We start from the raw sequence: 72,089 nt of genomic DNA, 5'->3' as shown, positions 1-72,089 counted from the left end.
CCTCCATGTGTCATTGTTCCTCCATTTTGACAATAAGAGCTTGTTTAGGGTGTGCCATATAACTACATTTTTGGAGCCTTTCATGTGCCATTTATAAAGTGATCTTGATTTTTTTATGTATGTGTGAGACTTACTCATGCAGGTATCGGGCCACATTATGAGTAATTCAGATTTGTGGGAGTATTGTGAGGTGGGAGTCTCAATCATTGCTCCGCATTTTTTATCTTTTTTGTTTTTTTAAGTTACATTATCTCTTTATTTTTTTTTACATATTTTTTTTTTATAAAAAATCAAAAAATACACTTATTTAAATTATTTCAATTAATTAAAATTTTTAATTTATTTAAGTCATATTTTTTTGGGTACATTTTTTAAATAAAAAAAATTAACTTTTAACTTATTTTCTAAAATAAACGTTCGTTTCATGGGTTTTTTGAATTGGTCATTATGAATGTCAGCAGACCCCAAGTTTGGATTTGGTTGAACTCTTGAAATAATCTTGTCAAAGCTTCAATACTTCCATTGATAAAAAAAATTGTCATTACAATACATGCCCAATATATATATATATATATATATATGTATGTATTAGATTAAATTTCTCCTATAATCGCATCTCAATATAAAAGAATTTGAGAGATCGAGCTCACCATAAGTTCCGTTTTAATAATTCGAATCGTTCATTTTTTAAAATTTGTTGAATAAAATATTCATACAAAAAATCAATGATCAATTAAAATTTAAAAAATATAAAAATTACTATCACATCTCATGTGAATTTAAGTTTTCTCTATCTTTTTCATAACATTTTCATTTATAATAATCATTTTATTTTTTCTAACAATTACATCTACTGATTTTCATTGAACAATAGGAAATCTATTTGATGGCTTCTCTTAGGCCTAGTTTGGGAAGACTAAATAAGTACACTTTTTAACTTTTTATGAAATATGGGTTGAGTTTGGGTTGGGTTTGAAGTGATATGACTTAAATAAGATGATGTGACTTAAATAGAATAGTGACTTTTTAACTTTTTGTCTTTTTTCAATCATGCCAAACTTAGCCTTAATACTGGGCATGTATTGTAATATAACTATGTTTAACCTTTCTTAATAAATAAATTTAGTTTTTTTCAAATTATTATCTCAATTTGAGAGAGCGTTTGGTATGTCCATTTTGAAACAAATTTTACTGATATGAAGCATTCGCTTTTTTAGACTCGTTAAGTAGAATATTTATTCAAAAAATCAAGTTACTTAGATATCGATAGTTATATATTTGAATCATATTTATTTTTTAAAAAATGAATAGTAAATATAATTTTAAGAATAATCATTCATTCTTTGTTATACAAATTTGATTCAAACATATAACATGTTTGATTGGGTCACGAGACTTATGTAATTGGTAGTGTTTGACAACTCAGTTTAGTAATAAAAATTGAATTAGTTTGATAATTATAATTTATATTACTTAAAATTTTAAATACCTTTTAAAAACTTAGTAAAATTTTAACTCACATATTTTACTTAATATCAGTACTAAATGTAAAATTTTTAACCTTTCATGGTTTTATCATCATTGAGGTGCGCCTTTGTCACCATTCCAATGCCACCATTATTGTCATTCCGCTACTACCACCACTCTTCCACCTCATTAAAACCGCTACAACCACGATCACTACTACCACTACCACCGACACTAAACCAATGGATTTCATTTTTTTCCACCCATCAATTAACTTGATTAAATTTAATACTTAAATTTTAATAAAGGGGAATTTATCGGAAAGTCCTATATGACTGAATTATGATCCGTTTGGTCCCTCTGATTCTTTGTTCATTCAACAAGTCCTATTGCGTTGTGATTGCTTACTGAAAAGTCATTTTTTGAATGTTTGTGGTTCGTTGCTTGACGGATATGCCCTCACGTGAGTTATGGGAATGTTATATTTGTTTGGGTATGTGTAAGCCCGACTTTCTTGAGAGGTGGGAGGGGTGAATATTTGTTGATAAAGTTTTCAAACTAGGGTTTTTGTTTGTAAGTGCATTTGTATTGTGTGACAGTCAGGAAGTGCAACAATTAACGTCGACACCACCGTTGAACACAGGTATGTCCGGAATTTTGTTTTACAAAGTCATCCCTCATCATTCCCACACATTCACACCAGTGCACAAATCAATGTCCCTATTATCACACCGACAGTGGAACAAGAACGGAGAAACATTCATACCTGTGTTTGACGCCAACAGTGCAACAATCAATCTATTTTTTTTCGGTGACAAAATTTTCTATGTAACAGTCCAACAGTGTTGTACTTGACATCAACCCCACTCACTCCATCTATAACGTGGTTTCGGAATCACACCATAACTGCGTGAACTTAACAATGAACAACTTACGTGAACCCAATGAACAACTATAATGTGAACCCACTCCCTCTATCTATAATGTGGATTTTGGAATTCGGAATCACACCACGTACTCAATCTATAACGTGAACCCAACAATGAACAACTTACCCACACCAAATTGATCTGAAAACTATTTCGAATACAATCCTACAAATCACGTTTGTGGGATTTGGTCACAAGTATTTGAATTTCAAAAACCCATGGCAACAACAATTGGAAAAAAAAAGGATCGGGTTGTTGAATGCGAAGATGAAGTCGAGATTGATATACCCGCCGGAGCAAGATTAGAGATCTTAGAGGATGATGAAATCTAGGTTTTTGGGCACAAGCAGTGAAATCGACGAGGGTGATCCTTTTTTGGATGAAGATTTGCTTGAAAAGTACAAGATGATGAAGTTCAGTACATGGTCTGTGATTCAATTGGTGAGTTTGATTTTGATTATTGGTGCATTAGCTTGTAGCCTTGCAATTCCTAGATTTAGGAAGAAAAGATTGTATGAACTTGAATTGTGGAAATGGGAACTCATGATTTTGGTTATGATCTCGGGTTATGAGAAATTTGAAATGGAAATCCGAAACCAGTTTAGTGTGCCTTATTGCGCGTGCTCATGTCATGCACAAAACAACACTTACGACGTAACCACATTCTATTTCTGCGCATGTTGTTGGGATATACCTCCTTATTGGAGTGTGGGACCCAATTGATTTATTAAAAGAGTTTGATTTAGTTTGGTATTAGTTATAATATATTTTTATATATTATATCTAATTTTGTGGAGACCTAATCCAATTTGAAAACAATTTGGGTTTGATTACAAAACCCTAGATTCACAATACATATTGGGGGTATTGTTTTTCCCAAGAAAAACGTGAGCGGCAGCAGCTTTGGTGCTTTGCTTCAATTGGTATTGTTTGTAATTCTTGATTTGACTTGGTCAATCAAAAATTGGTGCTTTGATTTGTGAAGAAGTTTGGTTCAATTTTCGGTTCTGATTTGGTTCGTTATTTTGGATCTTCTTCAACTCTGATTCTGAAGATTTTGGTTCTTCTATTTGGTGAGGTCTTTCCTCTTTGTTTATTTGAGATTATTTGGAATTCACCTAAGGGTGGTTTTGTGAGACCATTAGTGTCTCGTTTGTAATCGTTTGGAATTATTTGGTTGATAGTGGAATCGGATTTCGATCCCGTGGACGTACCTCACATTGAGGGAACCACGTAAAAATTCTTGTGTTGTCTTTGATTTAATTTTTTCGCATTAGTTTTTATTCCCATTGATTGATTTACTTGTGGAGAATCACATCGATTTTCCCTAACAACTGGTATCAGAGCATACGGTTTATTTGGGTCTATTTATTTGTGTAAATCAATGGAGGGGAATGTGGGTCGTATGTCTAGCTTCAATGGAAGCAATTGGGTAACTTGGAAAACTAAAATGGAGGACCTATTATTTTGTAAAGATTTATATGGACCCATTGAGGGTGATTCTGGCAAACCCGAGGGTATGAAAGATGATGAATGGAATAGGCTTAATCGAAAAGCCGTTGGTGTTATCCGTCAATGGATTGATGACAGTGTGTTTCATCATGTTGCTACTGAAACTTCAGCACATGATTTATGGAAAAAATTAGAGGGCCTTTATGATAGGAAATCAGCCACAAATAAAGCTTTTCTGTTTCGTAAGTTGGTTAATTTAAAATATAAAGAGGGCAGCCCTATTCCGGAACATCTGAATGAAATAAAGAGTATTGTTAACCAACTTGCTTCTATGAAAATTGTTTTTGATGATGAGTTGCAGGCTTTGATGCTACTTAGTTCTTTGCCCGAAAGTTGGGAGACTTTGGTTGTGACCGTCAGTAATTCAGCGCCCGATGGAGTTGTCACAATGGGCCAAGTCACTAGTAGCCTGTTGAATGAAGAAACTAGAAGAAAATCAGCGGGTTCCTCTCATTCGGAAGCATTCGTTGTGAGAGGCCGAAGCAAAACAAGGGGGAGAAGTAAGACTCCTCATGGTCGTGATCAAAGCCGTGACAAGTCAAAAGATGGTTCTTTTTCAAAGAAAGATATTGAGTGTTATTATTGCCATGAGAAAGGGCACATGAAGCGAGAATGCCGAAAGCTCAAGAATAAGGAGAAAAGGCGTGATAAAAGTGTGGATAAGAAGCAAGAAGACACAACGGCAGTTACTACCAATGCTGATCTCATGGTCGTTTGTGAAGATGATTGTATCAATTTTGTGGGCCAAGAGAGCAATTGGGTGATTGATTCCGGTGCTTCTTTTCATGTGACTTCTCGAGTTGATTTCTTCACTACCTACACCGAAGGAGATTATGGTTTTGTTCGAATGGGTAATGAAGGTTTGTCCAAGATTATTGGCATGGGTAATGTTTGCTTGGAAACAAATTTGGGTTGCAAGTTGTTGCTTAAAGATGTGAGGCATGTTCCCGACATTCGTCTCAATTTGATCTCTACTGGGAAGCTAGATGATGAAGGCTTCAACAACAAATTTGGTGATGGAATATGGAAGCTCACGAAGGGTTCTTTGGTGGTGGCTAAGTGCAAGAAGACTCATACACTTTATTCGATGCAAGGAAAAATTTATAAAGGTGTTGTCAATGCACTTCAAGATGATACTTCTACCGAATTGTGGCACAAACGGCTTGGCCACATGAGTGAAAAGGGGCTGCAAGTTTTGTTCAAGAAAGAGCTTCTACCCGGTTTGAAAGGTACACATCTTAAAACTTGTGTTCATTGTTTGGCGGGTAAACAACATAGAGTTTCTTTTCATAAAAATGTTGTTTCTAGAAAAGACATTGTTTTGGAGTTGATTCATTCTGATGTTTGTGGTCCTTTAAAAGTTAGAACACATGGTGGTGCACTTTATTTTGTTACTTTCATTGATGATTATTCAAGGAAAGTTTGGGCTTTTTTACTAAAAACTAAAGATCAAGTTCTAGAAGTATTTAAGCATTTTCAGGCTATGGTTGAAAGAGAAACAGGGCAGAAATTGAAGTGCATCCGATCAGACAATGGTGGTGAATACATTGGGCCATTTGATGAGTATTGTCGCAGCCAAGGTATTCGGCACCAAAAGACAGTTAAGAAGACTCCTCAACAAAATGGGGTTGCCGAGAGGATGAACCGCACCATTGTGGAAAGAACAAGGTGTTTGCTTTCACAAGCTAAATTGCCAAGATCCTTTTGGGGTGAGGCATTGAAGACAGCGGTTGACGTGATCAATTTGTCACCTTCCTATCCTTTGAATGGTGATGTTCCAGAAAGAGTTTGGACCGGTAAAGATGTATCTTATGAGCACTTGAGAGTGTTTGGTTGCCGAACTTTTGTTCACATTCCAAAAGATGAGAGGTCCAAGCTTGATAGCAAGTCAAGACAATGTATTTTTCTTGGCTATGGGCGTGATGAATTTGGGTATAGATTGTGGGATCCAGTCGACAAGAAAGTCATTCGAAGCCGTGATGTTGTGTTTCTTGAAGACCAAACAATTGAAGACTTTGGCAAAGGTGATCAACCGGAGCCAAAAACTAGTGATCTCATTGACATGGACCTATCTCCTTCATCTTCAGTTGATGATGAAAATGGGGGAGATGTGCAGCCACCTATTGAAGATGTGGAGGATGATGCTAATCCTAATGAAGTTGAGCCAGAAATTGAGGAAGAGCATCCAACTCAAGTACCGTCACCACAACTTGAGTTGAGGAAATCTACAAGGGACCGACAACCTTCAAGAAAGTATCCTCCCAATGAATTTGTGTTGATTTCTGATCAAGGGGAGCCGGAGAGCTACCAAGAAGCAATTGAGCATGCAAAGAAAGGCGATTGGAAAAAGGCCATGGAAGAGGAGATGAACTCTTTACTTGAAAATCACACCTATGACTTAGTGAAGTTGCCTAAGGGGAGGAAAATTCTGAAAAATAAGTGGGTCTTTAAATTGAAGAATGATGGCAAGAATCTGAGGTACAAGGCACGTCTTGTTGTGAAAGGTTTTGGGCAAAAGAAAGGTATTGACTTTGACGAGATTTTCTCGCCAGTTGTGAAGATGTCTTCTATTCGGGTTGTACTTGGCATGGCTGCAAGTATGAACCTTGAAGTTGAGCAACTTGATGTGAAGACCGCATTTCTGCATGGTGACCTTGAAGAAGAAATTTACATGGAGCAACCGGAAGGATTTGTGGAAAAAGGGAAAGAGAAATTTGTTTGCAAATTAAAGAAAAGTTTGTATGGCCTCAAGCAAGCCCCGCGGCAATGGTACAAAAAATTTGACTCTTTCATGATGAATAATGGTTTTTCTAAAACCACTTCGGACCATTGTGTGTTTGTGAAAAATTTTCCAGATGGTAAATTTATTATTCTTTTGCTTTATGTTGATGACATGTTAATTGTGGGTCAAGATTCTACCATGATAAACAGGTTGAAATTGGAGTTGAGCAAGTCTTTTGCTATGAAAGATTTGGGACCGGCAAAGCAAATTCTTGGTATGAAAATTGTTCGTGATCGCAAAAAGGGGCTGATTTGGTTGTCTCAAGAAAGCTACATTGAGAAAGTTTTTGAGAGGTTCAATATGGATAAAGCGAAGCCGGTTGGTTGTCCACTTGCGGGTCACTTCAAGCTTAGTTCGAATCAATGTCCTACAAGTGAGAAAGACAAAAAAGAGATGTTGAAAGTTCCTTATGCTTCAGCAGTTGGTTCTTTGATGTACGCCATGGTTTGTACAAGGCCGGATATTGCTCACGCCGTTGGTGTGGTGAGTCGGTTTCTCTCTAATCCGGGTAAAGAACATTGGGCAGCGGTAAAATGGATTCTAAGATATCTTCGAGGGACTTCAAAGGTATGTTTGTGTTTTGGGGATGGTAAACCGATGCTTGATGGGTTCATAGATTCTGACATGGCTGGTGATGTTGATTCTCGGAAATCTACTTCGGGGTATTTGATGACTTTTGCAGGGGGAGCTGTGGCATGGCAATCTAAATTACAAAAATGTGTTGCTCTCTCAACTACCGAAGCTGAATTTATTGCTATTACGGAAGCTTGCAAAGAAGAGTTATGGTTAAAGAAATTTTTGCAAGAGTTGGGTTTGAAGCAAGAAAAGTATGTGCTTTATTGTGATAGTCAAAGTGCTATTCACTTGAGTAAAAATTCTACTTTTCATTCGAGATCGAAACACATTGATGTAAGATACCATTGGATTCGTGATGTGTTAGATTCGAAATTGTTGCAACTCGAAAAGGTTCACACAGATGATAATATTTCAGATATGTTGACAAAGACTTTGTCGAGAGACAAACATTTAAAGTGTCGAACTTTGGCGGGTATGGTTGATATTTCCACCTAAGTCGGTAGGGGGAGAATTGTTGGGATATACCTCCTTATTGGAGTGTGGGACCCAATTGATTTATTAAAAGAGTTTGATTTAGTTTGGTATTAGTTATAATATATTTTTATATATTATATCTAATTTTGTGGAGACCTAATCCAATTTGAAAACAATTTGGGTTTGATTACAAAACCCTAGATTCACAATACATATTGGGGGTATTGTTTTTCCCAAGAAAAACGTGAGCGGCAGCAGCTTTGGTGCTTTGCTTCAATTGGTATTGTTTGTAATTCTTGATTTGACTTGGTCAATCAAAAATTGGTGCTTTGATTTGTGAAGAAGTTTGGTTCAATTTTCGGTTCTGATTTGGTTCGTTATTTTGGATCTTCTTCAACTCTGATTCTGAAGATTTTGGTTCTTCTATTTGGTGAGGTCTTTCCTCTTTGTTTATTTGAGATTATTTGGAATTCACCTAAGGGTGGTTTTGTGAGACCATTAGTGTCTCGTTTGTAATCGTTTGGAATTATTTGGTTGATAGTGGAATCGGATTTCGATCCCGTGGACGTACCTCACATTGAGGGAACCACGTAAAAATTCTTGTGTTGTCTTTGATTTAATTTTTTCGCATTAGTTTTTATTCCCATTGATTGATTTACTTGTGGAGAATCACATCGATTTTCCCTAACACATGTTACAAACCTACTAAATTAAAATAGGTATTAGTATGCTTTTCCGATCAACGTGACACACAAACACTCATTCACCTTCCCTATACAAACCTACGCCAATTGTCAACCAATAATACTAACAGTGGCAAAACAGTCAACAAACAAATTAAGAGACCACCCAGTCACCAAAAAAACATTTAGGACCTTATGGATTACAAGTCCACAAAATGGGATTTATTGGTCAATTCCTCATTAATAAATACTAATTAACTTTCCAAATTAAAAAATTTAATATTTTATTTTAATATTTAATTTTCAATTGTATCAAACATCACCTTAGTTTGGTTTTGATTAATTAGTATGACTATTTTACCCATAGTATTTAAGGTTTGCACGTTCTCATTTCTAAATCTTCAAAGATTTCCAACTATAACTATTAGAATTTAATATTTTAATTAATTAGAGTTGAAACAGTTACTCAAAACCCGAGTCTTGCCAGAGGCAAGACTTTTCTCTGAGACTACGACCTCTAACATATCAAAAAATGGAATATAACACCATCTTTGTAGATGAGCAATAATTTATTCTTCACCAAAATCAAAATAAAATAATAGATTAAAAAAAGATATGTTGGAAATGTTAAACTTTAGAGAGAGGTGTGAACCCTAGACCAGAAGTCTTGACCCACTTTGTTTTGTTGGGTATTATTCAAGGTAAATAAACTAGAGCATTATTTATTGAGCTTGTGATATAAAATGTGTTGTCGACTTCGCAATTGTGGAATGAAATTACTTTATGATAAATTGTTTCTTCGGCCGAAGACATATCCCTATTTTTATTCTTCTAGTGGGCCATGAAAATATTATTTTGAAAGGCCACACAACTTGAGCCTACATCAGATGATAGGTACAACCATTCATCATGGGTTCCATGACATTCTTATGTATATGTGGTGATGATGTTGATAGCATATGGTTGCCACACCCACACCCACACCCACACCCACACACACACATATATATAATATTGTAAAAAAAAAAAACTATAGAAATTAATAAATTTTACAAAAAAAATTATTTATTGATGTACCACTTATCTTTTTATTGAAAAAAATTGTGTTTCAGTTAATCCTAAATCCTAATACACCTATCATATCATTGAAGTGAATTCTGTTTTAAGTTTTGAAAATTTATTACTACACAACGCATCGGTTAATCAAAAAAATAATAAAATTTATTAATTTATATAATATTTTTCATTTTCTATTACACAAGAAAAAGTTGTGCCTCTTTAAAAAATTGCATACTTCTCAATCAAAGAACAAATATATGCAATGGAAATATTCTAATACAATAGACTTTTTTATTGTTTAATTTGTAATGAGATTTAACAAGTTGGCAACTACTCTTTTAATTAATTTATCACATTGGCAAATCACTCATGTTGCTTTCAAGGGGTTGGAAATTGACATGGTGTTCTTTTTAACTCCATTGGATTTCTCTTTCCAACAAAGTAATAAAGTATATATGGTAAATGGGTAAAAGGTAGATGCGGTTGTAAAAGGTAACCCCATCTTCATCATATTTAAAATTCAACTTAGGACTTGATAATGGGAGTAGCTACTCCCCATATCTCATCTTTTCATTTTATTTTTTTTTACCTCTCATGAGCTTCAATTAAGGTGCACACAAATTATTTGAATCATATACTACATAAATCTCATAATAAAAGTTATTCATGTAAAAAAAGTCAACTTCATCAAACAACTATCAATACAAGAACAAATCAAATTTTATTTTATAAAATGAACGATTCATAGATTGTTTTAAACCATCAATTTTATAAAATAAAATGCGATATGTTCTTATATTTATAGTTATCCAATGAAGTTGATTTATTGTATGTATAATTTTTACTACGAGGTATATGAGATAGACGGTTCAGATTATTTGCGTGTGTGTGTGAATTGAAACCTATAGGAGAGGTATAAAGGGATATAGAGAGGAGGTACTCCAATAAAATATATGTTAAAAAATGGGAAAAATTACAAAAAGAAAAACAAAATGAAATTTTATTTTTTTAACAAATTAAATCTTAAATTTTATTAATGTAAACTCCAACCTTTTTAATTTATGTTAATTTCGACACTTCATCTATTTTTATTAATTAAAATTAACGATGAGCAAATGAATTTGTTAATTCAAAAGCCTCTCTTTTTTTTTTGGTTTTGTGTTAATGTGTACATCCATCTTTTGTTCTTACTTCCATCCAATCGTCCCACTCTCCACCATCCACTACCCTAGCCACACCTCTCTTTATTAGACACCATGAGCTTTTCTTACTCTCCCTCCCTCCCTTCCTCCCCCAACCACTACAATAGCCCCTGCCCACTATACCACCACTGCCACCTCTTCATTTTCATAAGGCATCCATTGCTTCTCCCACTCTCCTTCTTCAACTACCTCCTTTCCTTTCCCAAGCTACCTCAATTCTCCCCATTCTTTGCGTTGGTCGACCTCTTCCCTTTCCCTTTGATGGTTGATCCCTTTTTTCCCAAATTTATTGTAAAAGTTGCTACATAAAATTTCTTCAATCTCTCAGCCAAATCTAGTAAGGTGATGACTAGAGTTTCAAATAGTGATGGAATGGGATTGTTTGGTGATTTAAGGGTTTTGCAACCCAAAAAAAAAAAAAAAGACACATCAAAAGAGGAGAAAAAGGGATTAGGGTCCAGAGTAGTCGAGTTGGAAAAAGGTTGGGAAATAGAAGACCTAAAGAAGGGTATGACAAGAGATGGGAGTGGTAGTAAAAGGGAGATTTACGTTGTGTTTGGTTGGAGAATTTGAGGAGGGATTGGAAAGGGAAAGGGAAAAGTTAGATGAAATGTGAATAAAATACACATACATTTCACCTAGTTTCACACACCTTTTTCCTTCCCCTTTCCAAATTTCTCCCCAAATCTCCCAACCAAACACAGCATTAGAAGAGGGGATGGTGGGGGAAGTCTTGGTAGTGGGCTGTAGCCGTGACAGTGGATGACAATAATGGTTGTAGTGGTGAACAGGAGATGATGTCTTAAGAAATTAGGATTTTAAATTTTTAAAATTTGAGCAATAACAATTTCATATAAAGACAAAATTAAAATTAAAACAATAATAAATATAATAAAATAATTTGAGTTATTAGATTGTAGGAGTGTAAAAATGGTCCGTGGCTCGTGGGCGGTTCGGGGTGGGCCTGGCCCGTTTAGACCAGTTTGGGCCAAGGCTTGAGCCCAGTCCAAGACCCTGGGCTTAGGTCTGGGGCCATCATTTTGAAGCCCGGCCTAGCCTATTGGCCCGCTTAAGGCCCACTCAAGACCTGGCCCGCCAAAGGTTCAGTGTCTTTTTTGGTGGAAAATAATAAAATTTTGATAGGAAAAATAAAAAGAAATGTTTAGACGCAGTTCGAGCCCGAGCCCAGGCCCGTGGCCTAGCCTGAATTTTGGTAGAAACCCGCGAGGCTTGAAATGGGCCGGCCGGGCCAAATTTACACCTCTATATAGAGTATCTCTAGTGTTGCATCAAAATTTTCATTAATTTTGATGAAAAATTTGATTTGATACAATGCATTTTAATGATAAATTCAAAATTTTTATCAAATCTTGGTACAAGCCCAATGGACGAACGTTCGACCATGAGTAAAAATTGACGTTTAAATAAAGAAAGCTCGATTCTCTGAGATGATGTGTGAAGGACATTCGATCCAACGACTAACTGTAAAATTTGATAAAGAATAAAAGTTTCATTCATTTAATGATATATTTGGTTTTCTCACATTTTATATCAGTTTGATGAAAGAGTTAGAATTAACATTTATGACATTTTTTATCAAATTTAAATTTGATAAAAGATTTAATATTACGTTAGAAATGATCTTATAGATGTTATCATATTCATATGCTCTAATAGCACCAAAAAAATAGCATTTGACAATTAAAAAAAATGAAATGTAATAAAATAATTTTAAGGTGTTAACAGAAGCTGCCATTATATTATATTCATATATTCTTACACAAAATAGAGCATTTGATATCATTTTCTATCCTTTTTTTCTAGAAGGGGAAACCAGACCAAGTCCCTCCCTAAACCTTACGCGCCAAACGAATAATCAGCTGTCTTCGCCCCCACCCTCTGCATTTGTGGAACCAATGACTGCGTCCTCCCTCCCCGTCACCTACGGTTACCAATCACATCTTCCCACGTGGTCACACATTCTCCACCTCCACACAAAATGATGAAAGTCTGTCCACGCGGCAGACTCTAAGATCTCCACTTCCATCCCCTTTTAATTAATTCCGTACGGTTGATGGTTAAGTAAAAAATTATATCGGATTAGTAATATCAATTTTATTATTTTGAATGTTAATACAGATCATTTTTTTGATTAATTTAATTCGATATGATTTAATCTGTTTAAGATTTTTTAAACCTTAGGTATTTTTAAAAATAATCACTAATTTATATACAAATATTAAATTAATTATTTGTCTATCATTTCAAACATATTTAATCTGTCCATTTAATAAATATTTTTTAATTCTTAAATTAACAAAAATAAAAGGTAAAAAATAATAAGGTTTCAAGAATAATGAGTTAGAATTAAAATTATATCTAATATGAGTTTTCAAATTTAACTGATAAAGATGATAAAGTTAATTAATTAAGATTAATAATTTATCATACTTATTAATATCATTATATTATGAGATTATATATATATATATATATTATAAACACAATATATATTAAAGTGGTCGGCTTCTGTTTAATTCGATACATTTGCTTGAATCGATACCGAATCAAAAATTGAAAAATTCAAATTTAAAAATCATACAGATCAATTTTTGTTAGAAAACAGATCAAATATAACCGATTTAACTTGATTTTAATCTGCTTAATCAATTTTTTCAATTTTTATAGCCAAGTCATCCTAAACTAACCCTTCAGATAACAAAACTAGTGCCCTGGTACAATTCATTTAATTTTAATTTTTTTTAAAGTTTTTTATTTTAAAAGTTTGTGCTAGATTATTTAGGCTTGTTTGGCCCAACGCATTATAAATTAAAATTGAAATTTTTTTAGATAGTTAATTTTTTAAAATTTATTTAAACTATTTTTATCAAGTAATTTGGCACAATCTTATAAAATAAAATAGTCACGAGTAACTCTAATAAATTGAACTATAGTGCTTTTGATATAATTTCTTTTATACTTATGAGTCAGAAATAATTTAAATAAATTAAAAAAATAATTATTTAAAAATTAAAAGACAAAAACTTGTAATTTCTATTTTCTGATATTTTTATTTTTATTTTTATTTCTTTTTTATGATATCTATTTTATGATTATTGTCTTCTAAAAGCATACACATTCCATCTCTGTTTTTCCGCTGCTAGATTCTGATATGGGAAACAACAAGCGGACGGTTCTGATCGAGTAAATGGAGAGACACATCGGGATTTGCGACAACGGGCAATGTAATAGACGAGTCGCGTCCACTTCGTGTACGAGGCGTGTTAAATTAAGATCACTTTTTTGTGAGTGTTTGAGAAGTGAGTTTTATGTTGATTTTTTTAGTTATAGAATATTATTAAATAAAAAAATTTTAATATTTGGAAAGATTGTTAGTGTTTTTGTGATTGAATATGATATTTGTGATAGAAAAAACAAAATAATTATAGAGTTAGATGTAATATTTTGTTTGAATTTATTTTTTTTTTGGTTTTACAAAAAATTTGTCTTTTAGTGTAAAAAAAAAAAAAAAAAAAAAAACCAACACATAAACTTCTCTAACACCACCCAATAATTGAGTAGTGATGAAATAAAATATATATATATATATATATATATATATATATATATTTTAGATAATATTGTCAAAATAACATATTATTATCAAAGAGAATAATATATTACTGTTACTGTTTGTATCAATTTTGACGATAATAATTTTTTTTAAAGAATTTTATAGTTAACATGAATTTTATTTGATAGATCTTAATGAAATCATTCTAAAAATGTTAATTTTATTAAAAATCGACATCTACATAAAAAATTATGTTATTTTAAAATTTAATATTTTGATAATAGTAGTATGTATTGAATTTTTCAAAAAAAACTTATTATACTTAATAATACATTAAAATTTTATTATGAGGAAGTTTTTTTTCAATCAAATTTCCTTTATTTTTTAATGTCTAATTATAAAAATACTTTTTTAATTACTATCTAATTATGGTGATTACTTATTAATTAATTACTTTTTATTTTAGAAAATTTCAACGACCCATAATACGCGGTCCAAATCAACCCCAATATAAGACCTCTCTCCCTCCTATTAGGGTTCCATGCTCTTCCTACACCCCTCCCGCTCCTCTTTCTCTCTCTTCACTCTCCAATTTTGGATACCGTTTGAATTCCCATGTTTTTCGTGAAATCTAGAGGTTGATTTTCACAGTATTTGAGCCTCAACTCATTTGCATTCTCTGGTTTTATTTCTTCTCAATTTTGGATAATCTTGTGTGTTTTTGTCACTCTCTTGAGTCCAATTGGGTTGTTTGTTCTCTGTTTGGGTTTGTTTTGATTTTTGATTCATTGTGGTTTTGTCATTCTTGAGTCCAATTGGGTTGTTCTGATTCTGGGTTTGTTGTCCATTTTCACCCAATTCTTTTTTGAGTCCAATTGGGTTGATCTGTTTCTGGGTTTGGTTTTTTGTCCTAGGGTTTTCAATTCTGGAGTAGTAATTTGATTGATGTCACTCTCTCCATTTTCAACTCTCCTTGAATGAAATTGGGTTCTTTTCGTTTTTGGTTTTAATAATCGATCGATACATACATATACAAATCTATTGCTGGTGTCTGTTTACTTGTCTATGTGAGAAATGCCAGCAACAGATTATCAAGGTTCATCTTCTTCCTTATCGAATCTGGGTCGCTCGATTCTGAGTATTCGGCGCGATCAAGTTCATTCCATGGAAACAATCCATGACTCTACGAGCCAAGAGTTCGAGCTCGAGTCGTTTCAGAGACAGGTCGCTGACCAATTCTACGATCTATCATCTATTGGATCAGATGGGTTGCTCTCAATTTCATGGATTCGTAAACTCCTCGATGTGTTTCTCTGTTGCCACGAGGAATTCAGAATGGTCTTGTTCAAGAACAAACCTTACATGAATAGAGCTCCAATGGATCGATTACTCTCTGAGTTTTTTGAGAGAAATGTCAAGGCTCTTGATGTGTGCAATGCGATTCGTGATGGGGTTGAGCAAATCAGACAATGGCAGAAACAATTGGAGATTGTTTTGTGTGCATTGGACAATCAAAGGAGTCTTGGGGAAGGCCAGTTTCGTCGCTCGAAAAAGGCCTTGATTGATTTGGCAATTGGGATGCTTGATGACAAGGAATCAAATGCCAATGTTGCTCATAGAAACCGGTCTTTCGGGCGAACCAATATCCCAAAAGATAACAGATCATTGGGTCATTTTCGATCATTGTCGTGGAGCGTTTCACGGTCTTGGTCAGCTGCCAGGCAGCTACAGGCTATCGGGGCAAACTTAGCTGCCCCGAAAACCAATGAAATCGCGGCCACCAATGGACTCGCGGTTGCTGTGTTCACGATGAATTGTGTCCTTTTTTTTGTAATGTGGGCATTGGTGGCCGCAATCCCATGCCAGGACCGTGGTCTCCAAACCCATTTTTACATACCAAGGCAGTTTGTTTGGGCGGTTCCAATGCTCTCACTTCACGAGAGGATTTTGGAGGAATCAAAGAAGCGGGAGCGTAGAAATGCTTGTGGGTTGTTGAAGGAGATTCATCAAATTCAGATATGTGCGCGGCACATGAATGAATTGACCGACTCGGTTCAGTTCCCATTGACGGCGGTTAAGGAAGGAGAGGTGAGACAGAGAGTGCAGGAGCTAAGGCAAGTTTTTGAAGCGGTGAAGGACGAATTGGACCCGTTGGAACGACAGGTGAGGGAAGTTTTTCATAGGATTGTGCGTAGCCGAACAGAGGGTCTTGATTTGTTTAGTAGGGGAAACCATCCTGAGTGATTTTGTATGGGTTTCGTTGCCTGTTGGCACGCTATGTAAACAATGCGGACGGATGCGTTCCGAAAAAGAACGATTCTGAGGCAATGTGCCAACAGAATAAGGGGTTTAAGGAAGTAAAGTTTTTGTTTTTATCAGGATATATATATTTTGTATATGAATTGGATCTTCCAGGTCCATGGTTGCTTTGATCAGATTGGTGTTGCCAATGTAAAATCAAAATTTCAGAGTAAATTTGCATCCCATGATCTAGCTGTTATGATTGCACTTGTTCTTGCTACAATTTTGTATATGTATATAATTGTATTATGAGAGTGTTCATTTTCTATAACAAGAGCTGTGTTGCATTAGTTGAATAAAATGAGAACATCTAATGGTCTTGCCTCCTAGTCCGGCCAAATAAGAAATCCAATAATAGGTCAGGTTGAGTCCATTTTTATCCGATTCAATGTTAGTGGTGAAGGCAGACAATAAGTTTTCTTTGCCTTGCTGTTTGACCTTTTCATTCCAATTCATTTGTTTCTAGAGAAAGATGAAAAAGAAAATCCATTTGAATATTTTCTTGGTCTTCAAGCATTCCGACCCTTAGAAACCCATACCAAAAAATGGGTATGTGCTCTCATCATCTTCCAAGTACTTGGTCAAAAGCTCAATCCCTTATGTAGAGGGTTCCATTTGATTCGTTGACCTAGATATTCATTCTTCAGCTTCGTCTGTTGTGATCCCAGAAAGATAAATATTGTAGAAAAAGATGGGAATTTCAGTGTTTGGCATTACTGGGTATTGGTTTTTAGCGTTTGGTCAAGCTTTGGACAATTTTATTTGGTAAACAAATTTTATTGAGTGTAATAGAAGATAAATTACATCAGGAAAGTCTTCCAAGGATGGAGTTTTTTCTTTTCTTTTCTTTTTTTAAAAATACCCAAACCAAGTTTTAAATAATATTTTCCAATACTCATCTTCCAAGGATGAATGTTTTGAAGTTATTTCCTATATACTCATGTTGGTTTTTGGAAGTCATGTTATGAAAACACTACTTTAAAAAAGTTATACAAAAAATAGTTGAAGTTGTGTTTGCGACTTCACAAAACAATATGAGTTTGAGAAATAAATTGCAAACGCGTATTTGGAAAATATGATTTGAAAGAAATCGCCCAAGGATGCTGCTTTGCATACTTGCTGCAGGTTTTTTGTTTTGAGGAACATTCAAAGGGAGACTCCGCTTGATTGATGACCTGGCAGAAATTTTGAGCATGTCAAAACTCTCCACTGTTCTGGTGCCTAAAATTTGATTAGTATGATTCCACTATGGAGTTAACAATTTTTTCCTTTCATGTAACCTTTTCAAAATCTTCTGCTTTATCTGCTCTGTTTTTCTCTCTTGTTTCCTGCCCTATTCCCTCTTCTGATTTGATCTATATATGCTTTCCTCCATTTCAGCTCCTCATCTAGGAAAGTCTCTCTTCCTCCACACACAATCTTAAAAGCATGGACACGTGATACTATACATATGAAAATTTTTAAAATGTAGGATACGTCATTGGGAATATGCAAAATATATAATTTTATATATTTATTTATGTGGAAACTACTTCTAAATTCTAATAGCTTCTATCTGTTCAGTAGGGTTGAAAAGATTGGGCCAATGTGAAAAATTGTGTGGCTAAGTTTTTTCTGTTACCTTTTTGAGAAATATTATACAGGACAGAACTAACATTATTTGCAGGCACTTGATTGATACACACACTGCTACTATATTTCAAGGAAAATGTTTAGTGGTTAGCAGCAGAAAATTTTAGGTGAACCTACTACCGGAGTAGTTATTCACGCCAAAGTCTCTTTAATTAGCTTTTCAGTGCTTTAAATTGGTTCATAACAAACAATTAGGCACAATTAGCCCTCTCAGACAAGAGTAAAAGTGCCAAGAATTGCTTTTGTAGCATGAACGTTAGGGTGAGTTTGGTTGGTATGAAAGAGGTGGAAAGTGCAGAAAATAGATATGAGAGTGCTAAAAATTGCAAGAAAGTTGATTGTTTTGTGCAACTCATATATAGTATATTACTTGACTTTCAGCTTCTTGGAAATTTTTCTATTAGGCACAAGGTATTTTTCTTTTATATAGTTTTAATTTTCTATTGGAAATGAACCTTTGTTATCTCATTTCTCAGATTTCTTACTATTTTCTTACAAAATTTTTATCTTAACAAAATGCGTACAAGAAATTAATTTTCAGTACTTTCACTTTATTTTCTATTACTTTTTATTTTTGACGTTAATCAAACGCAACCTAAGGAACTAAACAGGCACATAGACCACTATTCTTGCCTGATGATCCATACCAAACCTGCAGTTCAATTGTCATTCTTTTGGAATTTATAATTTGTGAATGTATTTATGGAGGAAAAATTGAGAAAGAAAAAAAATGTTTTTCTCTTAATCACTTTTTCTCCTCTTTCTTTTCTCTTTACAGATTTAAGAACCAAATATAAGCTTAAGATGTGTGAATAATTTGTATCTACAATCAGTCTAAGGTTGTTAAACTCTTCCTATATATTATTATAGCATATAAACAACTGTAATTGGTTAGTGATATCGCCATAGTATAACACCATTATACTTAATACACTACAGGAAAAATAGGATATGGTGGCGTTTTTTTAACGACGTTTTTTTGAACGTCACTTTTATTAATATTTAACGGCGTTTTATAAACGCCACCTATTCTTTAAAATAAAACTACACCGTTTTATAATAGGAGTCGCTTTTAAACGCCTCCAAATCCGTTAGCCTCACGCGCCTCCTCTGTCCCTCTTTGTTGAAACCCTTATTTTGAATCTGAGATGTAATACGCACGCATCTCTCTCTCTTTCTCTCAACCCTCTCATTCTCACACCTTCAAATCTCGCCTCTCTCCTGCTCACCCCCAATTGCTTCTAAACCCTCGAGAGCGATTTTCTTGGAGATTCAGATTCATGCAGGTTCATTTTGAGATTCAGAGCGATTTCGATTTTGAAGATCTCTCTCTCGATTTCAAAGCTCCACCGTCTCTCTCTCTCTCTAGATCTGGCCGGTAATCATAGTTTTATGAGAGATGAAGGAGGACAGGGACTGGGAGCTTGCGAAGAGAGAGTCAGTGCTTGATTTCTCAGAGATTCAGATCGGTCTCAGAGATTTCATCTCTCAGCGATTTCGATTTTGAAGTTCTCTCTCTCGATTTCGAGGCTCCACCGCGACCACCATCTGCACCAGCTAGGTATTGATTTCTGTCTCTCTCTCTCATGCTCTTCCTTCCCGTCTCTCTCGATTTGGTTATTGAAATTACAAACAAGTTTAATCAGGATTTGCTGGCCTTGTGTGAAAGTGACCGGAAGAAGGAGCTTTTGCTGCTATTACAGATCATTGACATAAAGATTATTTCTCTAGGTCATCTACCAAATATTTTCAGATCCTTGGGGAGGCTTTTATTGGAGTCTTTTGTGAAGAAATTCATTTTGGAATTAAAAAGTTGTGGTATGTCCATGATTCTTTCATTTTTATGATTTATAAATATAGCAAAGACCGAGTGCTCATTTTCTCGATTATGAGTCCAGAAATTTGTCTGTCTCTGATTTTGCAGCAGTGCTATTTATACTTGGGTTCAGATTTTGAAGCGAATTGGCATCCTTAATGGAAGTATTAGTACCTTTTGTGTGTTCTGTAACAATTGGGTTGAGGAAAAATGGACCATGTTCTGTTGCTCTACCCGTTGAGTTGGTGTGTTTGGTCGAATATTTTAATTGGTGGGGAATCCAATGGGTCACGCCGGGTCCGGTGATAGAGTTGTTGCATTGGTGGGATGGGGTTTCTTTCAGAAAGATAGAAAAACAAATTTGGAAAGTAATCCCCATGGCAATTTTGCTGCTCAAAAATAAATAAATAAAAATTGCCAACAGGGTGAAGCTTAACCTCAAGGGAGTTTTGTATTCTGTCAATGATTTTCTATATAACCTGCAGCATATTCGGTCATGTTATTAGACTTGTGGTTAGGATTGTTGTTAGATATTGGCTATGTTGTTTCTTGTTGGTTTTGCTTGGGCCTTCTCTATTGACATTTTAAAGGGTTGATTGTTTAGTTTCTATTAGGGGTATTCAAAATAGCCTGAGAACTGAAGAATCGAAGAATCGAATTAAACCGGTCTCTTTGGGTTAGCTTGATTTGGTTTTTTTAGTCCATTGGTTTGGTTCCGGATCTTCAATTTGTCAAATTGATAGGATTGAGTTGTTTCTTAATTTAGACCTGATTTAAACCTAATCAACTTGAGAATCAAACCTATATATGCATATATATATATTTTTTCTTTTTTTAATATTGACGTGTCTTTATATTACCATGGTTTTGTATGTGATTTCAAAATCCTCTTTTCATGAAGCTTGTGCAATTGAACAAATTTTGAATTATTGGTCCAAGAGTGATAGATTCTGCTTCATGTTAAATGATTTAGCCTACTAACAAGGTAAATGATTTAGTGTAGAGAATAAGAGAAATTATGAGCCGTATGTATGTGAATTATGAAATGTTAGACTCTATTTCAAGTTATTCTTTAAATAGCATGTGTCAAAGTTCAAATGAAATGGAAGTTGATAAGCTCATTGATGGTTGTTGTGGTGAACATGTGAAGTCTCTTCAATTTGAATTTTTGAAGCACTTGGAAGAAGAAGAAAATGTTGATGCAAAATCAGAGACAGACAAATTTCTGGACTCATAATTTTTGCTATATTTATAAGTAACTTTTTGTAGCAGTGCTATTTATACTTGAGTTCACTTTATCTCTGGACTTTTCAATTATAATAGTCTATCCTTGTATTTTTGATCAATTTACAATGTGACTTAACCGTTAATATGTTGATGGAAAATAATGGTGTAACAATCATGTGCACTTATTTTTCAGTTTGTGAGAGTGTTAGTGTCTTCTCGTTTGAGTTATAATTTCTTGATCCTTTTTCTAGTTTATTTATCTGCTTTTTGACTTAAAAACTGAGTTGCTACCCACATTCCTGGCAGGTAGCTGGCCTCAGTTTGGCAGCCCTATAGAGCATAATCCTCTGCAAACTCTTAGCCATTCCCCTGGTTTCAGTTCTATGAGCCCTACAATTGGTAATAATTATCAAACATAGTCCAAAAATTGATCCAATATACCCAACAGTACCTTTCTAAGCCAATTAAGAATCAGAGAGAAGCTAGGCCCAATAAAGGTGGTATATGTCATTATAGGTGGTATTTGATAGCACATGTATATACTACATTTGTGTGAGAGAGAGAGAGAGAGAGAGAGAGCAGGGGAAGTTCACAGTTGGGAGAGAGAGCGATATAGAGAGAAACATAGGCGGAGAAGGATCATGGTATTGGACGTGAGTTGTTATCCTATGCGGTTAGGTTTATAGTACTGCTGACTCTGTTTGGTTTAGAGTTTAGGTTTTAGATCTATTAAGACATGATGTTTGCTTAATGTTTAATAGTGAGTCAATTCAACAAATAAAAGAATAGATAACATGTAGAAAAGAGAGATGTGAAGTACTGGTCCAGAGCCTGTGATCACTCTATTTCTGAGTGCAGATTGCACAAGCTCTGTGATCACTTTGATGCTTCAATATGCAGATTGCAAAGTGGTCCAGAGCCTCCCCATTAGGACTAACTATTATACTGGTCCATGGAAGAATTCTTGCTGCTCACCAATCAAATGGCATAAAGTAGATGAGTTGGTGAGGCATGTGATGGATATGAGACATTAATGTAAGATTCTGCCAATAATGAAAGATTTTTCATATTACATACTTCATTGATTGTCTTTGCATTATCAGCTGCTTATGTGTCTTGGTCTCTTAGCTTGCCAAAGTCCTACATTATAAGCAGTATATGGTTTAATTTCTCAACAACATAGCTGTAATTATATTGAGCTATATATGGTATTTTGCTCACTTAAGTGCATTTCTTGCAGTTCATTGGGAATTATCAAGAAACCATTGGCATCAAGACTGGGTGGGGTGCTGGTAAGGGCAAACTTATTTTTTTCTTTCTCATGTTCTCTATTAAATGAAATTAGATTAGTGAAGTTTAAATGATCAAAAGATGAATTTATTATTTATGTAAATTTAGAATATCGTACTGGTTTTCTTGAGTTTCAAACTCAACTTCTTATTTCATGCCCTTTCTTTTGAAGTCTCAGTACAAATAGTGGACTAGACACTCAATCATGCACATGCCACTTTTATTGAGGGACAAATAAATTAAATTGTGGCTGATGGGGATCTAGCCCTTGAATATACTCAATGGCAGGGACATGCTAGTTATTTTACAGCATTGGCTATTTAATAAAGGATTGAAGCATTTAAATAAGATAACCTTGTTATTGTTTTGTTTTGGTAAATCTGATTTCAGTATATGTTCTGATGCAGGCGTGTAGACCAGTGAAGATTAACAATGAACTCTCTCATCAATTTGAATTTAACTCATCCAAGCTTGAAATTTATGTTATAAGCAGGAATATATTTTTGAGTTGGGGATAATTTTCTTGGTAGTAATTTGCCATCTCTTGTATAGTTGGATCCATCATTATAGCTCAACACTTTTCTCTACTAATGTCTTTGCTAAAACATGATTTTTGGATATGTTATTTTGTGCTTAATGGTGATTAGATATTAAATTGAATGGAAAAGTGAATTAATGTTGCATTTTGAATGGGAATTATTATTTCATACTAGTGCTATTTTTTAGTTTTATTTATAAGTATTTTTTGGTTCAATCATATAAAATTAGCACAATTTAAAAATAAAAATAAAAAAGGCTGTTACGGCGTTTCTAAAAACGTAGCTAAAGGATTTTTAAAAAAGAGATACGACGGCGTTTTAAAAACGTCGCTAAATAGCATGATGACGTCACGGAACTCTTAGTAGAACTTTTAGCGGCGTTTTTAGAAAACGCCGCCTATAGTCATACAGCGACGTTTTTGAAGCGCCACAAAGTTATAGAGACGGCCGCATCTTCGGCGTTTGGTGCTAAACGTCACGAAAGGATTTTATGGCGTTTTTTGGACCTATAGCGGCGTTTTCTAAACGCCGCTAAAACCCTCATTTCCAGCAGTGATATTTATTCCTATTATACCCTTTTTTACGCCAAGCTAATTAGTGTTCTATTGTTCAAGCCAATGGCAGTAATATTTCCCTATAATATTATCTCTATTATGATTGGCATAAGTTTTGTTATACTTAGTAGGCCAATGTTTCAGCACTGGAATCCTCCCTTCTAAAAAAAAGTGTCGGTCTTGTGTCCCATCATTTATAATTATGTGATCTGATTTTTTTAAATTAAAAATAAAATAAAAATCAAATAGTGTCTCTATACTACATGAACAAAGGAAAAATATCTTTTTTATGACACAAGATTCTGTGCCAGTAATCCATTGTTGTTTTGGCAGCAGTAGACTAGCTAGAAATATCTATATCTTCCTCAATAATGCAAATCAAAATTTTGTATACCCTACCCAAGGAAAATAATGAGAGGAGCCATTGGGGGCAATGGTCATCACAACAAACTTGCTTCTTGTTGTTGGTACAACATCAATCGCTTTAATTGCTAAAAGTTTTTGTTGGTTGGAGTTAAAAGTCCCGTACATCAATAATGTGGGCAATCTATCAATGGTTGCCGTCACAATTGATTTCCACAATGTTACATTCAAAAGAAGCCATGTATACAAGTTGAAGTTTAGCTATTGTGAGATTTGGTGAGTATCAAATGTAAATAGTCTTATTTCTGCATACAGAGAGACTGTTTCTGTAGTTTGAATCCTTAACACTAGATCACAAATTTGAACTTTCAATAAGTTAATTTATAATAGACAAAGTTATGAAATAAGGCAATTCATGCAACCAAATATGCCCTGATATTGTTTGAGAATATGACTTACTGCGTATACAATATTAAATGTTACAATGATTCAAATTGTATAAATAACTCTGTTTTTAATCAGAGAGTAACTAAAGAATGGACATTTATCAAGTTAAGAATCACAAATTGGACATTAGCTTCCCCTCAAAGCAAATAAAATAAACTCAAACAAGTAACCAACTTTTTTAAACTGTTTTCAAATAGCCTCAACACCACCACCATGTGAAGAAGCAAAGCACATATGCTTTGCTAACATGTAAACATGTAAGTAGTACATTTTTGTTGCTTTGTTGAAGCTCCACCTAACAATTCTCTCTATTGTTCAACTCAATTCAATCAAAATCAAACCCAATTTTCAGAAAAAATGGAACTTGAATTGGGACTCAAGATCTCCAGAAATGTAGATGATCTTACCACAGCTAACCTTGTGATTGCGAAAGACCGAGCCGGTCCTGTTTTTGTATCTAGGGAAACAGACACCATGTTCATCCTCACTGCCCATCTCAAAGGTCTCTGTTTCTCTTTCATTTGTTTGTCTATTTATATATGTTTATGCATATGCTTTATACACATGTACATCTTTATATGAATAATGATCAACTTGCACTCGGTGTAGGCATTCTTATCCGTTAGGTGTTGTTTGGTGCAGTGTAAATGAACTACTAATGAATTTTTTAATATCTGCTTACAGTTTATATGGTGAAAAGAGCTTAAATGAATTGAAAAAAACTAAGACGAAAACAAACTAAGTGGCTTAAACAAATCTTTTTTTTTTTTTTTGTGATAAGCTTAGACCAATCAATCAAATATTGATTAATACGTAATCAATTGTATACTACTTGAAAATGGATCTCCTGCTTAGAAACGAAATGTATCGAATATTGATTAATACCTAATCAATTGTACCTTGAAAATGGATCTTCTGCTCAGAAACAAAATGTATCAAATGTTCCTGGAAATTTTTGCTCGTGCGTCAAGATTATCCTTAAATTAGTTCTGCTAGTAGATTATCAATGTTTAGTTTAGAATAAGTTGCACCAAGCAGATCCTTAAAAACATTTTGTAGAAGTACTCTTATTTGTAAATTATGTGTGTGCTCCCATTGGAACCATTTGGTGTGCATTATGATCCAGATTCGTGGATCTATTGTTTTGAGAAATAAAAATAAGATTATTCTTAAATTAATTTTGCTTATAGATTATCAGTTTTCAAAGTAGAATAAGTTGCAGCAAGCATACCTTTAAAAACATTTTGTAAAAGCGCTCTATTTGTAAATTATGGCTTTTGTTTTTGAATGAGAAGTTCTTTTCTTTTGAATAATTGTTGATGTTGAAAAAAATGCAGGTTACAAGAGAGAATACATAAAGATAGAGATAAATGAGGACGGGACTCAAATTGCGATAAATGGCGAAAAGCCGGTTCAAGAGACAGTGATGGTAGGTTGGAAGGTGTACAAGAATGAGATAGAGATGAGAGGCTTTAAAAAGGTTTTTAAGATTCCAGATGGGGTGAATTTGGATAAAATCAAAGCAAGGTTTAAGGAAGAAGAATCGACTCTGACAATTTCAATGCCAAAGTTGGTAAAAGGAATCAGCGGGATTAGGGTTGAGGAAGTGGAAGAAGTGGAGGCTGCAAGAGCAAGTCCAGAGTCATCACAAGTTACTGAAAGTGAGATATTGCAACAAGAAGAATATAGAAAACCAGGTATTGAAGAAATCAAAGAAAGTGATCAAGATGATGAAAAAAAGCCCGGTGGGCCTGAAATTGTGCGCGATAAAGAGTTTGGAGAATTGGGTACTGAAAAAGTTGAGCAGGGTGGTCCAATGGCGGCACACCCAGAAGAAAGTTCAGGCCTAGAGGTTCATGCAACAAAGAAAGAAAATCAAGAAGCAGAGAAAGAAAAACCAAGTGATTCAAGAAAACCTGTAATAGATCAAGCGATTCAAGAAAAAGAAATTCCAAGTGCTCCACCATTAGTTGAAGAGGCTCAAGAGGAGAGAAGATTAGAAGAGAGTGTTGAATCAACGAAAAGTGTGACAAATCAAGTGATTGACCAAAAAGAAGTACCAATTCCTCCACCATTAGTTGAAAAAGCTCGAGTTGTTAATGAACAGATTGATGATGAAATTCCCCAAGTGGAAAGTGAAATCCAGGGACAAGAGTCAAAAAGAGAGGAAACACCTCAAGTTATTGCAGAACCAAAGGAAGACAAAGGTGAAGAAGAACATGATAAAATTGAAACTTCAAGGATGAAAGGTCAAGAAGTTCATGAGCCTCAAGGGATGGAGAAAGAGAAGCGCCTTGGAGACCATGCAGAACAAGCAAGGCAGCCACAGGAGAAAGGGTCCAGGTTATGTGTTCCGATCATGGCAGGATCGGCTTTTCTTGTTACCATAATTGTGCTTGTGATTCACTTGATTAGGACTAAAAGCCCACCTAGCAAAAAGAGAGAATAGAGCTAAACATATGAAATTGTGTTATTCCAATGGCATACTTTCCTTTGTTCTTCCAAATTAGTTGGATTAAAGTTTGTGGTTCATTAATTATTAGTAGATCATGCTAGTGTGGTTTTCAAAACAATTTCTCAAGAAATTTTATGATTTTCTTTTTATTTTATAGTGATTGTAATGTCTGTCATTAGTGGTTTTCAAAAGTTGATTACATATTCATTACAATACCTTTATGCAGTGTTCGAGATAGATTGGGAAGATTATTATGTTCCATCAATTATTGGATTCTGATCAAATTATATGAAATCAAGTTGGTACTCATTTTTACACATTTCACTACAAACTTGGAACTTCTTGTACAGATTTGGATTTGTAGTTGGAATTTGTTGAATGCGCACTCGATTAAACAAGTTTACAGTCCAAAATTTAGTTATGAAACCATTAAAAAAAATTTGCAAAAACCTAAGTGTCAAATTAAAGGTCTAAACTTAATAAAATGGAAATAAAGTCCATGTGATCAAGACTAAATTCTTTTGTAAAGTGGTTTATGATGATCTAAATAAGTATGCTTTTTGACTTTTTACGAAAAGATATATACAGAAAAGTAAAGAAATGATGTGACTCAAAAAGATAAAAAGCGTATACTGAGCATTTCTAACCCATTAGGCATATAAAGCTTGTTAGTTAAAATGCCTAGTGTGACTCACTTTTTTCAACTCCAATGCACTAGGCATACGATTAGGCATTTTGACTCAACTCACATTTACTAGCTACATGTAGCTAGCCTTCAAGACTAGGCAAAATGTATTTAATCATTAAGATCATTTCCCTCCATCTTTATTGTTGATGTGGCATTCTATAAAGTTAATAGTATTTAGATGAATAGCTAAAATAAAGAGCATGATTGGAGCAGAAACATAAAACAGTTGATAGACAAAATAAAATGTATACTTTATAATAATATTTAAACAGGTAAAATGCCTACTACTATTGGAGATGCTCTTACACCCCAAACAACCCAATTTGGGTTTATTTTATCAAAATTTCTTCAAATCTTTTCATAGAACTAGATTTTGCATGCCACAATGGATTGAGAATAGATTCTCATAATTAAACTTGATCGGTAACTGTGCTCAAATTTTAATTGAAGCTTATAATAAGAAAAGCTTATTTTTAAGTGAATTATGAACTGTGAAATGTAAATCATAGCCATAGAAAGCAAAAAAGCCAAGAAAAAGAAAGGGGGTTATTAAAGAGTAAATGAAAAAACAGTAATTGATTGCATGGAAAAACTGATATATGCAAATTTACAAGAAATCAAGCCTAAAATTTTATATAACTTTGCGATGCTATATTTGGGTTCTTTAAATTGTATCAAGCTTCTTTCAAATTTATCGTTTCTATAAGAATTTTGTTAACATGTTAATAACTTTAAAAAAAATTATATATTCTTTATTACATGAATGTATAATTTTATCAAATTATTATATGCTGACGTTAAGAAGATCGTTAAAATAATGGCCTATGATTTTTACATAAAAGAAAATTGGTAATTATCACTTGAATTTGATAAAGTGAGCCTAGTAATTAACTTCAAATACCCATTAAGAAAACCCAATTAAAAAAAATGGGGTTAAAAAGGAGCAAATATAAAAGAAAAAGTAGTAGTGATTGATTGCATGGCGACAATAATACTAAAGAAGAGTTAAAAGAACAAAAGTGCTAATAATCCCAAAGTAGGTCAAAAATAGCATATAATTACATGGTATAATCATCACCATATTAAAGCTACTTTAGACTAAAAAAGTAACACTTCCCTGCGCACGTTAGCCCAATACCCCTACTCTTCTTTTGGCTCAACTTTTTTACACATCAGCCCAATTCTCTCTCTCTCTCCCTCCAATTCTGTCTGTCTGTCTCTCTCTCTCTCTCTCATCTCTCATATCACCACCAGCAAAACCACAGAGGAGAGAGCCATTTGAAGTGCAAGCAAGCCCACCACCTGCTCTCCAACCAAAAACAATGAATCTAATCAAATATGCCATCATTTGTCTCCCATTATAAGCATACCTATTATTCAATACATACATGTATGCTTTTTATGCATTTCACTCTACTTTTTTATTTCTCACCTTTGTGTAGATGGTTAAGCTTATGAAATTTTAAATAAAGTAGATGAGAAAAGAATCCAGGCATATTATAATGTTGATGCCCATCATAACCTTAGGAAATGAATGATTGTGTATATATGTTTATGTATTTAGGATTTTTTTGAACTAAAAGACCTTTAAATTAAAAAATTCAATTAAACACAAAGCAATTTAAAAAGTTATATTATTAATTAAATGAGTTTTTGCCATCTTTTTTCTTCATAAAAAGCCAAGTAAAAATATTACGCTCAAACAATAATAAATGTCTTGACGAAAATTACATTTTGGAGCCATCATGCAAAAAATATAGAATTAGACAAAAACATCATATGAAACACATTTAAGAATACAAATACTAATATTAGTATGATACAAATATGGTAATATGAAGAAAAAAAAATTAAAAAAAAAGTACAAGTATGACTATGAACACTTCCAAATTTTTTGTTTTTTTTTTAATTTTTTTTTTTGAAGTAATGTAAAAATTAGTTAAATGTTTATTTTGTTCAACATTCAACCTATTATTCATATTTAATTTCAAAAGTAAAAATATAAATTAAAATTAAATACAAATCATTTTTAAAAAAATTCAATGAAACACGTTTTACTTTTTCTAATAATATTATTTCGATTGAGATACGATTTAAATATGTATTAAAGGGTGGTTTGGCATCTCAAAATAAGAGGTGATTTGGATTGTTCTAAATAAGTGTATTTTTTGACTTTTCATAAAAAGATATGTAAAAAAATAAAAAGAAAATGTTGATTGATGTGATCTAAAAAAATAAAAAGATGGACTAAAATAGGGTACCTCAAACAAGGCCTTATTTTTTTTTTTTTTAAGTCACATTAGTCAACATCTCATCTCTATTTTTCTATACATCGTTTTATAAAAATTAAAAAAATATATTTAGAATATATACAACAAAAAAAATTTCAAAAAAAATTTAAATACATATTTGGTGTATTCGGTACGAATGAAACATCAAGATCAATATCAATATCAAGGAACGTTACCTGTGATCCATGGACAGAAGATGTGGGCAAAGGGCGTATTGTAGCAGAGTCTACTTCATCGGTCGGCAATGGCACCGCCGGGTTACTGTTTATAAATGGTATGCCATCTCCTTTGTCTGGGCTCGCTGCTGGGAGTATTGCGGTCGGAGCCGGGCTTGGCGACATCGATTCCCGAGGCTGGAATGGCCATGGGTATGCTGGAGATGATGATACAATGCCGCCTGAACTCGGTGCTGGAGAGGCTGCCGGAGATAGTTCCGGCGAGGTGGCGGAGTTTTGTGGTGGTGATAGAGATACTGTTATGGCGAGCTTTTGAGCTGATTGACATGATTTGAGAGTGCCATTGTTGAAGGAGAAGTAGAAGATACCAGTTCTTGATGGATGCCACTTCACATTACCAAAACAACAACTACTTGGTTAGACAATTTTAAGATTGGACACATAATGTGCAAGATTTTGAAAAAAAATGAATACTGCTAACAAATCTTGTATAAATGAACTTTGATTAGCAAATTTTGAGATTTTACTATGCTATTATATGTTGTGTTTGAATCTTTAATTTTTGAAGAATTTATAATAAATAAATAAAGACAAACATCCTCCAACCAAAAAGAAAAATTAAAAGGGGATTTTAGAAAAATATATTACTATAAGTTCATTCAGTTTTTCCATTTCTCATTCACAAATTTGCCTATAAATTCAATATTCAAACACAGTTTATCCACACAAAGAAATGAGACACACACATGTATATACACACACACAATGCCACTTGACATTGTAAAACAAAAAAAAAAAAAAGTCAAAAAAATAAATTGCCTTAATACCCAGATGCAAGAACACACACACAAATGCAGAGAAAGAGAGAGACATACAGTGAAGGAGTTGGAATTGGGTTTGGTAAGAAGTGAAGCTTGAGTAAAGTTGCAGAGATTGAAGGCTCCTCTGTTCTGGAAAATGTAAAGCTTGTAATCATACTTGTGCTTGAAAACTGAGAAACAGAGAGAGAGAGAGAGAGAGAGAGGGTGTTAGTTAACAATTATAACTAAATAAAACAAAATGATTTCAACTTTTTCTTGGGGGAGAGAATGTTGAATGAAAGCTTACTGATAGAATCCCCAATATGAACAGTGGGGTTTTTCCAGTCTGAAACTCCATCTACTACTACTGTTGCAGAGTCAGAAAGTGAGAAGACTAGACTCAGAAGAGAGACCAAGAAGAACACAAGCCTAGAGGGGACTTCCATGATTGAAATTTGAAACTCTCTGTTTGCTTTGTTTTTGAGAGAGAGAAAAAGATTAGAGAGAGATAGTGAGAATTAGGGAAGGCTTTAGAGTTTGGTGGCTTTATCTTTGGCCTCTGCACTCCTAGTAACTGGAAAAAAGGGTGTTGGGTCCTGCTCTGTCTTTTAGGCAGTCTTGTGTCTTTGTGCTTTTTTGTACAAAAATTAATTAAAGGATCGGACATAAGATTTAAAGCAATTGTAGAAACACATAAGACCAAAGAATTTTCCTAAGATTTATCTTGTAAAAGAATTGTGTTCGGTATGTATCACATGAATATAAGACCTTCATCACATAACAAAATTGCACTTGATTATGGCACCGTTTGGGAAGAGATTTTGTGGGTTTTTTTTACTATTTTAGTCACAAAAGACAAGATAGACAATTTTAGTTACAACAAACAAAATATCACATCAAACTTATAATCATTACATTCTTCTCTCACAAAAAAAATTAAAAAATTAAAAAAGCCAAAAAATCCTTCCTAAACCAAGCTTTTTAGCCCAAGCTAAAATAATCAAAAAATTAAAAAACCAACCCACTTTCCAAACCAATCCATGTGTTTTTAGACTCTCTCTTTTTTAATAGCATCCGTTGTGGTCCTAATTGTTTATATTGTAAAACTGTTGATAATATTATTTATGCAAAATATTAGATTGAGATATTATTAGTTATATAATCATTTCATATTTATTTTGAAAGGATTGAATTGATTATTCACAAAATTACAATTATCGTAATGGTTTTTAAAATAAATATAATTTAATTATATGATTATTAATATTCAATCAATCTTAACATTTTAGAAAAATAATTTATCTATAAATCTTATAAGATGAATAATTTGAATAATAAAAATAGATTCGAAGTGGAGCCTTGCATCAAAGGCACATCATCCCAACATGAGAGAGGGGTTGTAGCTTGTTGTGAGGTCTGGTGTGAATTTATCTCAAGCCTACTTCGATGATTAAGATCATTCATTTGGTAAGGTCTATTGAGTAGATCATTTATGAAAAAATTTAAATTAATTTAATATTTATAACTATGTAACAAAATCACATTTGTTTTTTTAAAATATAAACAGCAGACATGATTTTGATAATTGATTGTCTATTATTTTAAAAATAATTAAAATTTGATCATGTGATTATGAATGTCTGATTAATTTATTTATTTTTATGTATAATTTTTTTGATAAACCTTACTATGGGTCTGTTTGGGAAGAGTTTTTCTAGGCTTTTTTGGTTATTTTAGCCACAAAAGACAAAATAGACTATTTTAGCCATAAAAAATAAAACATCACATTCAACCCATAATCGGGCCTGTTTGGTAGAGCTGTGGGAAAGTGTTTATAGCTTATACCTCAACAGCTTATAACTTTCAGCTTAAACTGATTTCCAGCTTATTCTTAAAGCATCTCTTGCCTCACTCAAAGAATAAGCTGATTTCTGACTTCCAAAAAGCTACCAGCTATAAGCTAAACTAAACACATCAAAATAGCTTAAATTAAGCTGAAAGCTGAAATAAGCTATAATTAAGCTCTGCCAAACAGGCACATCATTACACTCTTCTCTCACAAAAAAAGTTAAAAAAGTCAAAAAATCAAAAAGTTCTTCTCAAATTAAACTTTTTAACCCAGACTAAAATAACCAAAAAAATCAAAAAATCACCCTACTTCCCCCAACGGAGGCTATATGAATTGCATTTACCAAAATGGGCTCACATCATAAGACACAACAGCAACCCTATTACCTTCCAACTCCCAAAAGAAGTACTCGTTTGATTTTATTTTTAAAATCTGTTTTGTAAGAGAGAAAAATAATAATAATTTAGAAAACAGTCAAACTAAAACATAAAACATAAAACTAATTTGATAAGAAAAGATTAGAGATTTTTGAAAAAAATAAAAATTAATTTGATAAAAATAAATATCAAAAAAATATTTTAAAATTATTTTTGACATCCTAAAAGATAAAGGTCATATTTGGTTTGATTTTCAGAAACTTGTTTTAGAAATAATTTTTAAGAAATTAAAAAACACTTATCATTTTTACATCATTCCATCTTTTGGGAGATCAAAAAATATTTTTAAAAATTGAAAAATATGGTTTTATATTTATTTTTATCAAATTAGTTTTCAATATTTCAAAACAAATTATTTTTTTTTTTCCAAAAAAGAAACCAAATAAGGCCAAAATTGTGTAAAAATGATATAAGTATTTTTAATATTTTTATTTTTTCACCAAATTAATTTTATAATTTTTTGAAAAAATTTAAAATTTGAAAATCAAATCCAACATGCCAATTTTTTAATTTTTTTTTAGAGAGAGAGAGAGAGAGAGAGAGTGTTAAAAGGGTGAGTGGCAGGCGTGTTTGGCCTTTCACGGGAAGAGTTTGAATGGGTGACAGATAGAGATGGATGGGGGCCTGTGATATTGGAGTGTGTATTTATTATTATCACTATTTTGTTTTCACAGTAAAAGGTCAAATGATTTTGTTTCGGCAACAATAATAAAGATCACTAATTTTAGAGTTCTAAAAAGATCACTAATGACATAGTACTTAATAAATAAAAAAAATACAACACCAGGATTAAAATATCAAATCATTCATAGTGAAACCTACTGCCACATCATTAATGGTCACTACGCCAAAACAGGGCATTAACGGCCGTTTTTTTAACGGCGATAACGAAAACCGTCGTTAAAGGTACTATTAACGGCGGTTTTGTTACCGCCGTTAAAAAAACCGCCGTTAATGCCCACTTTTAACGGCGGTAACAAAACCGCCGCTAATGCCCAATCATTACCGCCGTTAATGACGGCGGCCTTTGCCGGCGAAACTCCGGTGTGCTCCGGCGAAACTCCGGCAAGCTCCGGCGAAACCATCTACAATAAAGTAAAAGTAATGTTTAAATATTTATTTAGGGAATATATTTCATGAAGAGTGGCTATGGTAGAGTGGTTAGTGTGGGTGGATGAGAGGTTGAGGGTTCAAGACATGGAGAGTGCAAGAAGAAAGAATTATTTTTTGAAAAATTTGAACCTATTAACGGCGGTAAAAAACCACCGTTTTTGGTCCTATGTTACCGCCGTTTTTGATCGACTTTTAACGACGGTAATTTACCTTTTTACGACGGTTGTACTTTTTTCGACACGCGCATAAACGGCGGTAACAAAACCGCCGTTAATACCGCCATTAAAGGCTTTAACGACGGTTTTACAGCCTTTAACGGCGGTAAAAAACCGCCGCTAAAGCCCAATTTTAACGTAGTGGGTAGTACTAATTAGTACTCTTACTCATAAAACATTTTTGCAAAAAGGGAGATTGGTAAAACAGAGAGAGGATACATTTACATATGGGTGGCTGTGGTATGAATGATGATGATGGGGTTTATTATTCTAAAATGATTAGTTTTGTGATCATCAATTTTGTGAACTACTATAATTTTTTTTTTTTTTTTTTGAAAAGGTGGGGAATCCAATTTGTTTTTATTTTTTCTAATAGGGTTTTTAAAGTTATTTTACTAATTTAATACTAATATTTAGCACTTTACTTTACACAACACAAGGTGATAGATTCTTATATTTTTTTTCTTGAAAAATGCTTGGGAGCATTAATTAGTGCTCCCACTAATTAGGTGGCGGTAGGTCCCGCCATTAATGATGTGATGTTTTGATCTTGGAGTTGTATTTTTTTTTTTACTTTTTTAATGCATTAGTGCTATTAGTGGTGATATTTTTAGTGGGATGAATGATTGTTGTTTTTTCTTTCTTGTTTTTTATTTATGGCAGAAGGAATAAAATCTCCAAAGTAGCCATTCTTTGTACAATCAAAGGGTACTCTGTTTTGTGCCACAGGAAAAAAAAAAAAAAAAAAAGGCCATAGCTTTTCTCAAATATAAATTGAATTGGAGAGTGCTGTAGGAGCCTATCACAAAGCTCACATCAATAATCTAAAGCCGTGCATTGTATATGTCTTGTTGAGTGTTTCGTCTCTGCAAAAAATTACATTGATTGAATATCAATAGTTACTTGATCAGATTACATTTGTGTCAACGGTACGTACGATTTTTAAAATAAATTGTTTATACAAATGTGATCTGATCAACTGACTATCGATATTCGATCAATACAATATTTTGCATGAATGAAACACTAGACGAGTTTTACACATTAAACGATTTTAATTATCCATACGAGTTCTGTGGTGAATCCAAAGAGGGCCAACAACACCTTCCAATTTGGTATCCCAACTAGAGAGGAGCCTCTCCCAAAAAAGAGTACTCTGCTAACTAAACCACAGAGTTGTTAGTAGGGAAGTATCAAAACCAAAGGATGCTTCATGGGATGAGAAGACTTTTTACACCATCTCTAACCTTTTATTAGATTTTTTTTTTTATCAAATTTATATTTGATAAAAAAATTAATAAAAGTTGTATTTTAACTGTTTTATCAGTTTGGTATCAAATAAATGAAGTAATAATTTTTTTCATCAAATGAATGAAGTGTTTTTCCTTTCATTAAATTTGTAGGTGATTTTTGGGTCTGATATCCATCCAGACGTTTTCCTGGACATCCTCCTGAATAATTGATTTTGGGATGAATTTGATAAAAATTTACTCTAGATGGACGATTGATTGAATGACCTATTGGATGACTGACCGATCGACCGACCAAATTTGATGAAAGGATTGAAATGTTATGCATCAAATCAAATTTTTATTTGAATTTAATAAAATATCTGATAAACGTTTAAAAATACTCTTAATAAGTCACAAAATCTCAAAAACATCTCAACTTCTTGTAAGGACCTGTAAAGAATTTTTTTATGATTACATTAATGTATTTTTGTCATTTTGTTTTTTGTCATAGTATAAAAATCAAGAAAATGGTTGAAAAGTCTACTCTTGAAGTAAAGTAAGAGTGATCTCTATAATTGTCAAAAGCATGTGATAATGGGCTTTCCTCCGTATTGTCATTGGATTGGAGGGTACTATTAAGCTTGTGAGAATCCACCACAGATCCCATTTTCGATAATTTGAACCGTTCAACGTGTAAAACTCGTTGAGTATTATATGTCTGTAAAAAATCACGGTGATCAAATATCGATAACAACTCATCGGATCAGATTTCTGTCAACTGTTTATTTTTTACCATGTATTTTTTTTATACAAAACTGATTTGATCACATAGCTATCGATATCCGATCAATGTAATTTTTTACAAGCATATAGTACGTGACGAGTTTTACACATTCACTATTCAAATTATTGAAACAGGACTCGTAGTGGGCCTTCACGAACCCAATAATACTTTCCAATCTGATCATGGACCGCAGAAAACCAACCCCTTAGAATAATGTTAGAGAGCTCTAAAATATTACTAGATTTACCTATACTTGTGTGACAAGAGATTGATGAATGTTAATTGTTTGTTTCTAAGTAAATCAATTAAGTTTTCATTTGGTATAAGTTAAAATAAGGTTTTTTGGTTAAAATAGTTAAAAATAAAATAGAATAGACTTTTTATTCTAACAAGATAAAATGTCACTTCTAAAATATAATAATTTTATTTTTTTTCTCACAAAGATAAAAAAAATCAAAAAATTTATCACAAACGAAACTTTTTAACCTTAAGTTAAAATAGTCAAAAAAAATTAAAAATTTAAAAAGTCAACCCATATTCCTAAAGAAAAAAAGAAAAAGAAAAAGTAATTCTGTGCTAAAAAATACTCTAGACATACTTGCAAAATAAATTTAAAAAAATCATAAGACTCTCTCGTGAGCTAGACCAGATGGGGGCAGTGGTGGGCCATTTTATTTAAACTCAAAAATTATTTTAGTGCGTTTAATTTAAATTTAAATTTAAAATTTTATTATATTTTAATGTAAATTTATTAATAAGGACAATATATATTAAATATTAAAATGAAATATTATTTTCTCTCATGGTACATCTTAATTAATTATGCGTATTTTTTCTATTCAAATCTTTTTATCTTCTTCCTTAAGTTTCAATTATTTTTTTTCTTCTTCTTCCTCATTTCAAAACTTCAATTCACCCTAACTCACCATTATCATCAATATCATTATTTTTTTATTATATTATTACTTGTAAATATATGAAAGTTTGAACTATGGCTGTCAATGGATCGGATTTAATCCGAATCCGATCTGATAATTCGAATCTGTTTACAAAAAATTCGATCCGATAATCTGAATCCGTTGAATCCATTTATTAAATGGATTGAATCTGCAAAAATCCGACCCAACCCGATAACCCGATAATCCGATCCGAGTATTCTCAATTTGAATGAAAAAAAACACAAAATGAAAAAAAAAAATCAAATTATATAAAATTGTAGCTCAATAAATAAATAAATAGATCGGATCGGATTATCGGATTGGATATCCGAAATCATCGGATTCGGATTCGGATATCTATAATCGGATATAGACTAAACGGATTCGGATCGGATTTGGATTTGACATAATCGGATCGGATTCGGATTTTGACAGATCCAATCCGAATCCGATCCATTTACGGGCCTAGTTTGAACAAGATTAAACAATGAATGAGAGTAATAATCAAAATAATTTTTTGAAGCAACTCATCAAAGAGGAAGTAAGTATTCACATAAATATCAAAAAACAATTATTGATTTTTATGTTTTTTTTAACATAAAAGCGAATATTCAATCTATTTTTCATTATTATTGTTCGATTCTAGAAGTTAAAATGCGAAAATAGAAGAAATATTTTTCAGAGGGTATTTCAAAAGTAATTTGACTTTTTTTAATTTGTTTTATTTAGGTGCATTGAGAATAAATTGTAATCCTAAATTTAATAGGGTGTAATGAAAAGCTTGGCTCACTTAAACATTTTTTTGGTGTAAATAGAATTCCGCTAGTGGTGGCCATTGACTGTTTGGGTCGGGCCAAAACTAGAAAGAAACACAGAAAACTTGTGCCCAAACATGACTTGACTTGACTTCATATCTAAAAATTCAATTCCAAGTTCGACAGTTCAATAAAAATAGACCATTAATTTTTTTTTTTGAAAATAAAAATAATTGATTATTTGACCAATATGATTTTTTTCAATATAGATGATCTGCACATCAAAGAATGAACAATTTGAATCAATAAATTGGAGTCTGTGATAGGTTGTAAAATTCCAACTGCAATGGTCCAGTGGAGATAAGTTATACTCTTTTAAGAATTAATTATACTATGAACACCGAAGATTTTTATAAAATAAAACAAAAATGTGGAACAAAGATAGGTCTCACATAGGAGTTCACCATGTGTGAAATTCACCCTTGGCTCACATGTATGTCCCATTATCTGAAAACAATGTATGCACTTAAATTTCCTCAACAAGAATATGTCTAGATATAGTGAAAAGAGAGTATTCTTAAAAATTGGAATGTTTAAGGTCAAAAAGAAAATAACTTTAAGTATGATATTATACAACACTGTGAATTGTTTCAAGATAGAATATAATAATAATAGGCATGAGACGAAGACTTATGTACAAGATGAGCCTAAAAGGCAAGCGCTCTCTAGCCATCTAACCCATAGCATAAGAGGTGTGTAGCTTGGACTGGAATATAATATAATATAGTATAAAGAGATATTAAGGGGTTGTTTGGGATGATCTAAATAAGTGCACTTTTTAACTTTTTATGAAATATGGGTTGAGTTTAGGTTGGGTTTGAAATGATGTGTTAGAGAGATGATGTGACTTAAATAAGATGATGTGACTTAAATAGGATAATGACTTTTTGACTTTTTATCTTTTTCAAGACAAGTCAAACTTGGCCTAAAGGTGAGTATAGTCCAAGCCCAACACGCCGTAAACAATAGACACTGGCTATAGACCAAAGGCCAGAGGTCACCCCCTTGAAATTAGAATTGTAACCCTGGAAATATTTATAATGTGGTCCAAACACCCTACTTTGCAACAAAAGGAGAGAAAATAAACATAGTGACAAACAACTACAAGACAAACACAAACACAGGACTCTACTTCGAGGGGTCTTTTTTAACCAGATCACAAAAGAAAACAAATGACAGGTCCACTTAGATAACCTTGAAAAGAACCAAAAAATATATATATATATATATATTGGATGGCTTAGTTGAAAAATGTTTCTTAGCTCTTATTTTTAAGGGAGGTAAGACCTTTTATTAAAATAATAATAGCAACAATAATAATGCTATAATCATTACATTATCTTATTAAATTTTTTATGGATTTGACTTCCCTTCAAATCTCAAATTGGATTGGAGATATATTGTTAGGTTTGTTGAGCTCATTTTTTAGTTTCGTTTTGATAATTTGAACGATTCATATTATAAGGTTCCTCGAGTATATCATCCTTACAAAAAATCAAATCGATCAGATAACGGACACCACGTGTGTAGATAAGTTTTTTATGAAAAAAAAATAAACGTGAAAAAATAAATAATTTTTATAAAATTAATCCAAATACATAATTTTCATTATCCGATAGACTTGATTTTTTTATAAAAATGATATACTTGACAAACCAACAGTTCAAATCACTCCATGAATCTTTAAATGGCCAAATTGACCGGACTGAACAATCCAATCTGATAGTTAGAAACAGTCCAATCCCTTTGTTTATACTTGACAAACCAACAGTTCTATCGATCTAATGAGTTGCACTACTCATTTTTGTACCCAATATAAACAAAATATGATAACATATTTACGCTTTGTTTGGCAAGGCTCTTTTCAATCAAAAAATTAAAAAATTATTAAAAAAAATCAAAAAATCAACAATCCATATCAAAAAGTCAAATATTTCATTTTCTCTTTATTTTTTGCACATCTTTTCCTAAAAAGCTAAAAAATCATCTCAAACATACTAATTTTTTTTATATCACATTTTAACTAAAAAGCCAGAAAGCCAAAAAATTACTAAAAAAACTTGTTCCCAAACGAAGCCTTAATTATCATAATATTATTGAACCAAAAAAAAAAAAAAAGGAAGTAAAGATCATTGCCAGTGGTTCCGTCATTTTAGTAATGCAAAAACTCATGTTTTGGCACGCCAAAAAAAATTACAAAACAAACAAAGAACAGAATACATTGCATGAACCAACTTGAGGTAAAATGAGTTTCCATATATTTTGATTTGGTGCTAAAATTAGGAGACTGGTAGCTATGAACTTAAAGGCACTCCCAATTCCAACCAGTTGCGAACAATTATTTTTTTCAGCAGAAACTTCGAGACCCCTCACCGGACAATGTTAAGGTCACTACATATAGCCCAAATTTCAGCCAAACAACCTCCTCAAAAATGAAAGAACCATAAAAAAGGAACACAAACAGCTAACGAAGCATTAACCAATAAATACAGATTCTGCAAAATAATGTTATATAATACACGGTCCAAGAAAGTAAAACCAGTCACTATTCACCAACCCTATATTTTTGTCATAAACACTGAGACATAACCCTGTTAACATATAAATACAATATACCAGTCCAGCATCCTCTGGGACATGAGGCCTGTATTACAATACCTGCTAACTACCCAAAAAAAAAAGAAAAAAGAAAAAAGAAGAGTGAACACTTCTCTCAATGCTATCATCAGAGAGAAATCATCCTCCAGTCTTCAGTAATAACATATTTCATCACTGAGATTGTAATGAATAGGCTTTTTCATTGTAGCGGAGAAACATTATCTGCTGGTTGGTTGAATGATTTGTCTCAACCAAAAATAATTTTCCAAAAAAGATGCTGCCTTGCCTCGCCTTCTACCATGCATAAAAAACAGAATTTCTATTTTATCCCATAGATCACATGGGAGTAAATAAATTACTACCATTGCATGGAGTGGACTCTCCGCAGTACACGTGGTGGTCTTCGCTTCTCCACAATTGGAACAACTTTTTCCATGAGCTGCAAAGAAGATTATACAAGATTGTTTATGTTCCTCTTATCTATTAGTTTATTTGTAACAAAATCATCGCTCAATGTCTAAATTGTTTTAGCATGAAAAACTAGGCAAATAATAAGGTAAGCCGGCATCGCCTTCACAAATCAAGTTCACTATTCATTCCTCCCCAACTATTGGCATTACATTACCAGCACACAAAAATTGATATTCATGATTGACAATGAGAAGATTAACATCAATCTTGGACTTAATAAATTGCAGGAAACTCGACCATACAATCTTGGACTTAATAAATTTCCATTACAACATGGCAACACATAGGTAACTCCATCTTACAACCTTGGACTACATAAATTGCAGAAGCAGCAATACTTGACACATATGCTAATCAAAATTCATCTCCATATCTTTTGTTAATTGATTTCAACAACATCTAACATGAAATTTTAGTCTCACTACAGACGTATGCAGCTTTCAATAGAGGGGAAAATATTTATTAAATATATATAAAATATTTATCATGATAATCCCTAATGTCACTGCTATCTGTCTCCCTCTACCTCCAATTTTCTTCTTCATCATTCTCTATTCTTCTTCTATCTCCCAAGCTTCTCTCTCTAGGTTCTTACACATCTTCCCCTTTCTCTCTTCTTTTACATGGTGTTTTGGGTCCATTTTTTTCCCTACACTGTTCTCTCACCTTGATTACATTGAATGGAAGCTGCAAATTATTTTATGCAAGGACCTAATAGGTCATTAAGGTAAGGTATTCAAAGCACAAAAACAGTGATTGTATAAAAAAGATACCAAAGTTATATCAGATAAGCAAACAGAAAAATAGTTGTGGCTACAGTAACAGAAGAAAGAACTAAATGACAGAAGCCACACGGCAAATGGATAAAGAAAAAAGATTTACAATGCACAATACACTACAGAACTAAAGTGGGACTAATATAATTGTGGATTCCCCTGGGATGTCACATATGGGCTTGTCAAAATCCACGAGGGTAACGATGGTAAAGATGAAAATGTATATCATCGATTTAAATACAGTTCATTGTATGAGATTGGCTAGAAATTCAGAAAGCTATTTTGCCAAGCCTATACGAAAACCTAATACATCTTCAACAATATTTTGTTCATCCAATATAACATGAGGTTAAACTCTGTCCTTTTTTCAAAATTTTATTTTGGAATACTCTAAAAACAAAGTCACATTCATCTGAGATACAAAACTTAAAATTAGAAATCAATAAAAAATAACATTCACAAAACTGCCATAGCTCTCAAGACTATATTCCATAATAACAATGATAAGCGAGAGAGCCCAGGTAGCAGATTTAATTTCATACCTGCTTAAATCTTTCCCTAGTTCGCTCTGCCTGCATTCGAAAATCATTTGTTAGTTCATAGGTTTCAAACAATAAAGAACAATAAACAACATATTTTGAAGTTGCCACCAAAGGAATATAATAAAAATCCCAAGATGGATAGCACACACTCCAGCCCATCCGCTCTTGCAGGCTCAATCTTGAACATAAAAAATATAGAGATTATATACAATGTTGCAAAACCAGAAAGTAAGGCTGTCAAACAAAATTGAGAAATTCAACTTCTGCTTCCCCAATTCATTGACAAATACAGACCTACAGTCCATGTAGGAACAAAAAATTTCATGGTTAACCACTTTTTTTTAGCAAAAACCATTTCCCTAACTAACTGAAACTTAACAAGGCTCATATTCATTCTTCAGCTTAAGTACTTGCTCGTAATCCAAATGCAATTCATTTATACTCCATTAGAAGAAGCTGGACAGGACATGAACAGTTGCAAAATAAAATTTCATGAGTCACAAACAAAAGCTTCTTTGGTCTTCAGCATACAAATTGCCAACAAATACACTTCATAAGTTACCATGCAGTATCGTGAACCAAGAAAGTAAAGTTTTAACTACTGAATCACCATATTTAACTACAAGAATTATATCCACGGAGAAAGGACACCACTGAATCACCACATTTGACTACATTCTTGGTTCACTAAATTCTTTTGTGGTCTATGCAATATTTCCTTCTTGTCATAGTGACTCAAGATGGCAAGTATTGGTGCAGTGCAGATATAGGAGAAACAGAGAACCAAAATTATCACAGAGTGAAGTTTTCAAAGGCGAATGCACAAGGAGAGATGTTTTTTACCCGTCGTGAGACAAGTCCAGAGGTGTTGAGGCATAAACCATTTGTTTTGAATTTTTATTTTATATTTTTTAAATACTGTATTACTTAAATAAAAATTAAATAAATAAATAAATAAAAGAGTTAAAGAGAACAAAATGACATCGTTTCCTGCAGTTTTTGTGAAGTGAACAAAATGACGTCATTTTACTTCAAGGTAGAAGAAAAAAAAAAGGTTAAGAGAACGCAGAATGAAGGACGAAAGAGAGAGGTAGACGCTGGTGGCCACTCCTTCACCTACTGCCGCCAGAGCCATATCCGGCCGTCCTTCTCCTTGCGCTTATCCTCCTCCATCCCTTCTATGCCTTCTTCTGCACCCCTTCTCTCCTCCCCGTCCTTCTCCTTTTTTTTCTTCTTTTTCTCCTTCTTCTTCCCCCAATCTGAAAAACCTAGGTTTTCAGAAACAGCGGCGCCGACTGTACTCAGTTCGTCTAGCACTACGCCTCCTTTCACAATATAAAAAATTGTTCAAATCTGGTGGTGATGTGAGAAAGTTATACATATAGATGTATATGTGTATATGTATGTATTCAAATTGATCTTTGAAAGCCCTAGATCTAGGGAGTTGGGGGAAGAATAAGGAGGAGGAGGCACAGAGAGGCACAAGAGACAGATTCTCTGGCAGAGTGGGGCACCAGCGGAGGTGGAGTGGGGCCATTCCGTTATGGACCTTAAGGTCACACCAAAGAAGCGAAGGACAAGGAGGAGAGAATGGAGGCGGCAGACTGCGTAGAACGAGGAGGAAGAGGTCGGCTGGCAAGGCTGGGGTTGGTGATGTAGATTGCTCCGGCAGTCTGCCTCTTCCAGCAGATTTCTAGCAGTCTTCTCCTCTTTCTCTACGTTCTGTTTTTATTTTTATTTATTTTATTTTTTTGGTCTTGAAAGTAAAATGATGTCATTTTGTTCACTCCACAAAAACTGCAGGAAACACAGACTCCAGAGGATCCGAATGCTTTAATTAATATATCAATATAGGTGCATTTTTACTTGATATTTTTTCACATTTTATTTTTAATTAATAGATTGATATTTCTCACGTTTTTTCAATGTGTATATAGACGTAATTCACCAATCTTGTTCAGGTCAATTGATCAGTCACCAAGAAAAACAAAAAGACAAAAAAAGTTGTAATGAATCCCACATCGCTGGTTTACATGCCTTTTGAGGCAAACATTATTACACAATAAAAACAAGTTATGAAACTTAGATTTTGTTTGGAGTCCCACATCAAGCAAGAGACGAAGATGTATGAGGTAAAAGGCTATGGATTACTACACCTGTTGGACACGTGGGCAGCATATGTTGGGTTACTTTGCACAACATAATGATGAGCTTTTATGCAGTTCAAACCACCTGGTTTAGCACAATTTCAGTAGTTTTAACTGATTCAAACCGCTTTGTCTCATGAACTAGACGATTCACTTGCAATTTTCATTTGTACGTCTTAACACGTTATGCACGAAAGGCTCGGCTTTTTTTACACGAGGCAAATGTGTTATCATAAAGGTGTACACATAATAGGTGAATCACTTAAACTTCAATGCTTCGATGCATTTTGGGTGCATCTCGCCTTGTAGCGCACCAAAGAAACTCCTTTTAAAACAAGTGGATACCCCTCAAAATTTTCACTTAGCAAGCACCTGACTAATAATTCCAAATAGTAACATCATCCTACATCTAATAAAAACAACTAGGCTTTGCGTCACATAATTTCAAGCAAACAAGAAGTACAAATATAAAAGAAAGAAATATGGCAAGCAAGAAATGACGTATCCATAAGTTACAGGTAAGAAGCAAGAGGATATTGAGGCAAATGAGAATATTGAAGATAGGGCAGCAAACGGCCGTACCAGATGCAACAATAACATGACAAATAGATTATTAGAGAATACTGATTAAGATGGTTCAGTTTTGGTTAAAGTAGACTAGTGACATGACCAAATAAGAAAAATTGTGTTGGTTTCCATTGTAATTGATAGAACTCTTTATCTGAGGAAGTAAGTTTTGACAAGCTGAAATGACAGTTCTTGTCGGGAAGCACATGCATCTCAAATAAATATGCGAGGCCCAAAAGCAAACGTAAAATCTAACTTCACTATTGAACATGATTGCTACATGACATCCTCTAATTAGATGGCCAGGAAAGTTCTAATCATTAATGAAATATCGCTTCACCCAATTGTTTGTAAAAGCCTATTCTGCTTTAGCAATTTAGCAATGTGTTACATCAAAATGAAATAAATCCAACAAATAAACCCCAAACTTATTAACATACTCACCAATACTATTCAACAATTTCCAATTATTTAGAAATTAGGCCTAACAAGCAAAAACAATTCTAGATCATTCTCAAATATTATATGATTTTACCTTCTCTTTCAGCAGCTTTTCATTTTCCTCCTCTAATTTCACAGCTAAAGATTCTAGTTCAACTTGGTAAGCCTACAATTGAAACCACGAAACCGTAATCAATCAAATTCATCAACACCATAAAAACAAAAGGGTCTGAAAAAAGGTAACTTTACCTGCTTTCGCTCCCTCGACCTGGCCGCAGACTCTCTGTTCTTAATCATCCTCCGCTGTCTCTGCTGAGCAGCCTTATCCATGGGCTCCAAAACAGCTCGTCTCTTCCCTCTCCCTCCAATCCCATCCACTCCATTTCCAAACCCTATCACGCTATCAACACTTTGCTGTGATTGAAACGAACTCAACGGCGGCATCGGATCAAACGCAAACATCCCTCCGCTCAATCTCTCCACCGGCGCCACCACCGGCTCCACCTTCACATCCTCCTCCTCCTCCACCGCCTCAGCCTTCGCCAGAAAATCCTCCAAAGTCATCATCTCATCCGGAGCCTCCTGCTTACACTCCCTCCTCACACTCCGGCCAGCCACGATCTCCTTCCACACATCATCCACCGTCTTGTTCGTCATCGTCGGAGCCTCTCCGCCGTCGTTATCGCTGATCGCCGTCACAGCTCCGGCGGCATCCAATAAAGTGATCTCGGCGTCGAGCAATGTGTTGTCTGCGGGTTGATTGTCGCCATAGACGTTCCTCAAAAGGCCATCGACGGTCATTGAGCCTAAATTGTTTATGTTTTTGTTGTTGATTTTGTTATTGTTGTGATTTTTGTGGTTGTGGAGATCGGAGATCGATGAGGATTTTGTAGATGCTGAAGACGAAGACCTTCGTCTTTGATCCGAATTTCTCGAAGTCGAAGACGCCATCACCTTCGACGACGCCATCACTGCTGCGGATTTCTAGGGCTCCAATCAGAATTCTCTCTCTCTCATACAAATACACTCTAATCTGAAAATCAACAATTTTTCTCTCTCTAGAAAACTGTATATATGATTGTGAATGTCGGACCTAGGGTTTTGGATTCTGAGTATGGTGATCTGTTGGGATTCAGAGAGAAATTTTGGGGGATACTCACTTTCTGTGAACTCGAGTGTATCGAAGAAAGGTTTGAATGTACGGAAGGAAATGGAAAAAACCAAAGGGACCGGAGAAGAGAGAAGCCGGTTTCCGCTTCAATGGGTTTGTTTTCATTTTTTTGCCGGCTTAATTCTATTTTCACATATTAAGGCCTTGTTTGGTTTGTGTTTCTCAAAAAATTTTGAGAAAAATTCTCTATAAATAAGTTTTTAAAAGTAATCAAATTAAAAAAAAAATTTCAAAATTTTTTTTCAAAACTTGTTTGGTTTACAAATTTTCCAAACAAATCTTTCTCATACACATCAAATCAATCACTTTTTCCAAAATTCTCTCTCAAAATAATTTTTCAAAACATGTTTTGAAAAAAAATTAAACCAAACAAATTTTCGTACTTTTTATCTCAAAACATATTTCTAAAATACAAATCAAACAAGGCCTAAGACTCGTTTGAAACAGAATATTTTAATAATTTTTTAAATTTTTACAAAAAAAAATATATAAAAAAATAAAAAAAATAATATGATAATTTATAATAATTTTTTAACAAAAATAAAAAATTGTCCAACGAGATCTAAGAAAGTATTTGAAATACCATACAAAAGACAAAAGATTAAAAAATTATTGAAAAAGTAGACATTATTCACATGATTTGCAGAAAAAAACCCGAGTGTATCGAAGAAAGGTTTGAATGTACGGAAGGAAATGGAAAAAACAAAGGGAGCGGAGAAGAGAGAAGCCGGTTTCCAGTTCAATGGGTTTGTTTTCATTTTTTTGCCGGCTTAATTCTATTTTCACATATTAAGGCCTCGTTTGCCAAGAGGTTATTTTAGCCAATTAGTTAAAAAGTTATTAAATTAATCAAAAAGTCAACAACTCATACCAAAAAGTCAAAGATTCTCTTTTCTCTCTACTTTTTGTACATCTTTTCGTAATTAACCAAAAAGTCATCCCAAACATACAAGTTTTTTTTACCTACCTTTTTAGCCAAATAGCCAAAAAGTTACTAAATTAGCCTGTTCCCAAACGAGGCCTACTCGTTTGAACCAGAATACTTTAGTAGTTTTTTAAATTTTTACAAAAAAAAATATATGGAAAAATAAAAAAAATAATATGATGATTTATAATAATTTTTTTTTGACTAAAATAAAAAATTATCAAACGAGGCTTAAGTAAAGTATTTGGCAACAAAAAATTAAAAAATTATTAAAAAAAATTAAAAAGTTACATTATTTATATGTTTGGCAGAAAGAAAAAAAAAAATCTTAGACAGAGGGCAAAACGACAAAAATATCCTTCATTGGGAACAGGAAAAAGAAAAACAAAGAAAAAGAAAGGAAAAGCCAAACAAACCCGACTACCCACCACAGTTTTGTAAAAGAAAAAAGACAACTGTACTGACATGCACGGTACGCATGTCGTACTGATAGGATAATACTGTGATTTTAGTATTTGATACAATATTTTAATATATATTTTTTTTTATAAAAAATTAAAAAATTATCTTAAATAATCATTTTTTTCTCTATTTTTTTAATTAAAAAGTTAAAAACTACACTTACATAGTTTATCCCAAACACCTCTAAATTTCCTCTGCCACACATTTAATGAAAATTTTTAAAATTAAATTATTATTTAATTAAATTATCATTTAAAACAATTTTTTATCTTTTCTATTTTCTCAATACACATTCATATATTTGACTAGACATCAACCTTCGAATGAATCTAAGGTTTGCAAATGTTGGGTTCACAGTAATAAAAAAATTTATAGAGGTTGAGACCGTGGCAGAGAAGATCATAGAGATTAGGGTTGTGAATAAATGTTGGGTAGCAAGGGTATATTAGAGAGATTTAGGTCAAGTTTGACTATCCTAAATAAGTACACACTTTTTATCTTTTTTTCGTCACATCATCTCTTTACTTTTCTACACATCTTTTCGTAAAAAGACAAAAAGTGTACTTATTTAAGTCATCCCAAACAACCCCTTAGACTAAAACGGAGATGGGTTAAGAGTAGCGGTGGCAATGTAGGGCTAAGAGTTGTGGTGGTGGTGGTGACATCAATAGTAGTGGTGACATTCCAAGTTTTTCAGAAGAAGAAGAATAGTTGGATGATAAATAAATTATGATTTTGAAAATAAAAGATAAGGGCATTGTTGGAATAAAGAGATGTGTACTGAGAATTTTTTTTTTTTTTTTGATATATGCTCTGAGAAAGTGTTCATTAAAGTTATGTTTGTTTGGGCAGACTAGATTAGGTTGGATTAGCATTCTCATGATTAATAGTTATAGGACTACGAATCCTTTTGGATTATGTATCCTATCCTATAGGATTATAAGGAGGGACTAATAATCCAGACTTTGACTTAGTCCTCAAATTTATATCCCACCCCGCTCTGTGGGATTGAATAGTCCATCATGTGTGGGATACCATATCCGGATGGATTGTTAGTCTGTACTTCAATTGTTTAACCAAACATCGAATTAATAATTTTATTAGACTATTAGTCCAATCCTAAACTCATGTCCACCCAAATAAATATGACCTAAGTGTGTGGCCTGAAGGGATTTAGTGTGTGGAAATAGAATTATCCCTTAGGCCTTGTTTGTCATCTACTATATAATCCATCTTTTTATCTTTTTATCTTTTTTCCATCACATCACCTCTCTACTTTTCTGCACATCTTTTCGTAAAAAGACAAAAAGTGCACTTTTTTAGTACACCCCAAACCAACCCTTAGTCTTGTAGTCACACCTTAAGCCTATGTTTGGGAAGTCGGGTTTGATAATTTTTTGGATTAAAATAATCACAAAAAATAAAATAGGTTTTTTAACCTAATAAGACAAAATATCACATTCAATCCATAGTCATTAAATTCTTTCCCTCATAAAAAAGTCAAAAAAACCAAAAGTCCTTCTAAACCAGGCTTTTTAGTCCCAAGCTAAAATAGCCAAAAAGATAAAAAAAAGTTAAAAAGTCAACCCACTTATCAAACGAAGCCTAAGATGCGGTGAGGAGAAGGTTAGAAGTTCGAACTAATGGAGTAACGGTAACTTTTTTAATTGTAATATAATTTTACTAACAAATTAATATCTTACAATCTTAGCGCACACACCAAAAATAAATAAATAAATAAATATTTTACCTAGTATTCATAATTTTTTTTTTTTGTATTTATCTATTTTTGAAATTTTCAATACCCTTTTCATCATATTTCATTTGTTTAGATAAATTTTAAAAATAATTTTTTAACATTTAATTCTTCTCCTAGTCAAAAAATAAAAATAAGGACGTATAAAAAATATGAATAATGTTTGAGAGTCACAATTTATGTGACTCAAATGGCTCAAAACTGCCAAAACGACGTCGTTTTGGCATGTTTTGTGCTCAAAACGACGTCGTTTTGACAATTTTGAGCCATTTGAACCACAAAAATTGTGGCCCTCTACCATTGCTCAAAAAATATATTCAATCTTTTAATAATTGTTCAATATCTCGATGTTATTCTAATTAAAGGTGTAATTTAGGTGTGCTCGATTGGGAAGAGGAGTTGTGTAGTTCTAATTCGAGTTGTATTAATTTAAGTTTGATTTCCAGCCTATGTTTGTTCGAGGCCAATCCAAGTTTGAATTTTTCTGCCCAAGACTAACTAGGCAAATTTGAACCGAAGTTTTTTATTCTTCTTTCTTTTCATTTGTAGGCAAGTTAGTTATTTTTTAAAAAATTGAGTATTATTATTATGTTTTTTTTAACAAAACCATAAGTCACATCAAAATAAACAACTTTTTTTTTTTAATCAAAATAACCTAATAAAATTGAAAATTTTACTGTAGCATTACACATGATGATGAAATATATACTTAGGGGTTGTTTGAGATGACCTAAATAAGTGTACTTTTTATCTTTTTATGAAAAGATGTGCATAAAAGTAGAGAGATGATGTGATGAAAAAAAGATAAAAAATGTGTACTTACTGTAGCATTACACATGATGATGAAATATATACTCACAATCAAGATAGAGAGTCGAGATAATTGCATTTTAAATGAGTTTGAGAAAAGTAGGACTTACAAATGTAAGACATGAGATACATAGGTCTCGTTTGGGAAGTGGCTATTTTAGTAGGCTATTTGGCTATTTTAGTAGGTTATTTTAGTTTTGTGTTTGGGAAGATGAGATAAATTTTTAGTTGAGTTGTTGTATTGGAAAGTGTGTTGAAATGATGTTTAAATTTAAAATGACAGATTTATCCCTAACTTTTTTATTTTTAAAATTGATATAAAGGGGCAAAATGGCATTTTGCCCTTGATATAACACTGTGCGGCTGTGACAGTGTAGGCTGTGCCTACACTGTCCCGTGCAGCAGCCTATTTTTTTTTTTTTTTGAAAATCAGAGAAAAAGGTGCTACAGTAGAGGCTTATGGGCTAATTTTCCAAAAGAGGCTATAATAGCCTAAATCTCTTGTTGCCAAACACCCCCATAGTTAAGTTAATATTTTGGTCTAGATACTTTTAACATAATTCAACAAGTAATATTTTTCATATTTTTATATACTTATTTATATAATTTGGATTTTGAGTGTTCAAGATACTTAGTCTATTTGTTTAGGCCCAATCCAAATTCAATTTAGATTATGGGAGTTTAAAAATATGATGTCTAATCTTTAAGAAAATTCGAATCGTGCTCAAAATTTTCAAATTGAGCTCACTTGAGTTGCATCTTTACGTGTGATTGATCCATTTGATTATTAGAAAGATATTGTGTGCTAGTCTAGTAATTTCTAATATATTTTATTCATTTTCAATTTATCCAAGTGACAATTTTTTTATAAATAAAATGGAATTTTAATCTTGACATATGATATGAGTCATAGATCTTGCACAGTTAAATTCCATTTTAATTGCAACCTTATATGTCTAATCCCTGATCATTGATTGAATATGTCTAATTCCAAGCAGAATTATTTTATTATTATTCATATCATTGAATGGAATACACTTTATCAATTTTGTCACCAACAGATTAAACAGTGATTTGTGTTGAAATCAATTATATTCCAACAAAGAAAGGGACCATAATCACATGACCTTTATTACCTCGTGATTGCCCATTTCAACCATCCCATGACCAGCGGCACACAAATTAGTATGATCATTTTTATTTACAATAAATAAATAATTTTGTTACAAGGGATTAATGGCTACAAGTTAACAACGCAACCAAAGCAATGCACCTTGATAAAGGGCCACAAACAAATAAATTTGGTGAATTCTTTAAAAATATTGATATACTTAATTAATACAAGTAAGACAAAATAAAAATAAAAATAACAATAAAAATAAAAAATGAAAAATTAAGTGATACAAAGATTTACGTGATTTATTTCAAATTAAGGTTATGAATAAAGCTATATGTATCAATTGGTATACCAATTAGTGTACTAATAGATGATGTGACATAATTTTAAAAGTTTTGGATCTTTATAGTTTGTATAATGGGTGGGTCCATAGTTGTGAAGTGACAATGTCATAACATATATGTTGTTACAGTAATTAATATACCAATTGGTATATGTAGCACCACTATGAGGTTATATCCAAAGTGATTGTGATTTTTTTATTAGGGTAAATTACATTGACACCCCCTAAAATTTGGTCCAATTACATCCTACTCCTTGACATTTTGGAAATTAAATTCCCACCCCTGTGGTTAATATTGTCTCATTTTACAAGCTCCTTTTCTTATATAAAAGACAACAACCCCTAGTAAGCAAATAAAGAAAATTACATTGAAAAAGAGTACAGCCAAGGAAAGGAAAGAAAAACCAAATCAAACCAAGCCTTAAGTCCTATCAAATGGAGTCGACTACATAAATCCTTCTTCTCCATGCGGTCCTATTAAAAAAAAAAAAAAAGAAACAAAAAAATAAAGAAAAAAAAGAAAGTAAGAAAAGAGAGAGTAAATGAATTCAATATGTTTATTCTTTCTAAATAATTATAATGACAGGGGGTTAGTGTAATTTCCTAAACTTCAAAGGGTAATATATATTAAACTCAAATCTTAAGGGCCCCGTTTGTTTTCAGAGGTAGAATGGAGGGGATTCATAGTGAGGGGATTGTTAGTGAGGGGAATAAGTAAAATTGTGTTTGTTTTGATGATAGTTCTTAGTGTAGGAATTGTTAAATTATTTTTATATAAAATAATAAAACAAATAAAAAATATAAAAAATTAAACATTAATGTTTAAAAAAAAAATCCCAATATGTAAAAAATAAAAAAATAAAAAAATTTCTAATCCCCTCACTATTTTTCTAATACTACCTCCACCTTCACCTCTTCCATCCCAATCCCCTTCCAACCTCCATCTTAATTCCCTCCTCTATCCTCATCCCTTTCCCAATTCTACAAACAAATACAATACTAAATAACCCCACTTCTATCCTGATCCTCTCCAATCCTTTATACCCCAAAACAAACGGAGCAGAGAGGTATAAGTGTAATTTAACATTTTTTATTATGATCATGAAGTTACAAGATACTATTTCCTAATAAGTCACAAGTGCGAAAATAGTACACTCCATATTACCCAACAATTATATTGTGCTTATCTTATATTTATGAATGATCTGTTCTTTCATTTTTAATTTTTTTTTTTATTTTTTTTTTTATAACTTTTAGGAATTTGATTATGTTTTCGTTTTCTATTATTGGTCAATTTTGAAACACCAGAAAGTTTCTTTTTTGAAAACTATTTTTCGCAGTTTTTTGAAATGTTCATTATTTTTGTTTATGAGAACACCAAAGATAAAATAAAATAAATAAATGAACAAAACAAAGAAAAGCAAAACACCGACTTTTGGCGAAGTTTAGATCACAAAAATCTTGAGAGAGAATTAAAATAGAAAGTGATTTTTAATTATCTAATTTTATAGGAATCATATTATCAAATTAAATAAGAATACGATTTTTCAATTTTTTATGGGAATCTTATATTCATGAATTAATGTTACCCCCTTAAGAGTAAAAAATATCAAGTGACCAAACAATGTTTAATTTTTTTATCATCTCCTTTTGGAGGATTCCTTATGAACCAATCTCATGAATGGAGTGGACTATACAATCCATCAACATATATAGGCTTGTTACATTACATGGCTTATTATTTTGGTGATCAATTTGGTTCATTTTTTAAATCTATTTATTTGGATCATCTATGATTCATTCACTACTTCAATAGTGGTTTAGAACAAAATTTATCGCCACCGTCAGAGGTTTGATAGCCACCACATACTCGGTGGAAGGGCCATGAAATAAGAAGAAAAGAGAGAGAATAATTATAGAAAGGAAAGAGGAAGGAAGAAGCATGGAGATAGAAGATAGATAAAGAAAAAAAAAAGAAAAAAAGAAGAGAAAAATCTTATTTTTTGCCAACTTTCGGAGTTTCGACAACATTCAAAAAGAGGTAGAACAAGGTACATGAGGAATGAAATGAAAATTAGGCCATGAAATGAATTTAATAACGAGAAAATAAGTTGAAACGAAATTACGACAAGAGAGATACAAAAGCTTGAACATGTTAGTTTGAATATGAAAATTTTGCTAAGATTTCCATTAGTTCAATAAAACGGAGATGGATAGATGGGCTAAATTGTGACACGGAAGTAATATCAGGATTTTAATTGTTAAAATTGAAACCCTGAGATTTAAATTGAAAAACACGCAAAACCTTCGGGTTTTTTTTTTTTTTTTTTTTGTAATTTGCCCTAATTTTCTTTTATGAAGTCTGTATTAGATTATTTAGTATAATTTCTTCTTACAGCTTATTAAATAGAAATAATTTAAACAAATTGAAAAAAATTAATTATTTGAAAATTATAAGCAAAGTGTTTTTGACTTCTATTTCACAATTAGTAGATTTTAATTTATAATAAGTTGTACCAAATAAGCTCATAAACTTAAAAAATGTACGATTTTAGGTCAATGTCGAGTACACATGAATGGACTGCACCATTCAGTCCATGAAATGGATTTGAGAGCATTCAATCTCAAAATTTAATTCCTAATAATAAAATTCACATTAGACAAAGATTATTATTTTTCAGACATAACCTTGACGATGCCGTTTCACTACAAAAAATTTGTTTTTTTGCGATGGCATTTTACCCAAAACACCATCTCAGAAGCTTTTTTGTGACGGCAACTAGCTTTTAGTGAAGGCAAAAGGGGGGTCACAACAAAAGGGATTGCTAAAGGGCTTTAGCGACGGTATAACGCCGTCGCCTATTTTTTGCGATGGCAAAAATGCCTTTTTGCGACGGCAAAATACTGTCGGGATTAATGCGTGGAAATCTGAATTTTTTGAGACGGCACTGTGGTGCCGTCGCTAAAAGGGTTATTTGCGACGGCAAAAATCCCGTCGCTAAATGTTTATTTAAGACCGCAAACATGCAGTCTCTAAAAATATTATTTGCTACGGTAAAGAATACCGTCGCTAAAGAGCTTTTGTTTCAATTAATTAATGCGAATATCTTTTGCGACGGCTATACTACCGTCGCAAAAAACCTGGTTTTAATTTTTTTTTGTATGGAATGAGTACAACAGGCCAAGTGCTATGAACTATGTTTTTCATCCTGAATGGGTTAAAACCATCAGATGCTAAGCCAAGCCTTACACTTCGACAATCATTACTAAAGTCAATATTCTGACGGTCAAAATCTTTCCATGCAAGGAAGTCTGCAGGATGCCTAAAGACACCATCATCAGTTCGTTCCTCTGCATGCCATCTCATTAACTTAGCCGTCTTAGACGACATAAACAACCTCTGCAACCTTGGTTTTAAAGGAAACTTCCTCATTTGTTTTGCAGCTATTCGTTTGCCACCGTTGGTAAGACCATTTAAACCACCAACACCATTTGATTTTCATCTTCAACTGTTGAATATGACACATTTATCAAGATTGGCGTCCTCATTTCGAAACAACATGCAATTGTTGGGACATGCATCCCACGTCTCATACGTGAAGCCCAAATCTGTTGTGACCTTTTGAGCTTTATAATATGAGTCCGGGAGTTTCACACCCAACGGGAACGCCTCATTCAATAACTCAAGCAACATGTCAACAAACTTGTCTGTCCACTAATTAAGCACCTTCAGATGTAGAATTCGAACAATGAATGACAAAGATGTGAACTTCTGACAACTTGGATACAATTCACTTTGTGCATCTTGAAGAAGTTTGAAATACTTTGCAGTCTCTGCATTTGGACCGAGCTGGGGTTCAGATGCATGGGGATCAGGCCCCTGTGGTTCATTACCCTCAACACTTGTACCGGCATGTGGATTTCCCATAGCCCCTTGTATCATTCCAACCATATCGTCTCCAATGCCTAAATTAGCCAATGTTTCATTTTCTCGATTACCATGCAGAAATACGTAAGATTCCCCATGATTAATCCAATGTTTGTACTTCTTTTAAAAACCATTCAAAATCATATGCTCCCGTACACCCTCTCGTACAAGATGGTATTGGTTCTCACATTTTCTACACGGACAACTAATCATTGAACCTTCAACCCTATTGGTGTAGGCAAACACAAGGAATTGATCAATCCCATTAATGTATTCCCTCGACATCCTATTTGGCAAATCAATCCAACTCTTATCCATCATCTGTACTTCCCTCAAATACACACTTCAATTCTTTTATAATCTTCTCAACAATATATATAAATATATTTAAATGCTAGTCATTTTCCACATGTATATGTGTTTCCCACTATTAATTTGCTTCAGGCAAACTTATTGGGAGTTTGGGGGCTGAATATCGGAAGACGTTAAGAGGCCGAATAGTTGGTCCTAGAGAGTCAAAATTCATATATCGCATTTGGCCCCGTCTTATACACAAATCCAAAGGTACCCTATTCGGCCAAATAACCAGTTAAGTAAGGGGCCGAGTGAAGAGCGGCTTGCAACAAAAGGAGCCGAGTAAATAGTTATACGACGAATTGAAGGTGGGCCCAACCCTGAAGCCCAAGAAAGAAAAGATATAAATGGAAGAACATCATCCAGAGAGAGGGATGTGAGAATTATTATGCTTAACTTAAGATACAAGTAACTAAGAGAGACTTAACCGTCGGAGTGCTAATTCCAGCACCTCCGACCGGAGTGTTTATTCCTTTTTAGGTTGTCAACTGAGGATCTCGAGCGTCCTAGTGGATCAAAAGAGTATTTCCAAACCACTTCCCCACAATTGGCGTCGTCTGTGGGAATACTCAACTACATCCATGCGCGGGCGTAACGAAAGACCCTCCGATAGTCACTGACGAAATCACACAGAGAGGCGACCTCACCCTAATAAACATGCTTGGACCGGAGACTATCGCCGCAAGACGTGCCTTGAACTTTGACTCACTTGCCCAGAACTTGCCCTCGACTTCAGCACATGAGACAACGCAAGCGATCATGGAACAGGCAAATCAAAACAAATAGAGGTTGGAAATACATAATCGCTGAGAACGAGCACCTCCGTTAGGACTTGGCCTTGGAAGTAGTAAAATCCAATCAAGCTACGAGCCAAGATCCGGGATGACCTCTGAGAGCGGGTGGTCGAAGACCTCGAGTTCGGAGGCAATATAGTGGCAGCGACTCTGACTCATTATCCCCAGAGCCCAAAAAGAAGGGACAACTTGAAACTATCAGCTCCTCTGAAGAGAGTCCACGTGTAAGGCATAAGCGAAGACGAAATGGTTCTAACGAAGAAGACCAGCACGATCCCTTCGTGCGACGAATTGTAAAGGCAATACTGCCCAAGAAGTTCAAAGCCCTGTCGTTCACCCTGTACGACGAGAAATCAGACCTCACTGATCATATCCGTCATTATAAGCAAGCCATGACGCTACATGTAGACGACGAGGCTCTCATGTGCAGAATATTTTCGAGCAGTTTGGGGCCATTGGCCGTCAGATGGTATTATAAGTTGGAGCCGGCGTCGATTTAGAGTTTCCATCAACTACAGAAATCCTTCAGGGCAAGATTCATCACTAACGAGTTCCAGCCGAAGCAAGCCGACTCTCTCTAGGCAATGCAGATCTAGCCGGGAGAAACCTTACTAGCGTATTCAGCGCGCTATTAGGAATGCTTTAATTTTGTCAAAAATGCTTGCAACGAATCCATGGCCATTACCACCTTTAAAATGGGTTTTCATCCTAATAGTGCTCTCCGCAGTTCCTTGACTAGAAGGCCCCCCAAAACAGTCTGGTCGTTGATGAAGAAAGTCAAGGAATACTGCAAAGTGGAAGATGACGCTTTGCGGGTTAAAGCCAGAATCATGGCCAACAAGACGGCCCCTTCTCAAATCGCTCAGTCGATAAATTTTGTACCACCTCAGAGCCCTGAACCACGGCATCGGGCTAAATGAGGGAAGAGACGTGATTCTCGCCGATCAAACGACCAATGCTCCCACTGAACTAATGAACAACTTCAAGTAGATAGCAGGTGCATAAGGCGCGCAGATAAGAAATATACGGAGTTATCAGAGCCAATCAGTGCGGTTATGTTCAAAGTCTAACACCTTCCGTTCTTCAAATGGCCGTCCAAAATGGTGGGACCTCCCGACACGAGAAAACTGGATAGGCGGTGCGAGTATCACAAGGACCATGGCCATGATACTGAGAGTTGTTATGCATTGAAGAATCACCTGGAGGAATTAGTACCAGATGGTCAGCTACAACAGTACGTCCGAAAAGGCAACTCAACCAAAGTAATAGCCTTACGGCAGGATTCACCTCCACTCGGCGTGATCCACATGATATACAACCTGCCAATGACATCCGCGGTGCATACGATTCAGTCGAATCCCGACTTTCAAAATCAACTCACTCCGGCTAAACGGCCCCATGAAGCTGCGAGGATTGCTTTTGATGATTCAGATTTGGCCAGAGTGACACTTCCTCACATCGATCCCTTGGTAATCAAGTTACGTGTAAACCGATTCACCGTTGAGCGTATACTCATTGATCCGGGGAGCACATCGGAAGTTATGTATTACAAGACATTCACTAAACTCAACTTCTTCAAGTCGGATCTTTCTCTAGCTCCTTATCCATTATTCGACTTCAACGCTAATCCAGAATATCTGTTGGGCAAAATCACACTACCAGTTCGAGCGGGCTCCCGAACAGTGGATGTAGAATTCTTGGTCGTCAAGCTGCCTTCGCCGTATAATCTCATCATGGGGCGAACTTGGTTGCATACTATGCAGGCCGTGCCAAGCACCTATCATCAACTGCTTCGCTTCCCGACAGAACATGGCATCGAGCAAATCCGTGGCTCCCAGAAATCGGCACAAGCATGTTATCTCCTTGCTGGAAAGACACCAAAAGAGTTACAGATGATTTCTATTGAGGTGCCGGATCGCGAGAGCCTCGACGATGTTGGGCGGCTCCCAAGTGAAAAGGCCACGAAAGCCCTGGATCGAGTAGAAATCGATGGAAACCGAAACAGGTTCTTCATGGTCGGCGCCCCCCTAAATGAAGCCGACAGGCAGCAATTAATTTCCTTCTTGCTCGGCAACCTTGATGTATTTGCGTGGACACCATATAAGATGCCGGGTGTAGATCCGTCTGTTTCGCAGCACCGTTTAAACGTAGACCCTAAATGCAAGCCGATTATTCAGAAAAGCCGGGGGTTAGCCGCAGAGCACACTGCCGCCGTTGTTGAAGAAGTTGACCGGTTGCTTGACGCCGGGGCAATCAGGGAAGTGACTTACCCTACATGGCTTTCGAATACTGTGGTTGTGAAGAAGAAAAAAGGGACTTGACGAGTCTGTGTTGATTTCACGGACCTAAACAAAGTTTGCCCCAAAGATTGTTTTCCCCTCTCCAGAATAGACCAACTTATAGATGAGACGGCATGTCATCAGTGTATGAGCTTCCTCGATGCTTACAGAGGCTACCATCAAATTGCCATGCATCCGAAGGACCAAGACAAAACTGCATTCCTCACCCCAAGAAGAACCTATTGCTACAAGGTTATGCCTTTTGGGCTGAAGAATGCAGGGGCAACTTACCAAAGACTAGTCACTGCCATGTTTAAGGAGCAACTCGGCCACACTATGGAAACGTACATTGACGATATGGTGGTCAAGTCCAAAGAAGAGCAAACTCATCTAGCCGATCTGAAAGAGACGTTCGACATTTTACGCAAATACAAAATGAAGCTAAACGCTTCCAAATATGCGTTTGGGATCGGCTCTGGCAAATTCTTGGGTTACATTGTCAACCAATGAGGAATCGAAGCCAACCCCAGGCAAATCACAGCAATTCTGGACCTCGGCTCCCCTCGATCGGTCAAGGAAGTTCAGAAGTTGATGGGGATGGCCGCCGCACTCAACAGGTTCATCAGCCGTTCCACGGATCGCTGCCGATAATTCTTTCATACTCTATGGCAGGGTAAAGCTTCTGAATGAACCTCTGAGTGCGAAGCCGCTTTCAACGGTCTGAAGACTTATCTCCGATCAGTTCCACTGATGACCAGTGTATTATGTGAGCAAGGCAATGGTTGATGCCGAAACACGTTACCTTCCGTTGAAAAAACTGATCCTAGCCCTCGTCATGGCAGCAAGAAAACTGATGCATTACTTCTAGGGGCATAGCATCGGGGTACTAACAGATTACCCCTCCAGTCAGTACTACATAGTGCAGAAGCATCACGGAGCGTTTCAAAGTGGGCTCTCGAACTCGACTAGTATGATATTCAATTCATACCTAGAACCTTAATAAAGGGGCAAGTACTTGCTGATTTTGTGGCCGAATTCATGGGGGGTCTTGCCGACTTCAAGTTTGAACAAATTCAATCCAAGTCGAATTGGAGAATTTACGTTGGGAACATTTGGCAATTGTACTGTGACGGATCATCTAACCAACGGGGCAGTGGAGTCGGAGTAGTAATCATGGCTCCCGACGGCGCAATAATTGAGCAGGCCGTCAAACTCGGCTTCGAAGCATCAAATAATGAAGCCGAATACGAAGCCCTGCTAGCCAGTTTGCGGAATGCACACCTTCTGGGTGCCCAGCATTTGCTTGTATTTTGCGATTCAAAAATGGTGATCAATCAGCTGAAGGGGGAGTACGCGGCCCAAACGACCGTATGGTAGCTTATATGAAAACGGCAAATTCCTTACTAGCAAAATTTGACTATCATGAATTGAACCAAATAACCCGTGACCAGAACACACATGTAGATGCCCTGGCTTGCCCAGCCTCCGCCATCAACTCAGAGATTAAACAGACCATTGAAGTAGGTTTCATCCCAGAACCGAGCATTAGCCCTTCTAAGGAAGTCCAGGTCAATGTCATAGAGTCAGGACCGAGTTGGATGGACTCTATTGCTGCATTCCTGTCTTCTGAACAGCTCCCAGCAGACAAGAAAGAAGCGCACAAGCTACGAAACAAAGCCCTGCGATACTACTTGGATCCGCAAGGAAAGCTTTATAAAAAATCCCTTTCTGGTCCATACCTAGAATGCGTTCATCTGGACAAAGTCGAAGAACTTCTAATCGAAATACATGAAGGCAGCTGTGGCGCCCATTCTGGCGGGCGCTCTTTGGCTCATCGAGCCGTGACACAGGGGTATTACTGGCCGACAATGAGAGCCGATGCCGAATATTACGTGAAAAGGTGTGAACAGTGCCAGAAGTTTTCTCCTTTGACCCATCTGTCCGCTGAATAGTTAAGCTCTATAACCAGTCCTTGGCCGTTCGCCCAATGGGGACTTGACATCGTTGGACCACTGCCTCGCGCCCCGGGTAACATGCAATTTTTGATTGTCGCGATAGATTATTTCACAAAATGAGTAGAAGCGGAGGCACCAACGCACATCCGAGATACCGACGTGAAGCGTTTTGTATGGAGAAATATCATAACACGATTCAGCATTCCAAGAGCACTTATTTCAGACAACGACACCCAGTTTGATTGCGGTGTCTATAGGGAACTGTGCAGCAAGTATTGTATTCGGCCCTATTATTTCTCCCCGGCTTATCCACAGAGTAATGGCCAAGATAAAGCCTCCAACAAATCTATTTTAGACGGCATCAAGAAGAGGCTGGAGAAAGCTAAAGGAAGATGGGTCGAAGAGTTGCCAAGTGTATTATGGGTTCATCGCACTACTCCAAGGCAGTCCACTGGGGAGACGCTGTTCGCTTTGTGCTTCGGAACGCAAGCAATCATCCCCTTGGAGATTGGCCTCCCAACCTTGAAATCAAGAGTTTTTGATTTGGGCCGAAACGACATGATGTTGGCCTTGGATTTGATTCTAATTGAAGAACAGAGAGACCGTGCCCTTGCATCCATGGCACGGTACCAGCAGTAACTTGCTAGGTCATATAATCAGCATGTTTAACTGCGCCGCTACACACCAGGAGAGTTGGTCCTAAAGAAAGTGCTTCCAGCTGCTAAGAATCCGGTCAACGAAAAATTGGGTCCTAACTGGGACGGCCCTTATCAGATCGACTCAGTCGCGGGAGTAAAGGAATATCGGCTCAAAGACATGTATGAGAGAAGTCTGCCACGGCCTTGGAATTCCACGTATTTACGTAAATTCTATCATTGACCCGACTTGTGGGGCATGATACTTGTTCTGAATGGTTCACCATGTACATATTTCACTTTTGCAATGTAAAGTTTCCCATTTTCTCATTGCGCAATTCAGTTCAAAAGTCTCTGGATTTGGAGCCCCATTGGCGCATGACACTTTTTGGCCGATTACGCCTTCGGATTAGGAGGGCCCTTCGTGTATCACGATTGGCCAAGTCTCCAAATTCGGAGCCCCATTGGTGCATGACACTTTTAGGCCGATTAAGCCTCTGGATTCGAAGCGCCCTTCGTGTATCACGATTGGCCAAGTCTTTGGGCTCGGAGCCCTATTGGTGCATGACACTTTTGGGCCGATTAAGCCTCCGGATTCGGAGCGCCCTTCGTGTATCACGATTGGCCAAGTCTCCGGATTCGGAGCCCCATTGGTGCATGACATTTTTGGGCCGATTAAGCCTCCGGATTCGGAGCGCCCTTCGTGTATCACGATTGGCCAAGTCTCCAGATTCGGAGCCCCATTAGTGCATGACACTTATGGGCCGAATAAGACTCCAGATTCGGAGTGCTTTTCGTGTATCACGATTGGCCAAGTTTCCGGATTCGGAGCCCCACTAGGACGTGACACTTATGGGCCGAATAAGACTCCGGATTCAGAACGCCCTTTGTGTATCACGATTGGCCAAGTCTCTGGATTCGGAGCCTCATTAGTGCATGACACTTATGGGCCAAATAATACTTCAGATTCGAAGCCCCTTCGTGTATCACGATTGGCCAAGTCTCCGAATTCGGAGCCCCATCCGTGCATGACACGTTTGGGCCGAATAAGACTCCGAATTTGGAGCGCCATTCATGGTGAAAATTAAAGCATACAAACATTCAAAATGAAATGCTTCGTTAAGTTGAACTGGCAAAAACCGTATACACAAATTAAAACATGCAAACATTCAAAATGAAATGCTTAATTAAATTGAGCCGGTGCAAACCGTATAAACAAATTAAAGCATGCAAACATTCAAAATGAAATGCTTAATTAAGTTGAGCCGGCGCAAACTGTATAAACAAGTTGAAGTACGCAAACATTTAAAACAGAGTATTTTATTAAGTTAACCAATAAATATATAGATGACACCCAATCTGTGTTGGACCGTTTATAATATGTTCAATTCTATTTGGCGTCACCCTCGTCATCACTCTTCTCAATTTTGAAAGCGACAAAAGAAAAGTGATGATGTTGCTATAATGGCGACGCCGATTCAACTCCTGTTTCTTGGAGAGCCTCTACGGCTTGGAGAGCCTTAATCCACCCGTGCCTAATGCCCCGATTCTCGCATCGGCATACATTCTCTGCGAGTTTCTCCTTGGTTTTCTCTATCCTGACTTTCCTGCCGTCGTGGAAGCCTTTTTCATAACCCACGGACCTTGCAGTCTCTACTGCAAACATGTTTACCGTATCTCGATCGGCAATCGCATGACTTATAAGCCATTGGGTCTCTCTTTCCTCCATGACCGGGTTAGATTGACCGGCCGCATGCGGCTCGGCAGTTTGGGCCTTCCTTAGCTCACGCTCGGCCTTCTCCGCACGAGCCTCCAAGTTTCGAATTCGTTCGTCCTTCGTCTCTATCTCCCGCCGCGCGGCGCGCAGACGCATGCCGACGTCATAGGCGGTATACAGCCCTCTCACTGCTCTATGGATGCCCGCTCGAAACACTTCGAAATCCTGTCGACCAACCATCAACTCGACTGCTACACCTGGGTCGTTAACAATAAAATCCGCCTCTGTCATCGGTTTATTCCCCACAAAAATTGCAAAACTCAACGGTCGCGGCGTCGTATCGGACTCATTTCTCGGTCGCGGTCGAGGGGAGCTGCCCCGTTGCTGTTTTTCCCTTCGGGGTGATCTGCTTCGACGACTTAGGGACTGACGTTTTTTCCGTTCCCTGGACGTCCTACTTCCCGTGCGTGTGGGCTCGTTACTGCGATTCATTTCAGTGTCAAGCTCAGCCAATGTCCGCCCTTCTCCTCTGCTGTTGAAGAATAGTCTATTTGACATTCGCACTTATCTAACCTTCCACAACAAATTGGTTTAAATTGAGTTTGAACACAATAAGTGAAATTACGGGCACGAAGAACCCACCCCATTTATTCCTAACACATGCAGCGCCCCCGAGGCGATTTCATTAATGCCAAACTCCAAAAGCCCGATGCCGATCGACGTGCACGCAGCCACGCCATGAACTAATGATATTCGGCTTTCGGAGTTCATACTGGCCAGGGCAAGTGCAAATTTATTAATTTGATCGGCCAAATATCTAAGCCCGATGCTGATCGATCTGTGCCGCAGCCACTCCATGAACTAATGATATTCGGCTTTCAGAGTTCATACATTGGCTGGGGCAAGAGCAGATTTATTAATCTAATCGGCCAAATATCTAAGCCCGATGCCGATCGATCTATGTCGCAGCTACTCCATGAACTAATGATATTCGGCTTTCGAAGTTCATACATTGGCTGGGGCAAGGGCATATTTATTAATCTGATCGGCCAAATATCTAAGCCCGACATCGATCGATCTGTGCCGCAGCCACTCCATGAACTAATGATATTCGGCTTTCAGAGTTCATATTGGCTGGGGCAAGGGCAAATTTATTAATCTGATCGGCCAAATATCTAAACTCGATGCCGATCGATCTGTGCCGCAGCCACTCCATGGACTAATGATAATCGGCTTTCGGAGTTCATACGTTGGCTGGGGCAAGGGCATATTTATTAATTTGATCGGCTATTCGACGAGGATAAATTACTAAATTGCCTAGTTATCTAATCGGCAAGTGTACACGAATGTTTTATCCAAAGTTGCAAAAAGCAATACCATTCATCAATAGCAAAATTAAGCATAAATAATAGCAAAGTACAAAGAAAATTTTCATTAGTAAATTGGGCACAAACTGTAGCCATTTTACATATGAAAACTACTAAATAAAAAGCTACAAGTTCGCATGGAAATGCTTAGCAAAAACTTAAAAACTGTAGTCATTTTACACATAAAAACTATTAAACGAAAAACTGCAACAATACATTTAAAATCCCTAAACAAAAACAACTAAAATGTCGCCCTAATCAATCCTCGGGGTCAGACTCCAGCGGCTCAATATCTACTTGCTCGTATGGAATCGGCATAGCCAATGTCACATTAGCAGCAACAAGGGCTTTGAGCTAGCCGTGTTTGAATCCCCGATTTTTAAATTTGGGGATTTCTTCCACATAATTTGCGAGGGCAGCGCTTTGTCTAGCCTCGTACGCCTTGGAAGCCTCGGAGTCGGCTACTTCCTTCGCCTTCTTCGATTCTTCCAAGTCAGCCTCCAGCTTGGCAATCGCCTCTCGGGCTAACTTGAGCGCATTTTTGCTCGCATTTGCCCTATCCTCGGTGGCCAATCTGAGCTGGTCTGAATGCCTCTCCTTTTCCATTTTGGCCTCGGCCCTCGCACCTTCCATCTTCACCCTTGCTGCTTCGAACTTGGCCCTGCTCCTCTGGCCTTCAACTTTCGATTGTAAACAGCCAATTCATTCGATGGCGTCATACTGGCGACGGCCTATCTCGGCTATCCTTCCGACCATCTGCAAAATAGGAAATTAAAACCAAAACAATATATGCATAAAAGAAAAGACAAGATCAAAGTATATACCAGCAGAGCCGATTAAGCGGCTAATGCTATTGCCAACAGATCCAGCTCCGCCCGGAAAGCCGCCTTGTCAGCCGATAATGAGAGCGACGAAGCCATGCTCAACGCCACGGCTGGGTCTTTCATAGTCGATGCGTTAGAGGAGATCGGCATGTTTTTTATCTTTGGTTGAATGACAAACGACATAACCACATTCGACTCCTCTAAGCGCGGCCGTTTGTCAGCAGGGTTTTTTTCAAAACCGGCCTCCAACTCGGCAGGATGTTTCTCCGCCCTTCGCTCAGCCTCCTAATTCGCCTGCACAACCGTCTCCGACTCGGCATTTTGGGTTTGAGCCGTCTTTTCCTCGATAACAGGCAAGGAGGGCTCAACTTCGGCGATAGGTAGCACTTCAGATCGAATGGCCTCTGCTCTCCGCCGTGCAGCCATTCTTTTCGCGTTTTTCTTTTTGGCAAGTTGTGTGAGTGACAACTCGGCCATGTCTTCGGCGTACGCGCCGGGAAGTTTTTCTAAACCAGTAAAAATGTCGTCGAAGAGAAGGTCCCCTCGGCCCGAAGTGAACAGAGGGTTGGCTGAATTGAGATCGGCTTCCTCAAAGGCTAACTTCAAAGCCTCGTCTACTTTGGCTTCAAACTGGTTTGACTCTTCGGCGACCTCTTCAGCTACTTCTGCCCACTCTGATTCGGATCCGTCGAAACCAACTTGCAACAAGCTTTTGAAGTTGGTTAAAACAAGAGGCGTAAAAAACTCTTTACCCCTCGGAATCGGGATGTTTTCTGCCACCGAAAATGTCGTATACGTCGGCTCGTATCGAAGGAGAATGTGGGCCGCCCTCCCTTGTTTCTGAAGGCTTGGACGGCCAAAGTATTTGAGCGCAACTTTAATTTTCGTAAGAACGGCGTCGTCGGTTGAAGTCAAAACTTTCTTCAAATCGTTTTCTGCGCAAACAAAACCATAAGATAGCCAAAATAAAGCCTTGTAAATATAAGAAAAACAAATACAAGGAGCTATATGGCCACCTGGTTCGCCCCTTCGTCTAAGAATAGGATCTAGGCGGTCCTCGCCTTCGCCGAATTCCCAATTGCCTAGGACAACGACCATGACATCATCGACTCGCTTGCCAGAGTTGGAAAACATAGTCACTAATTGATGGTCGGTGTTCTTGGCCCTAAGGAAATAGCGTCCATGCCGCCCAGAAGACTTGGCCAAGGCATAACAGTGCCGAATAGCAGGTATGCCGAGGTTAATCCTAAGGCGACGGTTTAACTCTATAATTCCCATTACGATTCTAAAAAAACTGACATTGGGTTGGGAAGGGATTAGAGCCTAATGGCGAATGACAGCCTTAAGGAGTGGGTGAAGCAGGAAACGGACTCCGCCCTCTGCAATTGATAAGAGAGGGAAGACGATTGTGCTTTCATCAGCCCACTTCATATCAAGGGTGTCGCCTGTCACAAGTGATAGACGGACGTTATCAGGGATAGAAAAATGGCGTCGAAAGCCAGAGACTCAATTCGCAGAGAGGATGTTTTTCAAATGCTTTGCCATTTTCGTCAGCCTATAGGAGTATGCTAAACTAAAAACAAACCAAGAAAAGGGATTCAAAGCAGAGAGGAAGAGAACTTATAAGAGACGGAGAGAATAATGAAGGATAAAATGAAGTTGCAGAGGTGAGTCGGAAGGCAATCCAAAAACTTCAAGCATCCAACAATGTGTATGTATTTGAAAAGACGACAAAATTTTAAATCACAATAAATGGAAGCGTACGAAGGGGCGGGAAGTTGAAATGATAACCGAAAGGCGTGTGCTCTGACATCTGCGTTGGAATGAGGTTAACCGCTGAATTTTGGCTCTGACTTTTTGAGTTTGAAACCAAACACACCAGCTAACTGTCGTTAGTGGAGTGTTTGGAGGGCAATTGTGGGGGCCGAATATCGGGAGACGTAAAGAGGCCGAATAGTTGGGCCTAGAGAGTAAAAATTTATGTATCACATTCGGCCCTGTCTTATACATAAATCCAGAGGTACCCTATTCGGCCAAATAACCAGTTGAGTAAGGGGCCAAGTGAAGAGCGGCTTGCAACAAAAGGAGCCGAGTAAATAGTTATACGACGAATTGAAGGTGGGCCCAGCTCTGAAGCCCAAGAAAGGAAAGATATAAATAGAATAACATCATCCAGAGAGAGGGATGTGAGAATTACTATGCTTAACTTAAGATACAAGTAACTAAGAGAGTATACACTGACTTAACCGTCAGAGTGCTAATTCCGGCACCCCCGACCGGAGTGTTTATTCATTTTCAGGTTGTCAGCTGAGGATCTCGAGCGTCCCAGTGAATCAAAAGAGTATTTCCAAACCACTTCCCCACAGGGAGATATACATCTCACATGCAAAACAAATATGCCCTAGAAAAAAATATAATTACAATAAATGTAAGGGTTATAATGAGATGTAAGGGTCAAAATATAATTACAAGGCATAATATCACATATTAATTATCCTAAGGAAAGAGGGGATTGGTGGGCTTCGAATCCCGATTAGTGAGGAAACAATCAAGGGCCTGAGCTATTAGGCCAAATGCTATCCTTAGATAGTTCGTAGTTGGTTTACAATATGTTCATCAATTTGAAACTAACCAATGTTGGACAGGTCACAGTAATAAGTTAAGGGTGCATTAGTCCGTCAGAATCTTTGAAGTAAGTCCTCACTTATTTTGAGCTAATATGCTCTTATATATATAGCACATGATAATATACTTCTCTATTCAACACTCTTGCTTGACTCAAAGATGAATTTTCAAGTATGCTAATTCAACTGTTTGTTACTTCATAGCAACAAGTAAGCAATGTGCACATCATTTCTTTCTTCACTACCATGTGACACACACATATTTCAAGACTTGCTAGTTCTATTATCCCTTTCATTTTATCTACAAAAATCATTCATTTGCATGAGTTTCGGAAATTAACATTCAAGAAAAAAAAGTTTCAAATTGATTTATTAGAACTATTGTAAATTTTGATAGCATCTCAATGTCAATGCAAATAATTAAGGAAAGTTACCTATTTGCACCAGTCTAATCTGTGCTAATCAATTCAATTAACAAAATACAAGTTACAAGTGACTGATTACACACCGATGATTTGCGAATAGAAGGAACTCTTATCTCCAACAGCAACCTTACAAGCAATAGGTTTTCATATCCAGTTTCTACCACAGGTCGCACCTACTACAATATGGGAAGATGATTATTCTAAAAATAACCGATATGTTGGAGTTTTTTTTTCTCTGTCTCAACTTTCAGCATAAATTATCTCAAAAACACAATGTAAGTATAGAATCTCAGATAAATGGCATGAATAGAACCAAAAAAACAAACTTTCAAAGACAAGTTTTCAAGAACCCATAAACCCAGAAACATTTTAATTCAGAAGTCTCATAAATTCAATTCTATTAACCAAACATTTGAAAGGGAAAAAAAAAAAAATCTACTAAATAAACACAAACAAAATCATAGTCCTTGCCATTGACACATTTTATCGAATTCTTCAGGGACAACAAAAATTGATGACTTTTCACCAATAAAACGAATAATCGATGGATAAAGTTTAGTAACTAAGATTAACAAGTCAGAGATTTAATTAAACAAATCCCAAAGAAACCAAGATCCAATTTCGGGTTTAGGGTATATGTGATGAATTGAAAGGAAGAGAAACAATTACCTGGAATTGTTTGCTTGAAGTAGAGAATTGAACAACATTTTTTCCCTTGTAATCCTTCAAACTGTGACAATTCACATTAAAAAAAAAAAAAAAAAAACCAAAAACTTGATTAGGAATTAATCATGCAAATTACTGGATTTTAACAAAAATTACTGATGTAATCATGTAAATTACTGATGCATTTACAAAATCACTGGATTTTAACAAAAATTAATCATGTAAATTAGGAATTTGGGAAGAGAAATTGGAGGGAAAAAACGCAATGTAAGTATAGAGTGTTTGGAACAATTTTGTTCTTTCTTACCTTTAGTCCCGTGGAGAGGTGTCCCTTCGAGCATCCAACTTGGGCATTTTCTATCGAGATTCAAGTCAAGGGAGTTGAGAGTGGAGTGAGATCTGGAGCACGAAACTTGCTGCTGCTCGTCACTCTGGTGAAGGCCGTTCTTCACCCTCGTCACTCGTCGTTCACAGTTGTTGCTATTCGTCATTCCGGCGAAGGTCGTCGTTCACCCTCCTCACTCTGCAAAGGTCGTTGTTCACCCTCCTCACTCTGCGAAGGCCGTCGTTCATCCTCCTTCACTCCGGCAATGCTGAATGCGAGTAGGGATTTTGAGGATTTTGGAGATTTTAGGGATTTTGGGACACATGACCGCGAATGGGATAGAATTGAGCGGGATATCAAATATTTATTTTTTTGCGACGACATATTTCAGCCGTCGCAAATGGTACATAATTAACAAATAAAAACGACGTTGTTTTATCCATATTTGTTTGCGATGAGCTTTTGCTACAATCATTAGCGGCGGATGTCAGCCCCGTCACAAAAGGCCATTTTTTTTGACGGCAGATACACGCCATCGCAAAAGACTTTTTTTGGCGACGACAACTATATTGCGTCGCAAAAAAATCATTTTTTGCGACGACAGTTACCCTGTCACAAAAATCTCCGTGTTATTTGTCGTGTTTTCTTGTAGTGTTTTTTGATTCCCCAAGTTGTATTGCAATTTGCATGGAGCAAGTTGCAAGTGAACTGTGAAGCTCAACCTTTGCATAAAAGAAAGAGTAACCATGCCTAATACACCTACCAAAAAACCATACACACAAAACGAGAGAGAGAGAGAGAGAGAGAGAGAGGTGCACGCTGTTTGGCCTACGTAATGCTTACTAATATATCAACCACCGTAATGGACTAACTTGAAGCTAATGAGATCAATAACCATCACAAAACAAGAATCAAATGCCTTTTTTTTTTTGGTTTTGTTTTTGTTTTGTTTAATCAATGAGATATATACATTATAGAATGAGATACCTTTGTGTTATAACTCATCACAAATTGAGCTCTCTACGCATGGCCAACTCTCTCTCTGTCCAAAGAAATTCAATAAATTTGGAGACACAATTAATGAAAAATAATTATGATGTAGATGGTGGATCCCTCATTAAAGAGATCGTTTTATTCAAAATATTGTTCTATCCGTATTTTCTATAGTTGATTCCTTTGGCCGGTTCTTTAGACTAGTTAAAATAAATATTGATGTAGTGTTTGGCTATACAATTCTTTAAACAAATAAATAGATACACGAAAAAAATATGTTAAACAACACTAGTTGGAATTAAACGGCCAATACTTATAATTGCGAGAAAATTGGTGGAGTAATAATAAAAAATACGGTGGAAATCAGGATCCATTTTGGGCCAATTCATTCATTTAGGGCATGAATTTCGTTATTTTGTCATTTTTTAAACGAGTTGCATCTTCAGTTACTCTTGATATATATAGAAGTCAGAATTAGAGGTTCAAATGTTTTCATTTTTGATAATTTTCATGTTGTTTCTTTATTTTTGTCATACTAGTTAACAAATTGTGTACATTAATTGTTTCGTAGTAAGGTTAAGTTTGCTTTTAATTATAATGATTAATACAATTCTGAATTTAAACTATTTTTTTGAACATTAGGTATTCTTATTAGAATCAACAATTTTAAACATTTGTTCCTTGTACTCCTTGTGATTAATGAGTTTAAAGAATAATCTAGTTTCTAATATTCACTCTTAATCTTAAATCAATGAATTCTAAAATCTAAAATCTTTACTTTTTTTTTTACATGTTCCTGCAACATCGAATTTCAGGATGATTGAAGAATGGTTTGGGATCTAGGATTTTTGGCTAAA

General features: G+C 35.3%; 4 protein-coding genes and 2 long non-coding RNA genes across 7 annotated transcripts; 4 read left to right on the top strand and 2 right to left on the bottom strand.

Moving 5' to 3' along the window:
• The first annotated feature begins 14,754 nt into the window (after positions 1-14,754).
• LOC114290090 (protein BYPASS1-LIKE) lies at positions 14,755-16,744 on the top strand. Its single transcript, XM_028233986.2, has one exon. The coding sequence runs from the start codon at positions 15,333-15,335 to the stop codon at positions 16,500-16,502; it is 1,170 nt and encodes a 389-aa protein (XP_028089787.1). The 5' UTR covers positions 14,755-15,332; the 3' UTR covers positions 16,503-16,744.
• A 2,376-nt stretch (positions 16,745-19,120) lies between these two features.
• Positions 19,121-21,411, top strand: LOC114311545 (uncharacterized). The gene is made up of 3 exons (XR_014332857.1): positions 19,121-19,752; positions 19,838-20,009; positions 20,116-21,411. It is a non-coding gene; the product is annotated as an uncharacterized LOC114311545 (long non-coding RNA).
• Positions 21,412-21,421: 10 nt separating this feature from the next.
• Positions 21,422-23,207, top strand: LOC145792840 (uncharacterized). 2 transcript variants are annotated; one of them, XR_014332856.1, is made up of 3 exons: positions 21,422-21,633; positions 22,475-22,526; positions 22,932-23,207. It is a non-coding gene; the product is annotated as an uncharacterized LOC145792840 (long non-coding RNA). The 2 variants fall into 2 exon arrangements; XR_014332855.1 differs by having other exon boundaries at positions 21,422-22,269.
• Positions 23,208-24,641: 1,434 nt separating this feature from the next.
• LOC114290089 (uncharacterized) lies at positions 24,642-27,036 on the top strand. Its single transcript, XM_028233985.2, has 2 exons — positions 24,642-24,929; positions 25,765-27,036. Exons 1-2 carry the CDS (start codon positions 24,785-24,787, stop codon positions 26,874-26,876), a joined length of 1,257 nt encoding a protein of 418 aa, XP_028089786.2. The 5' UTR covers positions 24,642-24,784; the 3' UTR covers positions 26,877-27,036.
• A 1,539-nt stretch (positions 27,037-28,575) lies between these two features.
• On the bottom strand, positions 28,576-31,571 carry LOC114290072 (Cupredoxin superfamily protein). Its single transcript, XM_028233964.2, has 4 exons — positions 31,145-31,571; positions 30,913-31,028; positions 30,038-30,424; positions 28,576-28,872 (listed from the first exon to the last, which is right to left on the bottom strand). Exons 1-4 carry the CDS (start codon positions 31,281-31,283, stop codon positions 28,810-28,812), a joined length of 705 nt encoding a protein of 234 aa, XP_028089765.2. The 5' UTR covers positions 31,284-31,571; the 3' UTR covers positions 28,576-28,809.
• A 9,114-nt stretch (positions 31,572-40,685) lies between these two features.
• LOC114290088 (Basic-leucine zipper (bZIP) transcription factor family protein) lies at positions 40,686-47,076 on the bottom strand. Its single transcript, XM_082874560.1, has 4 exons — positions 46,012-47,076; positions 45,857-45,928; positions 42,608-42,637; positions 40,686-41,257 (listed from the first exon to the last, which is right to left on the bottom strand). Exons 1-4 carry the CDS (start codon positions 46,729-46,731, stop codon positions 41,177-41,179), a joined length of 903 nt encoding a protein of 300 aa, XP_082730686.1. The 5' UTR covers positions 46,732-47,076; the 3' UTR covers positions 40,686-41,176.
• Between the last annotated feature and the right edge of the window lie 25,013 nt (positions 47,077-72,089).

The sequence above is a fragment of the Camellia sinensis genome, chromosome 6 (genome assembly GCF_055761805.1).
Source record: "Camellia sinensis isolate YWXY chromosome 6, ASM5576180v1, whole genome shotgun sequence".
Taxonomy (NCBI): domain Eukaryota; kingdom Viridiplantae; phylum Streptophyta; class Magnoliopsida; order Ericales; family Theaceae; genus Camellia; species Camellia sinensis.
This window is presented reverse-complemented; position numbering and strand designations above follow the sequence as displayed.

What these genes read in the sequence shown, in the direction of transcription:
- LOC114290090 (XM_028233986.2), top strand. Translation starts at nt 15,333, where the DNA reads ATGCCAGCAACAGATTATCAAGGTTCATCTTCTTCCTTATCGAATCTG.
- LOC114290089 (XM_028233985.2), top strand. Translation starts at nt 24,785, where the DNA reads ATGGAACTTGAATTGGGACTCAAGATCTCCAGAAATGTAGATGATCTT. An exon ending in CCTCACTGCCCATCTCAAAG is followed by an intron (nt 24,930 to 25,764) that starts GTCTCTGTTTCT and finishes AAAAAAATGCAG; the next exon opens with GTTACAAGAGAGAATACATA.
- LOC114290088 (XM_082874560.1), bottom strand. Translation starts at nt 46,731, where the DNA reads ATGGCGTCGTCGAAGGTGATGGCGTCTTCGACTTCGAGAAATTCGGAT. An exon ending in GGTCGAGGGAGCGAAAGCAG is followed by an intron (nt 45,929 to 46,011) that starts GTAAAGTTACCT and finishes TTTCAATTGTAG; the next exon opens with GCTTACCAAGTTGAACTAGA. An exon ending in CTAGGGAAAGATTTAAGCAG is followed by an intron (nt 41,258 to 42,607) that starts GTATGAAATTAA and finishes TCTTCTTTGCAG; the next exon opens with CTCATGGAAAAAGTTGTTCC.
- LOC114290072 (XM_028233964.2), bottom strand. Translation starts at nt 31,283, where the DNA reads ATGGAAGTCCCCTCTAGGCTTGTGTTCTTCTTGGTCTCTCTTCTGAGT. An exon ending in TCATATTGGGGATTCTATCA is followed by an intron (nt 31,029 to 31,144) that starts GTAAGCTTTCAT and finishes TCTGTTTCTCAG; the next exon opens with TTTTCAAGCACAAGTATGAT. An exon ending in CCAATTCCAACTCCTTCACT is followed by an intron (nt 30,425 to 30,912) that starts GTATGTCTCTCT and finishes GGTAATGTGAAG; the next exon opens with TGGCATCCATCAAGAACTGG.